General features: G+C 40.2%; 1 protein-coding gene across 3 annotated transcripts; it reads right to left on the bottom strand.

Moving 5' to 3' along the window:
- Nucleotides 1-17,727: 17,727 nt before the first annotated feature.
- Nucleotides 17,728-28,534, bottom strand: KLF6 (KLF transcription factor 6). Of its 3 annotated transcripts, none has more exons than XR_014028410.1 (4): nt 27,785-28,534; nt 24,527-25,103; nt 22,070-22,782; nt 17,728-20,953 (listed from the first exon to the last, which is right to left on the bottom strand). XR_014028410.1 is itself a non-coding variant. In XM_081343214.1 (4 exons), the coding sequence occupies exons 1-4, from the start codon at nt 27,884-27,886 to the stop codon at nt 20,902-20,904; spliced, it is 855 nt and encodes a 284-aa protein (XP_081199340.1). In that variant the 5' UTR covers nt 27,887-28,534; the 3' UTR covers nt 17,728-20,901. The 3 variants fall into 3 exon arrangements, 1 of the variants encoding a protein (XP_081199340.1); XM_081343214.1 differs by having other exon boundaries at nt 22,070-22,193; XR_014028411.1 differs by lacking the exon at nt 17,728-20,953 and having other exon boundaries at nt 22,168-22,193; nt 22,621-22,782.
- Nucleotides 28,535-71,586: the final 43,052 nt, after the last annotated feature.

The following is a 71,586-nucleotide window of genomic DNA, read 5'->3' as shown; positions in this document are numbered from 1 at the left end:
CCTGGACAGAGGGCTTGTCTGTTTTGATTTCTAAAGTTTCCAGAGCATATTATTACTACTATTACTATTACCATACTATTACCATTACCATCATCATCATCACCATTATCAACAACAACAATTTGATTTCTATGGTTGCCTATTTCATCTAAGTGACTTGGAAGCTCACAATTAATTTATCCACATGTCATCAATGATGGAGACTTTTTATGCACTTTCTGTAATTTATAGAACAATCAACCTATTCAAATGTAATTCCTCCAGATTCCATCCTTTGACAACATACATTTGTCAGATGTGGGGCATTGTTATGCATATGATCTCTCTCCTTTTTAGAAATTATGCCTAGTTCCAACATTTGATAGTGTAGCTTTTCTCAATTTTTTTTTTTGGGGGGGGGGGAGAAAATAAAGGCTGCAGATTTTTCATTGTGGAAAATGAATGCTGTATTTCAGGGGGGCCCAACCCCCACTACTATGGCCCACTACCAGGCTGTGGCCTATGAGAATTGGGCCACACGAGTGGTTGGCCGGAGCATGCACACACATGCAGCTCAACTTGTGCAAGTGGTGGGCTGGAGAGCACTTGAGCGCATGTGTGCCGGCCCGCCATTTAAAAAAGTGGAGCTGTGTGCATGCATCCCGGCTCACCACTCGTGTGGCAGAGATCCCTTCTCCCCTTCCCCGCTGGTCAGCCGCTGTATTTGGTTATTCTACCAAAAGCCATGCTCAATCTCACATGAAAGTGCAAAGCACACAGACCACAGGGCCACATCAGTTGCAGGACAAATAGGGGCATCTGCAGATGTGCAGAAGCCCCTTTCTTTGAAGCAAAATGCTTTGTTAAGGTAGATTGCTTTTCCTCAATACATTGTTTAATCCTGACCATTCTACACACTGTGATATTTATTTATCTTTTAATTTAGTAAATAGATTTATAGGATGTCTTCATTGGAAAGGCCAGTGTGAGACAAGGACTCCAAGTGAATGAAAACTAGGCACAGGTACAAAAAACTATCCATATGGTGTTGTAACAACAACTTGCACCTAAACATCGGCAAGATGAAAGAGATGGTGCTAGACTTCCGGCGGAAAAAGGAGGAACCTGCCCACTTTACATCGGGGAGGACTGTGTGGAGAGAGTTTCCTCCTTTAAATTTCTGGGACTCTACCTCTGTGAAGATCTGACCTGGAAAGTTAACACAACCCAGGTGGCTAGAAAGGCCCAACAGAGGCTTCACTTCCTCAGGGTCTTGCAGAAGAACAGGGTAGAACAATGGCTAATGACCCTCTTTTACCGGTCTACTATAGAGAGCGTCCTCTCATATGGTATTGTGGTTTGGTATGCTGGTCTGAGAGCTGCGGATAGGAAGGCATTACAGAGGGTGGTGAGCACAGCACAAGACATTGTGGGCTGTCCCCTGACACCACTGGATGACATCGCCAGGGATCGCTGCCTTGGCAGAGTGAGGAAAATTCTCAGGGATGACTCACACCCTGGACGGTATCTCTTTACTCTCCTACCGTCTGGTAGGAGATATAGAGTATAGCCAGCCATACCAACAGGCTGAAGAACAGCTTTTATCCATGGGCTGTTAGGCTTTTGAACGGGAAATATTTTTTATAAACTTTATGCATAATTGACTTGCGAGGCCGGTGTGTTGTGCAATTAGTTAACATGGTGTAATAAGATGGAGGGTTTGTGTCACTGTAAGCTGGGGGGTGGGGGCACGAAGGGAGGCTCAGCCAATCTCAATGTATACATGGTTGTACTTTGACAATAAAGGTTGATTATTATTATTATTATTATTATTATTATTATTATTATTATTATTATTATTATTATTATTATTATTATTATTCGCACAGTCAACCAGATGTTCAGATGGGATTTGGTATTTTTGTCTACCTATCAAGTCCTTACCAAGGACCTGGAACAGGCAGATGTGGATGTTTGATGGTATTATAGATATCATCACAAGATGGAAGCAGTTCCTAGTAAGCCCGCCTTTTGCAATTGATTAATGGCAAATTTGTCAATGCCAATGCTGTTCAAGTGGTGCTCCAGTTGTTTTGGGATTGCACCCATCTATTCTGCTGTCTCCAGGCACTGCCACATCCACTATCCGGACTTTTTTGTCTTTCTTATCGACAATTGTTAAGTCCAGGGTGTTATGTTGCAGGTGCTTGTCTGTTTCAATTCTGAAGTCCCAGAGCAGTTTAACTTTATCATTTTTTATGACTTTCTCTATTTTATGATCCCACCAGTTCTTGCTTACAGGCAAATGATATTTCTTGCAGATCTTCCAATGCACCATTGTTGCTATTTTGTCATGCCACTGCCTCTAGTCAGTCTGTGCGATCTTCTTGCAGCAGCTTACCAGGTGGTCCACTGTTTCTTCAGCTTCTTCTTTTTTTTATTTAAAAAGTTTTACAATACATTTTAACTTTAATCCCCCCTCCCCCACCCCCACCCAACCCTCCCTATCCCTTCCCCCCATTCCCTCCTCCCCCCCCGACTTCCCAGAGCTAAATACAGGGTATAAAATCAAAAAACAAACATAAGCACCCCTATGTTATCAGCAATAAACTATTAGTTCTATCTCCCTCTAGCTCATGTAAAATGAATACAAACAATATTAATATTACAAATAAAGTAAAAGAGAAAAAGAGAAAAACAAAAAAGAGCTTTACTCAGAATAGATTTTCTTAATCCCAGTCCTTATTCATATTAATTTCAAAGAAAAAAAAATAAACAAATTCTCAGTTACGCGCCAAAAGCGCCTATCTATTAACCTTAATAATCTCCAACCAAACTAAACCATAATCAAAAATAATTCTTGCATGTATCACACCAAATGTGTTCAACACACACTTTTAGTCCATAACCCTAATATACTTTTCTAACAAGCAAATAACATCCATCTTAAATTGTGTTAAATATTAAAAAAAACTTTCTTTCTCCTCTATGATAAATTTAATCCATTGACATTCTAATTTAAAAATTTAATCACCAATCTTAACGCCCCAAAACTTTTGGAGCACGTCTGTCATGACCCCCAAAACTTCTTTGGACCGCGCCCCTCCCACATCTTCACTGTAAATACACTTTGGAGATTCCATAACTATCTGCTGGTCTTGCTCTTGCTCTCGTCTCACTCTTCTTAAGGCGGCACGCGTCTTCCTCTGGCCTCCTGCAACATCCAATGAAACTGTATCTTGATCCCCTCCAACACCATTGTCCTCTATCTGTCTGTCTGCAACATCTTGAAGCTTTCCCTCGCCGTATCCCTTAACAGCTTCCAAAAATGATAGGGGGGTTGCTTTTAACACATTGCTATAAAAATCACGTGCCTGGGCCACAGTAACCAGACGATGTCTTTTACCTTCATGCGTCACCACCAGTCCAACTGGAATCTCCCATCTAAACTTAATATCACATTTCTTAAGTTCCTGTACTAAAAATGCAAAATCTTTCCTTCTCCTTAAAATCTTCGGAGGAATCTCTTTTAAAACCAAGACTTCTTGCTCAGCCACTACCAGTTTAGTATCATAGGCAGCTTGAATAACTTCATCTCTAATTACTCTCTTTGTAAAATAGACCACCACATCTCTGGGTAACTTCCTTTGTCTTGCAATCCATGAATTTACACGAAAAATTTTGTCCATATTTCCCTCAATTTCAGATGCTGGCTGGCCCAATACCCCTTCCAGAGCCTCAGAAATCAGCTGCTTTAAATCTTCTTTACAGTTCTCCTTTAAACCCCTGATTCTAATAGCATACTGCATCTGATGATACTGAGCAAGGCTCAATTCTCCGTCCATTTTATCCCTTATATTTTCATTTTATGATACCTTTGCTTCTAATATAGAGTTCTTTTGACTGAGATCCTTCACTTTTTCATCCAGCTGTTGCACACATTCAGCTACAGATTCAATCATAGACAACATGTCCACCCTCATTGCTCTAAACTTCTCTTCCATCTTCTTCTCCAGTTTCTCCTCCAACTTTTTCAGCTTTTCATCCATCATGTCAGACATCAATTGTGAATGCTTTCCAAGAGCATCTTGTAAATCCTTAAGCGTCAATGCCGGAGGAGGTGCAGGAGGAAGCAAAGCTTGCAATGAGGTCTGTTGCACCAGGGAAGACCCCGCACTCCGAAGAGCTTTAGAAGTTTTAGCCGCCATCTTCCCCCACTTTCACTTATTGCGCACTTTCACTTTAAAGCTATAAAATCCATTGAGCTAGAGAGTAAAGATAAGAGTCCACATCACCTTGACCTCCTGTACCGCTCTGCCTGCATCTTGATAATCAAAAGTATTTCCTTTTGGCAGGGGTGGTTGCTAACGCCTGGCTCTGCTCCATAAATCCCGGAGCAGGGGCGCTGCGCAGCTGGGAGCAACCCAGGCTTCGGGGGGGGGCTCAATCCTTCAGCCGCCCAAACTCTCAGCTCAGGCGGCCCCGGAGAGCTCAACCCCTACCTGGGGCCTCACCCCCTCCTCTTCTCCCGAGGAGGGGGCTTCAAATCCATCTAAACAGCTGATCGGCGCTGTTTACGATGGAAAAACACAGCTGCGGAGCGGGCAGCCTGAAGACGGCTGTCTTCGGCGTCGCGTCGCCACCGGAAGACCTTCAGCTTCTTTACATAGGGGGCACTTACTGTCTGTTGCTGTCTTCTCAATTTTGACTTTGTATGCATTTGTCCTTAAGGCTTGGTCTTGTGCAGCCAGTATTAGTCCCTCGGTCTCTTTCTTCAACTTTCCTGCTCTTAGCCTTTGCCAGGTCTTGTTATTATCTGCTTTCCCAGCTATTTTTTTATGTACTGGCCATGTAGTGCTTTATCTTCCCAAGCCTCTATTCTGTTCTTCATTTGGTCTTTCTTGTAGGCCAGTTTGGTCTCTCCAGTAGTCAGTAAGCCTTCCTGATATACTAATTTCAGTGCATCTTCATCATTGTCCTTCAGATATTCTTCCAAAGCCATTTTTAATTCTTCAACTATCTGATGTACTTGCAGAATTCCACATCCATCTATTTGCCTTGGTAGATAGAGTCTGTCAATGTCACTGCGTGGATGAAGGGCATGATTCATTGTCATTATTTTTCTGGTCTTCCTATCTATTGCTTTTAGTTCTGCTTGAGTCCAGTCCACTGTGTATCTAATAACTGGAATTGCCCAGCTGTTGATTGCCTTCACTGTATTTCCTCCATTGAGTTTGGATTTTAAGATCTTCTTCACTCTCTTGATGTATTCACCTCTAATCTTTTTCTTGACTTCAGTGTGCTTAATGTTATCAGCTTGAAGGATACCCAAGTATTTGTAGTAATCTTCCTTATATAGACTTTTAATGTTATTTTCATGGGGCATTTTGATTCCTTCAGTTTTCACTATTTGTTTGAGAGTAAGTGTGGCACATTTGTCCAAGCCAAACTCCATTGCAATATCTTGACTATATATATGGAAAGTGCTCAGCAGCGATTCTATTTCAGATGATTTTTTTCCAAACAGATTCAGATCATCCATATAAAGGAGGTGGGATAGTCTGGCAGATGTTTTTGGTGTTTGATAGCCATGTCCTGAGTTATTCAGTATTGTTGACAGAGGAAACAGTGCAATAACAAATAGTAGTGGTGATAATGAATCTCCTTGAAATATTCCTCTCTTGATATTAACCTCTCCCAGTCTTTCACCATTGACCTGCAACCGTGTCTTCCATTGTGCCATCAATCTTTGCACAAATTTTCTGATGTTTCTACTGACTCCTGTTATTTCTAGGCACTTGATTATCCAGTCATGTGGCAGAGAGTCAAATGCCTTTTTGTAGTCAATCCAGGCCACGTTCAGGCTGGTCGTCCTTTTCTTGCAATTTTCGAAGATAATTTTGTCTATTAGGACTTGATCTTTTGTTCCTCTGCTATTGGGGCGGTTTCCTTTCTGCTCGGGTGGAAAGAGATTGTTGTCAACTAGATGCTGTTGTACTGCATCAGCTACCACACCAGTTAGCAATTTGAAAGTTGTTGGTAAGCAGGTAATTGGCCTGTAATTGCCCCTTTTGCTGGATTTTTCATTGTTAGGTAGGTTTTCCCAGTTGTTAGCCACTTTTCAATTTCTCCTCCTTGTACTATATTGTTGAACTGCTTGAGTGGGTATATAACAGTTAAATGTTTCAACCAAAACCCATGCAGTTCATCTCCACCTGGTGCTGACCAATTTTTGATCTTCCTTGGTCTTTTTTCTACCATTTTTGTTGTTATTACTAGTTCTTTCATTTCAACTTCTGTTTTATTTGCATCCACTTCTTTTAACCTCCTTGTTGTGTTTCTTTGGGTTATCCCATATCTGCTTCCAGAACTGCACTGTTTCTTCCTTGTCAGGTACTGACTGATTCATTGCAGTTTCTCCATTGATGGATTGGTAGAAATGTTTGTGATTGGATTGAAATTGGAGGTTCTGCCTATAATTTGCAATTCAAACTTCGTATCTACTGATTTTCCTGGCTACAGCTGTGAATACTTTATTTCGTATTATAAATCGGCGTTGATCTGCTAGTCTCTGTTCTGTTATTTCTGATTCTGGATTTTGTTCTTTCCAGAACTGGTACATTTGTTTTAGATATCCTCTTCGTTTTGGACTTGATCTGTAATAACAGATCATTATTTGTTTTCAATCACTGTGTATTTGCGATGGGTAAACACCTTTTCTTCCAGTAGTTCTGCAGCTGCTGGCCCTGGTTGCTCAGCCAACAGTCCTGAGTCCTGAGTCCTGTAACCCATTTTTCACCAGATATCTAGGAATTCCAATATCTAGCATAGACCTTGTTAACCCTTGTTTTTATGGGAGAGACACTCTTTGTCTAACTCCTCTGATGAGACCTCTCCAGTATGGTTGAACCTCTGGCATAGCTCTCATTTTCCTCAGAGTACACAAGCCCCACAACCACGTCAAGGTAGTGCCTCACTAGGGGGTTGTTGTTGTTGTTATTACTATTTGATAAATATTCCTCCCTAATCTTCACCTATTGTGCTGTGGCTCCATCCTGCCCACAAAATTGTGGATCCTCTCTTGTTCCTGCTCAACTTTCTCCAGAGTGGTATAAGTAACAGTAATAAAACCCACAATGAGTTCTTTTTAACTCAAAAATCCTTTTTGCTTGTAAAATTGATAGGAACTGATGGTACTTTGCTTTCTTATTGTACAATTTCAGCATTAAACTGTCTTGGTTTTCCAAGACAAAGGAAGGAAGGAAGGAAGGAAGGAAGGAAGGAAGGAAGGAAGGAAGGAAGGAAGGAAGGAAGGAAGGAAGGAAGGAAGGAAGGAAGGAAAATTGCTTAGAATAGCAAAAATTACTATAAAAATGATAATTATTGAATAAGCACCTACATTACATGCCAATGAAATCATCCTACAAAATCAAGAACTAGAGGACGCAATAGAAGGATACTTTTCATGCTGGCTTTATAAGCAACATCCCAAGGGTGTTGTGTGGTTTAAAAAAACAAAACAAGATTTCTACCAGTCTGATCTGATCAGACACTTCAGGGCCAATTGGCTAAGTAATGCTAGTTGGTGGGAATTAGAAGATGTGCTTTTTCTGCCATAGCGATCATTCTCCTTTGTTCCTTTCTGCCCTATGGAACAATCTCCTTCCAGAAATCAGAATGTCTGGGTTTTTTAAAAAGTTATTTATTTATTTGTTTGATTGATTGATTTGTATCCTACAGGGGCTATTTACAGTATTTGTTTGTTTGTTTCCTGCCTTTACTATTTTATAAGTAATTCAAGGCAGTGAACATATATAATGCTCTTTTCTCCTTCTATTTTTCCCACAACAACCCTGTAAGGTGGGTTGGGCTTAGGGTGAGTTACTGGCCCATAGTTATCCAGCCAGCTTTCATACTTAAGGCTGGACTAAAATTCAGTCTTTGGTGATTAGTCCAAAGTCATGCAACTGGCTTTCATGCCTAAGGTGGGTCTAGTTTTATGGTTTCTAGCTTCATGCCTTAACCACTAAACCAAACTGACTTTCGTTCCTTTATGGTCAGATGACCAATCTATCATGTATGAAGAGGCATATATTGTGTGAACCCATAGGCTGTCATGCATACCCCATTCACATAGAGGCACACACTGAGTCTTACAATGAGCATTTCAAAATTAGTGTACCCTGCATTTCTTAATGATACACACTGACTATGATGCATAAAGGAACTCAAAGGCCTGGACTTAATCACTTGCAGGAGACTCCTAATATCTGTTTAGAAATTTTGTCAAAACACTTCAAGTTACAATTCCACGAAGTTCCCAAAGTGGCAAATATTAGCTGGCTGGTTGGGCTGGAGTAGAATTCAGTGTTTCTCAAACTTAACTGGCAGTTTTAATTTCTGTGGACCTATTCCCAGAATTCTTCATTTGTAACTCTTGCTGGTTGGGGAATTCTGGGAGTTGAAGTCCACAAGCCTTAAAATAGCCAAATTTGAGAAACACTGGCAGATGGCAAGTTCCTAAACAATCCCTAGCCTTGATGATCCTATAGATCTAATTTGATTTGAACCTTGTACCCACTCTTTCTCATCTTCTAGCTAATATAAACGGAATATAAGAAAGCAAGAGTGGAATTGCTGAAAATGTATGTTTCCTATGACTGCTATCTCTTCTTCAACTTTCTCCCCTTACAACCCCACAATTTCAAAACCAGACATGAAGCAAGTCTATAGAACAAGGGACATGTTGAAATGCCTGACAGACACACGCTGCCAACAATTATTGCTTTGTTGCAGTGCGGTAGCCCTCTTGCGCCACACTTTGCTTTGAGCATAGCATTATTTGCTTTGAGCCCTGCAACTCAAGGTGGGAGGGGGGGAGTGGGGGGGAGGAAGTACTGTATTTTGGGCCACAGAACCAAACATTCCTGCAAGCCTTTATTTAAGATATGTGGTTGAAGAAATCCCACTATTACTCATAGGAAGCTCAAAAATGCAGCACAGCCCAAAGAAATGGGCATAGCTCTACAATCTTGGTTTCACTGACTATATTTATGGACTTACTTCCTGCCAAGGCATCCATGGTGGTTTATGGTTTAACGGTAACCCAAAGAAAAGTTACAATGCAGAATACAAGATAATCCTGATAGATGGTGTTATTTGGAATTGGGCAGCCTTAAAAATCCAATAAGTTAAACTGAATTGACCTAATAAACCTAGTTCTGTTGTACTTCCATGGGGGTCTTTTCAGGAGTTGGCATCAGAGTGATTCACAGGAGCATATCTTCCTGTGCCTTAACCTCCTGGTATTTTAACCACCTATCGAGTCCTTCCCAAGAACTAGGACAGACAGGGGTTACTCCAAGCTCCCTTCCAACTCTGGTATTCTGTTATTCTGCTGTCTGATGGTTGTTCTATTTATTGGTTTTTAGTATTTTGTGATTTTCCCTCCCTCCATTCTCTTCTCTTCTATAATAATGACAGAATAATCAAGTTGGAAGGGACCTTGAAGGTTTTTATTTTATTTTATTTATTTTAATCCCATTTATATCCCGCCCTTCTCCGAAGACTCAGGGCGGCTTACAATTTAAAGCACAAATCAATGTGCTTAGCAATAGCCTTCATTCTATGTATATGCCTGCTTATTAGGGCTTTCGGGGGGGCCCTTAAGCGGCATTATTACAAAGTCAGCTTATTGCCCCCAACAGTCTGGGTCCTCATTTTACCTACCTTGGAAGGATGGAAGGCTGAGTCAACCTTGAGCCTTTTGGGCACCAGGGACTGGTTATGTGAAGAGAGGTTTTTCTGTGGATCAGAGGGCGCCTTGTGTGCTGCCTGCATCCCACAGATGGGACTTTGCTTGTTTGTGCAGCCCAGGTGCTGGCATGCCACGGCCTGGTATTGGTCCACGGACCGAGGGTTGAGGACCCTTGTTCTAGTCCAACCCTTTGCTCAAGCAGGAGATCCTACAACATTCCTGACAAGCAGCTGTCCAGTTTTCTTTTTAAAAGCCCCCAGTGATGGAGCATCCACAACTTCTGAAGGCAAGCTGTTTCACTAGTTTATTGTTCTCACTGTCAGGAAATTTCTTCCTACTTCTAGGTTGGTTCTCTCCTTGATTAGTTTACATCCATTGCTTCTTGTCCTTTACGTTAAGACAGCAAAACCAGCTCTCATCAACTGCAACACAATTAAAAGCATAACCTCTATCCAGACTTTGTCTTTCTTACTGGCAATTGTTAAATCTGGGGTGCTACGTGTACTCCTTATTTAGTAACTATAATTGGGAGCAGCAAGTCGGTTCTTAGGCAAAGTGGTCGCTAAGAGAAACCATGACTGTGCATATGATTGCATCAGCTTTTCTTTTCTTTACAGACTTTCAAAGGTCATAAATATGAGGATTGATTGTAAAGTTAATTTATCATCACCACTATAACTGTGAATGTTTGTTAAATGAAGACTACTTGTACTGTGTAAGGCAGGTGCTTGCCTGTTTGAATTCCAAGCTCCCAGCGTATTTTAGCTTTCCATTTTCTATTACTTCGTCCATTTTGTGTTCCACCACTTCTTGCTTGCAGGCAAATGTTATTCCTTGCAGATATTCCATTGCACCATCATTGGAATGTATTATTATTTTATGAATATAATATATAAGATGAAGAGGGAGGAAAAGTGGTCTCCTTGGAAACTCCTCAGAGTCTGATGTAATCAAAATGGATTTGAAAGAGCAGATGCCTAAATTCTAACATTCAAATCCTTTGTTTCATTTTTAGATTCAGTTCCTTAACTGGTTGAATGTACATGCAGATACTTTTCCCCATGTTATGGCTGGATGCCACACAAGCACATGGAAGCAAGATTTCTTTTTTTAGAATTTTGGAATCAACAGATATAATGATCTGCTGATGCATTATGCATTTGCAACATTATTTAAGCAGAGCTTTGACATAACTGTTGTTGATCTCTTCTACCTTCAGTCATCCAACAAAAGATCTAGAGCAGATTTCAGTGCATGTGTGTTTTAAATGAGGTCAGATGCACCATTTTTGAGAGACAGTTTTTTTTACAGCTTCTCTGAAGCAACACTTTTATTGCAGACTTTCCAAATAAATTTCCAAGTCTGTAAAAACAACAGTCTGTTTCAAAATGGATCCTTTTTTTATCTTCCAGGAGCAATGTTCCAACTGCAAGGTAATGAAAAGAAAAATAACAATTTAGATGCTCTGGTTATTTGCACCCACCATTTGGAAGGACTTGTTGATGCCTTCTCAGTGTTAATTGTCAAATTTCAGATTTTTCCCCCCTGCCTCTAGAAATTGAACATTTAAAAATATATAAAGCTCATAAGGACAGGAAGGCCTGGAGGAATGTTGTCCATAGGGTCGCGATGGGTCGGACACGACTTCGCAGCTAACAACAACAACAAAGCTCATAAAGTTAGTCCTTGACTTAAAACCATTCATTCAGCGATGTTCAAAGTTATAACAGCACTGAAAAATATGACTTATGATCAGTCTTTGCACTTACAACTGTTGCAGAATCCCTGTGGTTACATGATAAAAAAAATTCAGCCCTTTACAACTGGCATGTACTTATGATGGTCCCATAGTCATAGCTTAGGGTAGGGGCGGGGGAGTGGCAGTAGTTATAAGAAAGACTCTTTGTCCTCAGGAGACCACCATCGTCCAAATAGCCGGGTGTGAATCCCTCCTCCTAAGATGTGGCCCTAAGTCACAGCTAGGCTTACTGCTGATATACATTCCGCCTAGTCGCACAGCAACGGCCCTGCCTGAGCTTCTCGATATCCTCTCGGGGCTGGTGGTTGAATTCCCCAAGTTTATAGTTTTTGGGTGACTTCAACCTACCATCCCTAGGAGGATCATCTGAGTTAGCCCGAGAGTTCATGGCTTCCATGACGGCCATGGACCTGATACAAGTAATTCAGGGCCCGACTCACAATTCAGGGCCCGACTCACACGCTTGATTTGGTTTTTCTATCTAGACGATGGTTAGATGATCTTGGTGGGGGTTCCCCAATTATTACACCCCTGTCATGGACCGATCATCATCTCCTGAGACTGGTCTTCTACCATGCCACCCCTCGTTGTGGAGTTGTTGAACCATCAAGATGGTTCTGTCCCAGGCGCTTAATGAACCCTGAGAAGTTCCAGGCAGCACTGGGGTCTCCACCTGCCTCCTTTGCTCACAGCTCGGTTGATGCCTTAGTGGAAGCCTGGGAAAAGGCTGCCATGGATGCACTTAACCTAGTTGTTCCCTTGCGGCCCCTGACCCGATGCAGATCCCAGTTCGCTCCAAGGTTTTCCATGGAGCTACGGGAGATGAAGCGTCGGAGACGGGGCCTAGAGAGCCGTTGGAGATCTACCTGATCTGAATCCGACCGATCATGACTAAGATCCTTTACTAGATCTTATCTCGCAGCAATGAGGATGGCGAGGTCCAATTACTTCGCTAGACTCATTGCATCCGCAGATAATCGCCCGGCCACCTTGTTTAAGATAACTCGCTCCCTCCTTAATCAAGAGATGAGGGAGGATCCCTTACAGGGTCATGCCGAGGAGTTTTGCCAACATCTGTTGGACAAAATCACTCGGATTCGGACCGGCTTAGACTCCGACTGGGCAGAGTCTAACTGGGCAGAGTCTAACGATCAGAACATGGGTGAACTCGTCGATGTTAAATGGGACGAGTTCGATCCTGTGACCCCAAAGGAAGTGGACAGAATTATGAGGAAGCTGAGCTCCACCACTTGTTTATTAGATCCGTGCCCTTCTTGGCTGGTTTATTCTGCTCGAGAGGGAACACGAATCTGGCTCTAGGTGGTGATATCCACCTCCCTGAGTGAGGGTTGTTTCCCCTCCGTCTTGAAAGAAGCAGTGCAGTGAAACCTCAAGAAACCTACCTTGGACCCAACTATATTAAACAACTTTTGTCCGGTCTCCAACCTTCGCTTTCTTGCTTAGGTTGTTGAGAGTGTGGTGGCACAGAATGCAGCCGCGAGAGTTGTGTTGGGAGTCTCCCGATACTCCCATGTTACACCTCTACTCCATGAACTGCATTGGCTCCCAGTTGTCCTCCGGGTAAGATTCAAGGTGCTGGTAATGGTTTTCAAAGCCCTACATGGCATGGGTCCGGAGTACCTTGGGAATCACCTGCTGCCAGTGTCAACGTCCCTCCGTCCAGTGCGCTCCCACAGAAAGGGCCTCCTAAGGGTGCTGCCGTTCGGAGAATGCCATCTGGTAGCTCCCAGAGGGAGGGCGTTCTCTGTGAGCACACCTGACCTATGGAACCGTTTACCGGTTGAGCTCCGGATGGCTCCCGACCTTCGCTCCTTCCGACGCGACCTAAAAACATATCTGTTTAAGCAATCCGGTCTGGTCTGACGGGTTCTGTTTTAATTATTGTTTTAAGATAACTATTTGTACATTCTGTTATTTATGTCACTGTTCACCGCCCTGAGTCCTTAGGGAGAAGGGCGGTATACAAGTCAAACAAACAAACAAACAAACAAACAAACAAATAAATAAATAAATAAATAAATAAATAAATAAATAAATAAATAAATAAATAAATGTGATTACTATTTGTGACCTTCCCAGCCATTTCTAAAAGCAAAATCAATGGAGGAAGCTAGCTTCATTTAATGACTTAACAGCTGCAGTGATTTGCTTAACAATTGTGACAAAAGGTCATAAAATCAGGTGTGACTCATTTAATACTTGTTTTGCTTAGCAGTGGCAATTCTGGTCTCAGCTGTGATCATAAGTTGAGAATACAGGGTGAGAATATGTGCTGGATTCTGAGGTCGATATACAATCTTCCATTTTTGTCCAGAGCAACTACAGTTTTAAACTGTGAAGACTCCAACAGAAGGATGATGGACAGTCTACAATGGTTTCCAGAGGCTCATTAGAGCTTCAATTAATTTCCACCTTACCATAGCCTTCTTATATCCCTTACATTTCACCTTGCTGCCTTTTTTCTCCTCTATTTTTTCTATGGGGTCCAGGGGGACCAGTGTCCTCTGGAAACTCTAGAATTCAAACATCCACCTTGAATTTTTTTGACAAGGATTATGATTACAGCATATGGCTAAAGCATTTCTTTTAAAACAGATTTTTCTATTTTAGGCCTCACACTTTAACTTTCCCATGTTTCCAAAATGCTGCGTATGAACTAGCATTTGGAGTTGACATGGATGCTGCAACTGGCCCAAAATACAGCAGATAAATTATTGATGGGGTAATCTAATGCTAGTTGAGTAGCACCATTACTAAAATCACTGTACTGCTTACTCCAGGCTTTCAAACCTAACTAAAACTGCTGGTGATGACCTGTAACGCCCTATATGGCATAGCATCAGATTACAATAGGTAATTACATTACCTAGGTAATTACATTACCCAGGCTGAATCTCCGCAGTCAGAATGTGAAAAACTGCTTAAGAGTCCATCCTATTGTTGAAATGTGGTGAAAACATGCACCACCTTCTCTGTGCTGCCCCTTTACTTTGGAACTCCTTACCTCGTGGACATTTTAGAAACTCTTTTTTTCCTGGCCTTCTGTGAAATTGTTACAGTAATACTATGTACTGTTAATCAGGACTGAATATTTCTTGTATTCTACTCATCTGTTAGTAGTGTCTTCCTTGTTGTTCTTATTTTTCATTGTTATTATGTTGCATGTTGCCTAAGGTGTACTGATGGTGGCAGATTACAGGAACTATGAAATACACTTTCTTGCATATATACCTAAAAGCAAGCATTAATAAAATCAGCATGTTATAGTGTTAAAGCTGCTGGGCTAGGAGTAGGGAGACCCAGGTTCAAGTCCTCCCTTAAACAGAGAAGCCAACTGTTGACTTGGGTCTGTTTTCTCTTTAGCCCAAATCAGTGTTGGCCTTTGCAAGAAGCTGGCTGAAAATCAAAACTGCTCATTGCATCCTGCATTGATCAACTTCATTGTAGGAGTAAACAAGATCAGTGCAAAACACACAGACCCTGCAATTTAGCAAATGTTAATTATTGAGAAGAAAAATATCCGCATGTATGTAAGTAACCTTCGGATTTGTCTGTCTTTGCAAGAAAAGGTTGTTGATATATCCACCAGCTTGAACATAATGACACTGAATTTTTTTCAGGTTTTTCTCGTGTTCATATATACACTTGAGGTATCCATCACCTTTAATAGACTAAATTGGTCTATTCTGTAAACGCTTCTATTCTTCCATTGATTTCTAGGTTAGCATTTCTAAAACAGCAGCAAGATTAAAAATAGAGGGGGGAAAACCTAGTAGCCACCGACTGCAAGGTGACAAATGACAGAATGTGTATCATGTGATGCTTTAGCTTGCGTGTATGTGACAAAATGTATCTATTATTGCTCTCAACTATAGTGAAAGGGGTTAGGACGCTGAACTTGTCGATCAGAAGGTTGGCAGTTTGGCGGGTCGAATCCCGAGTGCCGCGTAACAGAGTGAGTGCCTGTTACTCGTCCCAGCTTCTGCCAACCTAGCAGTTCGAAAGCACGTAAAAATGCAAGTAGAAAAATAGGGACACTACGATGGGAAGGTAACAGCGTTCCGTGCGCCTTTGGCGTCTGGTCATGCCGGCCACATGACCACGGAGACATCCTTGGACAAGCACTGGCTCTTTGGCTTTGAAACGGAGATGAGCACCAGCCCCTAGCGTCGGAAACGACTAGCACGCATGTGCAGGGGAACCTTTACCTTTATAGTGAAAGGAATAATTCCACAAACTGATCTTTGATATTTATTTTAAAAAAGTTGTATTCACCAAAACTGAATGGTCTCTAGATCCCTAGATTGCACCCTACTACAAGGAACAGGAGCATTAACTCTTTATAACTGAAATCAGCTTTCAGAAATATTACATAAGAAACATAGATTATTTTGGCCAAATGTTCACTAAACTTTATTAGGACCTTAACAAACCATCCCAAGATGCAAACTGTGATTTATTGCTGACCAACAAATGATTTATTGCTGAACAAAACCAATAAACTAGGGAACATAGATTGTATGCACTAGTATTTTTTTCAGCATAGGTTATTTATGTCAAAAAATATACAACCTAGGCCTTTGAATCAATGGGGGGAAAATGAATGCTGTAGATGGATTTTCAAGGGAGGGCAACATGTTGCTTTGCAGATGTTAACTGGTTTATGATACCCAAGACATTTGACCTTTGATTATGCTAGTGTGGTGTTCATGAGATTTGGACTCCTGAAGCAACATCTCAAAAAGCTATTGCTTTTCTCTTCCGGCAAACTTTTTTAGCAGTCTCTATTGGTAGAACAGAAATGTTTCAAGCAATATCTTTTATTAATTTCCTTTATGGAATTTCAAAAACATTGGATTTCAGCCTACACCATGATAGTTTACCTTTTATAATCTGTCAGGCTGATTCTTCAGAATAGGGAACTGAGAATTAAAATACCTATAACTAAGACAAAATGGGTTAGGAATCATTTGAAAATTTAGGCTGGAACTAGAAACTGCCATGTTACAGGATGGAGAGGAACTTAATAATATCCTGACTACCAGCCTAATAGGGTTTGGTTTTATAATGAAAATTAACTGAAATGTGTTGAAACTCCCACACTTTTTAAGGTAACTTTTATCAGCTAAATCTTGATATGAAGATTTGGTCTATTACTGGGTCAAAATCTTAAGAGAAGAAAACAATTTTAATTGATATCCAGATTTCTATCAAAGGGCATTGTACTGATTCCCCCCATCACAACATCCAACAATAAAAACAGACCCATGTTTTCCTAACATTACTCCCCTTGCAATTCCATACTAGAAAAGTATTAGTGCCAAGTACCTTCCAGATGCAAGTTCTTAGGATTTCTGGGAAATAGCATCCTAATTCTTTTATTGATCTTCTGATCATTAAAGACTTGAACATTTAAAAGATGGGAGATTTTTAAAAAGCACTTTATGAATTTGTATTGCTTTATGGCATGCAGGAAATGTTCCTCAATGTTTTCTAATTTTTCCTATAACCTTGCAATATAAAAAGTCCATTGGTTTGGATTGAGTACATCTCCTGAAATATTTTCTCCTAACTAACCATGATCGTAATGGGATTTCAGGAACTGTTACATGTTTCTTGGATTGGCTATATATATGTGGTGTGAATGCAGAATGAAAAGCTGAATCAACTGTTTCTTGATTTAGAAGTTCTGGCTATAGTCCTTTGAAAACCACTGACTTTATCTTCAATGGTATTCAAAGCTTAAGTAACTTCAACCTTTGTAATGAATTACTATAATCATAGTTGTTATCCTAATAAGCCAAGCCCAGAGAACTGAAATTCTTGCACAATTCAATTCCACATAAAGAAAAACAAAGGAAGACCTGATACGCTGATAAGATTTTTTATGTTATTCCAATAAAAAATACATTCATACAGAAATATAACAATCTTGCAAAAAACAATTTCAAATAAAATCTTGTAAAACAAATTTTTTTACAAAAATCTTACAAAGAGATTCTTTAGATAATAGGGTGCTTCCAAAAAAACCCAAAAAACAAACAAACATAAAAAGAAATTTTACGAATAGAAATTTTTTTTTCTGAAATTTCAAGCAATTTTTTTTCTTTCAGCTTGATTGAGGCTCAGTTATCACCTGAACAAAATGTACTCATTTAACTGCAAAACTGATTTCTAACTACTGCAAGAGATTTTTTTTTCAAAAAAAAAAAAAAAAAATAGCAAATGATTATGGCTAAGCAGAAAACATTGCAATCTTACCGTCTCAAATACAATGCTGGAGCAGAAAAACCTGTAGAATGCCTTGATCAAAGGGTGAGTATTGTAATTCATACATGCAGACAGATATTTCCCGATCTACGGTATTTTTTGTCTATGAAATGGCATCTCTCAATGCGGTAAAAAGTGCCCTGCATGTATGAAGCGCCATACATCTCAGACTTCCATAATCCGTAGATAATAAAAATATTTTCTTGGGAGTATTTTTTTAAAAAAAACAAAAACCTAAAAAGTGCATTTTTGAGCATATAAAATTCAAAACGCAATGCAGATACATGTAGGCCTATATATCTCTTAGACTCGGATAAAATGGATTTGAACATGGTTAGAGGACTAATAATATTCACCATCATTTTCAGGGGGAAAAAGCTGCCCCAAATAGCTATAAACGAGCTACATTCTTGTGGAAGGCAGCTTGGGAAACACATTGGCTTAATGTTTGGGGAACGACTATTTCTAACATCTCGTAAAACTGCCTTGCGAATTCAGCTAAAAGGTAAAATACCCGTAGGAATAAATTCACCATCAAGAAGCACATTTCTACATCTTTTCCATAAGCTTAGAGGACAGAAACTGAGAGGCTGGGATTCATTTATTTAATCTAAGCGGAAAGTGTCCATTTTTAAGTAGCCCTCAATGGATTGCTCCCATATGATGCAGAAATGGCTAAGCAGGCACCCTTAGCCCTTGGTGTTCCAATTCAATGCCCTTTTGGGGGGGAGGAGATGAAGAGCTCAATGACCACCATCAAGAAAAGCGTGAACTAGCAAGAGAAGAAGCATAGGGCAGCAAAAACCAAACCTACAAACAAAAGGCCAAAGAAAGATGAACGTGCTTGTTGGGTGAATATAGGAGAAAGGAACTAACTTTCTTAGAGCTTCTAAAAGGATTTTTTTTTCTTTTAAACCAGCCAAGGGTCTTGCACGAATGAAAAGAATTGGAAGAAAACCAGCAGAAACCATTTAAGTCCTGCTGTTTCCCCAGAGGGGCTCCAGTGCACTTTATTTGGACACCAGGGCATTTTTTTATTTTTTATTTTTAGTGTACAAAAGTGCTTATCAATAGGGAAGTAACTGCCTTCTCTTGTTAAAAACTGTGCACACTGATTGAAGCTCCTCCCTCTTTTTCAGGTCTCTCCTAAGTTTGCAAACAGTAATGATAATAATAATAATAATAATAATAATAAAAGCTGACTTTTGTTTGCTTCTTCTCCATGAAATGCAGGAAAAGAGGAAGATTCCTCACAGGCTATGACACTTTACAGCAAAGAACTCAATACAATCCTTAAAAATAATATATTATCTATATATTTTATAGATGTACACACACACACACACACTCACACAAATATACATGCACGCACACTCACAGCTACAGATACTATACACACAAATAGATATATACATACGTTATAGATATCCTGCCCACTTGATAATTACTAATATATTTTTTTTGCTTTTTTGTATTTTTTTCTTTACTTTCCATTTTAATTAAGGGGAAGCTACATATACAGGTGTGGACATTGTGCCTTTTAAGATTTTTTTTTCCTTGTAGTTACTCCTGCGATTTTAAAGATGCATGAGCAAAACAGCATCCTGAGTACAGGATCTTTTTGGCGGAGGGAGGAACTAGTAGACTGGTTTTCGATAATTTCTTGAATGGGAAGAGAGAAAGATGCAGGATAGGGACAAGCTGTGCAGGATCAACCTTGTGAAAAGATGGACTGAGAGATGCATTCGCTGCTGGATTATGCCATGACATTTTTGCTACAGATGTTTATATGGGGGGCTTCTCTACATGGAAACGCTGAGGATCACCCAGGATACCAGCTGATGGTCTTCCCACCTCTTCATAATGTACATTAGATATAGTACAAGTGTCAGGTGAAAAGAGAGCCTTAATAAAGCATATATCATTCATACCCCTGTATAAGACCTCCCAAAAGAGAAGTTCGATTTGCATAAGGCACCATTATTAAGGTCAACAGTGCATTAACAGGTAGAAAACCAGAAATTAGACCTCAAGGCATAAATAAAAGATAAGAAGGTAGGTGTTGGAGGCAATGGGGGAAACAGCTGCATGAGTGTCTTTTTTTCTTCTTTTTTTAAATAGCCATCTCTAACCTACAGTGGTTCTGTCCACCCAATAGGATGAAGTAAAAAATTATTCAAGGGAAAAAAACACTATTTGGGTTTGGTATGTTATGTAACATTAAACCAATTGCAGTGTAGGAGCTTTGAACTGGAATTGGAGAGAGAGAGAGAAAGAAAGAGAGAAATGAGTCCTGATTACAGAATGGGAAAGCATCTAGTTCTTCAGAACCATGCAATAAACCTTTGTATTATAATGAAAAAAGTTATAGGTCGTGTTATATTGTAAATACACAGCTTATACAATGGATTACAAATGAGCTCTGTAGCAAGTCAGACAAGCTACCGGAGACATTGCACATTTAATAGCTGGACCAGACACCAAAAGCTCCTTTCACACAGGATAGGGGCCCATGCCAACATTTGTCTAGTCTGATTTTCCTTCCCTCCCTTCCATCTCCCCCTTCCGAAACCAAAAACAAAATTTAAAAAAAAAGGTGCAGAGACCATTTCCCCCTCCCCCATCAAAAGGATGCACATCCTTCCATTTCACATAACACTCTTCACAGGCACGCCCCCCCCCCAAGTTAAAAATAAAATTTAAAAAAATCCCACTTTCAGACAGCTTTTTCTCTCTTACAGTTAGAAAACAACAAGGAACAAATGTTTGTTTTTTTCCTTTAAAAAAATGTGCCTCAGCATCCAGTCATCCAGTAGATCCTCCATAACACACAGCTGTCCATTCATTAACACTCCCAGTTTGCTCACGGCAGAAGGTGTCAGAAGCCATTCAGAAGGTTTGGTCCCCTGGGCTGGAGACCTGCACCGTATGGTCACTGCAGCCGTTTCTTACATGACTTATCTAGCCCTCTAAAGACCTTCCAAGGAAGAGAAGACCTGGAGGCCGCTGAGTTAGGGTGCAAAATGGCATGCTTTGGCTGGAATATGCATCCTTTTTTCCAAGGCCAGCGTGACTTCAAAGCCTCTTAGCCCACAGGATTCAAGCTTCCAATCATTCAGAGATGCCTCTTCATGTGAAGAGCCAGATGGTCAGACCTGGAGAAGCACCTGTCCATCAACAAAGAGAAGACAGCTAAGGTCAGGTTTCAATGGAGTTTTCAAGAAATATGCTGGATTTAGGAAAACCCAAAGGCGTTTTTTTCCAAGAGGCAATTGGACTTTCTTCATTTTTCCTTGAAGACATTTCACTTCTCATCCAAGACGCTTCTTCAGTTCTGATCATCAGAACTGAAGAAGCTTCTTGCATGAGAAGCGAAATGTCTTCGCATGGTATGATGACCTGGATGACTGAGAATCTCCATAGACATTTGGATTTAAGATAGATTACTGAAATTCTGAACTTACTGACAACTCAGAAAGACAGCAATTCCAGATGGACAACTTGACTACAAGGTTCTTGAACTATTTCTTAATCTTGATGCATTTCTCGTAAAATGGGAATATTAGTCACTTTCCTCATTCATGACTGATGTGAATGTTATCAACTGCAACTCAGCTATGCATCATGCTTAATTACAGACACCCGCAAAGGGTTGAATAACTCCCATTACAATTAATCCAGCGCAGCAAGATACTGCCTGCTAAATGTGTAACAGTGGAAGGATCACTCCGCCACATGTCTGGAATGCACAATACTGCATTGTAGCTAAAGTTTTTGCAAGTGAGCTGACACTTCAGTACACTGATTGTGATCTTGTCAGTCGCCAGCCAAGTAAACATCTACCTTTATTATATCAGCATGTTAACAACATGAGTTGCAACAACTCATGGTAACAAGAATGCAGTGAAAATTGCTCTTTCATTAATCCAGAAACTATTCAGAAATTATGTCAAATACAAACATTCCAACTTCATTATGAAGCTGGAACATTTCCAGGAAAGTTGGAAAAGCACTGGAACATTTCTGATAAGGTTAAAACAGGATATTTCAACTTTGGCGTGTTTGTACATCAAACGTTTTGCAAATCTCTTTCAATATGCAAGAGACAATTATAAGAATAGAACTTCCCAAAACAGAGGTCCAAATTTTTCTCTTGAATAAAAGAGGTCCTGTTTATATTTAAGATAAAAGAATACTACTGGCATCAACAGAACTAGATGAAATTTGATGCTTTCTAAGCACGGAGGAAGAAAGTAATATAAAACAAGATTCCTTCTACATACCTGTCACAGTGATTACACTTAAAAGGTTTTGCACCCGTGTGCTTTCTGAAGTGTCTGGTTAGTTCATCACTCCTTGCAAAACGCCACTCACATCCTTCCCATGAGCATCTGTAAGGCTTTTCTCCTGCAAAACAAAAACAAATAAACAAAAGACCCACACCATACAGGAAACAAAGTTGGTTATTCTATAGTTCACTAGGTACTTTCAAGAATGCTGATGGAAATTTTGTTTTTGAGCTGACAGCTTTCCTCCAACAGTAAAATATCCTATCCTTACAAAAAATATTCCAGTAATCTAAACTTTCTGGCATCCTCTGATTCTGAAAATGATTTTATTTTTTTACAAAAAGGTCTGAAAACTCAACATGTATCTAATCATTTGGTTCAGTTAAGAACTGTTTTCAGATTATCAGTTTTACAAATGCCTTATAAAAATGCTTCTTCATTTCTAATTAAAGGAGAGGTGTCAAGAAGGGTATAAAACCACATTCTTAAGAGTCCACTGGACTGAGATGGCTAATAAATCTAAAAAATAAATACATTTTGCTTACCTTATTAGAACAATGGTTTTGGTTTCAACCTTTTCCATCTTCATTCGGAACACTTCCTTACCAATGAACTTAAAATAAGAGGTCTGTAAACTCTACTCTACAAGTTATGTTTCCTGCATTGTTTTGTTTCTCTCTGTAAATATCCAGTAAGCATTGCAGATGCTTTATATGGGCCAAATGGTGGGTGGAGAAGAAAAATAAGGAATAAAATCATCTTTAGTGGCACACTGAGTTTAACATTCCCCCCCCCCCTACCACATTTAAGTTATAGGTTCTGGGTTAATGTTCTTTCCTCTTTTCCTGATAACTATCATACGTATTCACTTTCTATTTTATAGCACAATGATATAGAACACAATCATCCTTTTTTTCTTTGTTTACGCAAGGGTTAATTGGTAAAGTAGAATAGTTCTCCCTTTAAGATGTGAAAACAGCATTTATGAGAAGGAGGAACCCTTTTAGCTTGCCTGAAAATGTACAGCTTTGCCATCATATTTATAAGTGATTTGGTGCATCTAACCACAAAGTCGTTAAAAGAAGAAGAATATTTACAGTCAAAAGCAGCCATGGCAGCTTCTTACATTGTATATATATATATATATATATATATATATATATATATATATATATATATATATATATATATATATGTTCTGATTCCACTCCACATCTTTTCAGGCTGCTCTAGGGAACAGGAATGTATTATGACATTTGAGTTTCACCAGGATAAAACTCTGTAGGTTTGTCATGAATGGAAATGCACCACAATCAAATGGTCATAAATCAACTATAATATTTCAAGGAGTAAATGATGTACTTTGTAAATGATGCATGTGCAAAGTTAATCTGCAGCATTAATACTATAAGTGAACCAGAACTAAGCATTTCATTAGGGTTTATTGACTAAACCATAATAGCTTTTGATCTACTAACCTACTAACCATATGAAAGTTTAACATGATATGGAATCCAACCCATTTTAAGATGTTTTAGATTCTTCTTTACCAAGAAATTCTGGGTTTTCCTTTTTGTTATCTAATTTTAGATTTATCCCCGTTTTTACTGGATTTTTTTTTCCTATGAGAAAAGATGAATTATTCACCTTCTCAGGCATGGGGTAATTTAACCAACAGAAACCAGCCATGCATAAACAAATAAATGAACCAGACATTTTAGATACCAATTTGCAATGGGCTTATGGAAAAAGAATGAGGAAGTGAGGACTTGCATTCTGGGAAACTTTAGCTGGTATTGCATTATCTAAGGGCCCTGAATTCTTGCTCTAGAAATTGTGTAAGATTATGACACTGAAGCATCAAGGTCCTCTTTAGCATTATCTGCTAGAGGCAGTTCGGAAGCTAGCCAATTCCAAATGGCCATCCGAAGATTAGTGTTTTGGAGAAACAGTGATCAAGATTCTTCCTTATGATATTTTGTGCATGCTGACCATGAAAAGCAAGAAGATATGAGAGAATGGTTACACCATAAAATATGAATCAGCAAACAGCTGGAGTACACTTTGTAAAGTCTAAGTGGATGGAAACAACCACTAGCAAACCACATTTTGAAGGTGCAACACATTGAAAAATATATTAAGAGGAAATGGACTGCAAAGGAAATAGGAACTGGGAACAAATGAAGTTCCCTTCTTGCACTCATCTCCTGCCTTTCTCCACAACGGATGTTGCAACATTTCTATGGAGGCGTTCTACAGGGAATACATGCAGCTGCACCATGCATTCAGTTCCTGATCTAAGCCTTTCCTGGCCAAGAGTCACGAAATCATGGAAATATACATGATGCAACTGCACACCATCGCATTTTTGAGAGATTATCCTAAGGTCAATAGACACAGTACAGAAGGCAAGACACGTTCATCAGTCCTAGAGGCCATATGAATACTCACCTGTATGGGTACGCTGATGTGCTTTCAGATGTGAACTTTTGGTATAAACCTTCCGGCACCCATTGAAGTGACAGCGATGAACTCGCCTTCTCCCATCAGGAGAGGCATCACCACTGACCAGGGTACCTTTTTCCACAGTCTTTCCACCAGTACCAGTACGGATTTTGCCAGGTGAATGCAATTCACTGGGGGCACAATTCCATGGTTGAGAAGATGGCTCCTTGCCCAGCTCAGGGGAAGAAGGAGGAGTAGAAGTGACAGATGAATTCAAGTTTCCAGCACTGGCCAAGCTTAAGACATCATTTATGATATCAGAGGTAAATTTTGTTGTAGGAGAAAGTTCCTCGGAACTATCTGAAGATTCACTACTATCAGAATTCAGACTGTTAGTCTCTAAAGTCTGATTATTAAGGTTGTCCTCCTTTGGAGCACTTGCTGTCTTTAGTTCAGATTCCTCCTTTTTCTCCCGTGCCAAAATAATTTTGGTCCACAAATCCTCCTGACTGTCAAATTTTATCTCAGAGGCAGACACGTAGCAAGGTTCACTCTGAAGGTATCGCTCCAGCTCTAAGCAAGTCTACAGAATTAAAAATACATAAACAGATATTTAAAAAATCATTCACGTCTAAGAACATTCTAAAAAATTTAGCAGGAAGCCATGCACACTCAAAGTTGGAGATTATATTTCTGGTTGCTAGTATGCTTTAAAGTTAAAGGCCATTCAAGTTCCAACTGATGAATGTTCCAAGAAACAGTGTAATTCTCATGAACTTGTAAAGAATGCAGTCAAAAATAGTAACCCAGCTACATTCTTCAAGCGTTTCCCTTATGAGTTAACTAAATAGGCATCTCGTAGAAACATTTCAGTGGAATTAGCTTTAAAGTAAATGCTAACTTCTCCAAATTTTATTTATGTTTTTTTTTTAACTTACTTTGTCTTGAAGAAAAAAACCTCAACTGAACTTCCACCAAGTGGACAAAAATTATGGTTTGCACTCTAAATTTAACCTGCATATGTTGTGATAGATTTTACATCTTTCAAGCCAAGACATTTCCTGCACAAGAGAACTCAGCCTAAGAGAGACACTGAAAGAATGTCCAAATATACAGGCATGAGTCTGTCGGAAAATGAGGCTTTTCTTGCAGAGAGAGTAGGAACATCATTAGCAAAACCTTCAGATTTCTAATAGGACATTGAATGAAAGAGACAAAAGGGAAAAGCATGGAAAACTCCAACTTTTAAGGTCTTAATGCTGATTCCAAAAAATGAAGGAGAACTTTATCTGCTGGTCAAGAGTGGCTTGGCTATGAGTCATTCCCTTGTTTCTTTTACTCAGTGCCAAAAGAGACTTCCTTTTAAAATTTATGACTCTCTGCCAAGAATACTCATGGTTGAAACCTACATGCAATAGGACAGATTTTTTTTTAAAAAAATCCTCCACTAAGACACCAATAGGATTGTGAACAGCATAGTGAAAGGCTGGCCATGCTAATCCTCTGGATTGTATTAATAATCAGATTCTAGGCAAAATGGCCAGTCTAGCATGAGCTATGTGATTTTCAGCAACAGCCCTTCCTCCACAACTGTGAGTGAAATAAAATGCTGCACACAAACACACACCATTTCAGCATCAATTTAAATTGGTCATAGCACCCTGTACACTGCTGTCTCCTGAGAATTAAACATACCTATCTGGACATAAGCTTTATTAAACTGAGAAACTTAGGCAAAGGTGTAGAAAAATAAATTGTATGTTGCTAACGTATTTCCTTATTGGAGGAGGCACAGGGGAAGAGAAAGCAAAATAAATTCTATCTGATCAATATTTTTAGGTTACCCTATAATGATTGTAGCAAACCTTCTAATATCTGGCAAAGGTACTGACCACGGAAGAAAATGTACAGAAAGGTTTGACCTTCAGAAATAGATTTAAAATTCTGCTGTTAGGCAAACTTATTTCTGGGGGGAAGGGGGGGCTAAAATGATTCTGAAGGCTACAAAGAGCCAAATTTGGGTTTAAGCAAAATCACCCAAGAAAACCTTGTTAGACCCCATTATTAGGGAAAAAGGAAGACAGCATGTGTTATAAATCTGCCAACCCTTAGACTTAAGAATATTGGTAGAGTTTCAGATTTCAACCTCCAAAATCAGGTTTTCAAGCCTTACAAATGGAAACCCAGATGAATTAAATTGGGTTAGAGAGAGCAATCATCACAGTAATGGAGGCAAGTAAACATGTCTTCTCAGTCCCATATTCGAGGGAAAATCCCAAGCAAGGCAAAAACATTTTCCAGTGTTTGGAATTCAATGACATGGACAAAAAAACACAAACTTGTCCATTAAAGGCAACATGCCTCAGATTTTCCTCTATTAGGACTTATAAGGTGAAGGGGGGGGGGGAATAATTGTCATATGACTGACAACTCGTTCTGCGGGGAGGGGGGGCTGTTTTAAAAAAAGCTGTACATGAGCCTGCATAAAAATAGTACAGTACTGAAAGAGAGGATTCCTCCCCCCCCCCCATTTTTGCGAGAGGATGTTCGGCGGGGGGAGGGGAAGCACGGAGAACAGTATTTCCAAACACAGAACTGTTCGGATGACAAGTTATCCTTATAGCAATTGGCTTTGCTTCAAAAGGGGGGAGAGAACAGAGAGGAGAGGAGGAAACTCCCCCCCGCCCCACAAAAAAAGAGTCGGGACAGGCAAATGGGAAAGGCAGAAACTTGGGGATCCGATTCGATTCCATTGTATGATTTATTTAGAGTAGCCAGCTTTCATTCTAGGGGCTTGAGGTCTGCCTCCATCGATGAAAGCTGGGCACAGCGAGAGCAAGCGAGCGTTCAAACACAAACACACACAGGCTGCTCACACGTTCTGACAGCTACACACACACACACACAAACACACACACATACAGCGGCTGCTCACACGTTCTGACAGCCACGTCCACTGAGAAGGGGGAATGAGAACCGGCATGCATTGGAAAAAAATTAATTAAATAAATAAATAACACGCGTCCTTTGCTTGCTAACGGCCCTGATTAAAATAGCTTCTCACCCCCCACCCCAGGGACAAGAACCCTTTCAATGACATTCATATCTTTCTTTGAATTTCGATCTTTGCCCTGAAGCGTTCCTGACCCGGGCAAATAAAAAAATAAAAAATAAAAATTAAAGAAGCGCTGAAGCTTACGCATGCTTGTGGTCCCCAACGTTAAAAACCCGAAATGGTTGCAAACATAGCCCATCCTCCTTTACCTGTTGCCAGTATTCCTCCAGAGATGGCAAGGCGGAGAAGTAACCAGTGTCGTGAACAATCTGGAGTTCCTGAAAGATGCTACACATTGGAAGTACATCCATGCCTTTTGTGGGGGGAAGGGGGGACGGGCTGGGAAGAAAAGTTGCAACCAGGAGCCCTCCGCAAAGACAGCGTCCGAAAACTGGGGTCCTTTTCGCAGGTCGGAAGAACGGAGCAGCGCGACGGAGGTCTCTGGCTCCGGCTCTCGGCTGTAATCGCCACAGCAGGTGATGGTGACAGAAATAAGACCAGCTATTTACAAAAGTCTCACTTCCTCCTCCTCCTCCTCCTCCAAAGAAAGACCACCGAAATCAAAGGAAAAAATCAAGGAAAAAAGGGGGGGAAAAATCATTCAGCGGAAAGTACGTTAAGGGGGAAAAATAGCAATCTACCTCTAGATATATATTAAATTCCTGTTCAGAATTTCAGACGAAGTTTTTATATAGGTATATATTTATATATATTTTTATTTTTATATATATATATATAGACGTATATATATTTTAAATAATATAAAAAGCAAAGTTTCATGCAAAGTTTAATTGCACAGCAATAGATCAAGGTTCTTTTGGCCTTTCTCTTTTGGCTGGTTGGCTTTTGTTGTTTTCTGTAGCTTTTTGCAGTCTCCCCGATGCTGCTGTTGAGATTGCCTTCCACTCCTGGGGCTCTCTCCAGAAGATAGTTGCTGAGAAGCCTACTCAATATTTGCAAACACCGAGGTGACTGCAAATGTAACCCGCTGCAAAAGTTCCCTTTCAAAAGCTCTCCTTGGCCGTCACCTCCCCCTCCTTCTACTCCCTCCTCTTTTCTCCCCCTCCCTTCTGCTGAAAGCCACATTCGCTCCTCCCCTTTACTCCTCTCCCTCTCCCCTCCCTCCGCCACCTCGTGATCCCATTACGCCGGCTCTGAATGCTGCCCAATCTATAACAACAAACTCGTTACACCGCGTTCCAATGATGTCAGACTAGCCCAATGGCCGCGCGCGGCGCATCTCGGCTCCTCCTGGCGTGACCGAACTTCTCCGTGACGCCTCACCCCATTGGTCCGATTCGAAATTCGACCCGTCCTGATTGGCCCTGGGAGCGAGAGGCTATTTTTAGAAGGGTATATAAGGCTGGAAAGCCGTTTTAGAGAAGCGACTGAGAGTTAGAGCGTTTGCTTGTTTGTCGTTGCTGGGGGTTGGTGGGAGGGAAGGTTGCTGTAATACCGAAAGCGAAATTGGGAGGCGCTGCTAAGCCGCGCTTGGAGATGAAGATGTTAAGCAATTTGCACAAGCTGCAATAAACAAGCGGAGGGAGCCCATGATATCAAAGCAGGCTATTCGGTCTGCAAAAAAAAACAACCCCGGACGATTGCTAGATCTAAAGAAAAACATGTGGGAAGTTCTTTCTCCTGCCATCTAGTGGCTGTCCGGATTTTGGAAACATTTAGAAAAATATCCGGGTGCGTTTTCTGCAGGAAAATAATTCTTCCTTTCGTGTGCGCGTGCACAAGCCTTCTTTTTCCATTCCCCCTTCCCCCCCCCCCAGTTTTAACGCTGCTCGCTCGACCCTGTATTCTTCACCCCTGCCTTATGCTCCTCTTGCACGGTTTCTCAGGTTGCAGCAAAATCCCTTGACCCTTTCCTCCCCCTTTCTGGAATGAGCAGAAAGAGCCCCCCCAAATACTTCAACTTGTCTTTCATACAGTAGTTTAACTAGAATCTGGATGACAATCACTAAGCGACTGAAGGCAGTTGCTACAGTTTCGCTTAATGTTCTCGTGCCAAGTGTGTTAATCTTCGTTGTCAATAACTGCTTTCGTGGAGGTGTGTATTATTTATTTGGAGTTTTACCTTTTCTCTTGTGGAGCTCTATAGAACATTACGGTACAATAACAGCAAAAAAATGCTTACAAAATACTTCCTCTTCCCCCCCCCCCCATGCCTTACGTTAACCATCAGCTGGCGGGCAGCCTGCTTCTATTAAAAGAAGCTTGCATGACGGTTTTGGAGAACCTGAACAAGGATGATACATATATAAAATAACCAGAATGCTTTTGTACTAAGAGTGTGATCTCAGAGTCCAAAGATCTTTTAAACAGTCCAGTGTAGTCAGAAATGAGACAACCGCACCTTGAAGCCCATTTTCTCACCTCTGAACATCCTAGTTGTTAACAAGTCGCTTTTTTTGCGGCAGAGGGAGAATCGTCTCTTTTAAATCATTCCTGGCTCCTGCTGATTGTATGGTTATGTCTGTTTAAATTTCTTGTGTGAACTAAGGTGGTTTGCCATTGTCTTGGGATATTTTGTTACAATTTGGGATTTCCTAGTGATTTTCCAACAAGGACTTGTTTTGTCAAGATCCTCAAGAAACTTGTGTTACCAACACTTGGCATTTCAGAAGTAAAAGAACAAAGATTAATATATCAAGAAGCACTCCATATTTAAAGCATACTTTTTAAAAATGTGTTTCTGGTGTGATTGCAGATAAATACTGGACAATCACCCAATTTATCACCAAATCAGACCCTTTTCAAGATCATAGAAGGTTGGCTACCTGCTAAGATATTAACATGGGCTTTGGTCTAATCCTGTTGCTTTTTATAAGTTCTGGCCAGTAACTTAAAAATAACTAACATGTCTCATAGTCAAGGATATAAGAATCACATACAAGTAGTCCTCGTATTTAGTGTTTGTTCAAAGTTACAATGGCACTGAAAAAATATGACCATTTTTCACACTTACAATCCACTGGTCACATGATCAAAAGTTGAACACTTGGCAACAGGCATGTATTTATGATTGTTGCAGTGATCCAGGGTTACGTGATCACTCTTTGCAACCTTCTGACAAGCAAAGCCAGTCGGGAAGCCAGATTCACTTAACAACCATGTTATTCACTTAACAACTGTAGTAATTAATTTAACAACTGGCAAAAAAGGTTGTAAAATTAGGCAAATCTCACCTAACTATATTGCTTAGTAACGTAAATTTTGGGCTCAATTGTGCTCATAACTCAAGGACTACTTGTATAGAGATTGCCATTTCACATGTAGGAATTGTTGGGGCACCACATTTTGCTAATGCTTAAACCATGAAGTAAAAACCACAGTGACTAAGTCCAGTTTTATTGCAAGTTGATAAATATGGTTTCTAGAATCCCACCAGTAAAATGCCTCTGTGATTTAGCAGAATCAATGAATTTAGCTAAATTCAGATACAGGTAGTTCTTGGCTTAGTACTCATCTCTTAGCGATTTTTCAGAATTGACAACAGAGAAACAAATTCAGAAGTCCCAACAGCCCCTCCCTATGGTCATATGACCACATTTTCAGTCATTTGTAGCACCCTGCAAGTCATGTGAGCCAAATTTACGTTATTTTGCCCAAATCAACACACACTTCCAGTTTTCAGCAAAAACACCCCGTAGCAAACAAAGGGTTTGCTTAACAACCACAGATTCACTTAATACCTGTAATGATTCACTTAATGACTGGTCCAAAAAAGTTTGTAAAATTGGGTTGGTCACATGACCTGATTTACAACCATCATGACTTATGACTAATGGACAGGCTCCATTATGATTGTAAGTTGAGGAATTACAACTATAATGTTTTATATGCAGCATTCGATAGCCAAAGGGAAAAAAAAATCTTGCAGTCAGTTTTCTAAGGGCTTACCACCTTTTGTGGGTCCATATCCTTTGTTGCTATTGGCAACTGCATCCTTACGAACCTAATAAAAAGCAAAGAGGTTGTATTAGGAAGAAACCTCAAATACCTTTTCCACATTTGCAATAAGCACCAACTTGCAATGGTGCTTGTGGGAGTATCCCATGACTACCACTAAGTGTTGCATCTTATGATTTATTTATTTTTATTTTATTTTAATTCCATTTATATCCCGCCCTTCTCCGAAGAGTCAGGACGGCTTACAAGCTTAGCAGTAGCCTTCATTCTATGTATATGCCTGCTTATTAGGGCTTTCATACACCCCCCAAGCGGCATTATTACAAAGTCAGCTTAATTGCCCCCAACAATCTGGGTCCTCATTTATGATGAACTGTTGCATTTTACAATTTATGATAAATGTATTTTCATGTTTTTTATGATCATGATTATCACTATTACTTGTATGTACACTGAGAGCTTATGCACCAGAGACAAGTTCCTTGTGTGTCCGACCACATTTGGACAATAAAGAATTCTATCTTTGTGGTCTTACAAAGCAAACAGTTGGTGTTCTCTGAGTGCATTTGGTTATGGAGAAGTTTCTTTCTGTATCACTGCTTGCTGCAAAGCAATTGGTATCGAAGAGATTATTATTACTTTCATGTCCTGTGGCGCTTGATCATGTCAGCCCTCCCAACAGGGAGTTATCACCAGTGGTGTGACAGCATGATTTATCACTAGTGTCCACAAAGAACAGAAGCAGTGGAAGAAAGAATGGCTGTGCATACAAGAGCATAGAATTGGAAGGACAGGGATGAAAATTTGGAAACCAAAGCTGCATCAGACCCTTAAAATCTGGGATAGGAGTGGAAATTTAACCTGAAACATGAGAGAGAAATCATTTTTATGCAACATTAGTCAGTATTGACTAAACTGTGTTCTCTGGAATTAACCGAGTTTTCTGGGCTTCTACACCAGTCTGAGCCATCATCCAGACATGGGATCCTGAGCGCTCGCATCACTATGAGCCAAACCAGATGACTGCATTAAAGTGCTATTTTCTTTTCTTGAGGCAGTGGAAAAGTATGCTGCTGTCATTGCTGATCTCTGTTCTGCTTTATTGTCAGGACTGTGTCTTGTATTGCTCTTAATGTGGGACAAGTTAAGGAAAGTAATTGCTGGGTTTTCCCTGTCTTTGTTTTCCTACGAAGAATTGCAGGAAGACAGTTGCTCTGCTTAAAACCTCTCCTGTGTGGGAAAGGTGTAAAGTGGGATGGGGAGGTGACAGACAAGTGTAAGTGGGTGCTTGGATCTATGTAAAAGCAGAATATTACTGAACAGGGGTCCAGCTTACTTCTAAACAAGAGCTAAAACCATGTCCCAAATCTAGCCTGGATGGCAAGTTACAGGGAAGCCTTAGGGCAGGGGTAGGCAACCTTGGCTCTTTTATGACTCATGGACTGGCTCAGGAATTCTGGGAGTTGAAGTCCATGAGTCATTAAAGAGACAAGGTTGCCTACCCCTGCCTTAGGGTGAAGTGAGAGGGAGCAACTGCTGATGAATGAGCACCATGCTTGACTATTTCTGCAAGGAGTGACATTTGGGACTTCACTCCATTCAGAAGTAGGAAACAGATGTTCATGGAGAATATACACTTGTGATTGGCCTACTTATAATAAGAACAACTATTTCCCTGGCACCTAGCGATACCAAAGTTGAAATGGGATAAGCAAATTGGTACTCCCTCCATTTTAATGTAGATGGCAAGAACCTGTGTGAAAGGCCAAAGAAAAGATGGCAAAATAACAAATGCAAACATGAAAAATGGCCAGTTGGATTGGGATGCTGCGTTTGATTGCACAAGATGGTGCTTGTTGACCTAAAAAACAGAACCTTGCACCTGCAGGAAAAACATGATGATGATGATGATGATGATGATGATGATGATGATGATGATGATGATGATGAAGAAGAAGAAGAAGAAGAAGAAGAAGAAGAAGAAGGAAAGAAAGAGAAAAGAAAGAAGATCCATTGCCTACAGAAGCAGCAATGTAGCACACTCACTGGTGACAAAACCAATATAGACCTGGTTTTCCAGTTGAAACTACCTTGTATACAGCAAGTATGCAGAGAGGATTAGTGTTCTCTCAAAAGAGCGCTAAGCCCATGCCTACCAAATAGGTCCAGTAGTCTTTTGAAAGAGTGTTAAACCCATAACTGCATAAGATCTGGTAAGTGTTTTAGAAAACTGCTGATCAGACATTGCCTGTAGCTGCACCATTGGAAGCTCCTTCTAGAGATGAGACAAAGACATCCTCATCAGTACACATGGCAGGAAAAAATAATCACAGGACACCTTTGTGACAGATGAGGGAGAAGGAGAACCCTTAAGCTACAACAAAGTGTTCAGGGTTCGGGGTGAGAATTAGTATAATCAAGCTGTGATAATCTGTTAGCGCCCCTACCCCCATCCAACTTCAGCTAAACCTGATGCCTCCCTAACCCTACATAAGTTAATGTCCCTTACAAGCACCCATTTCCTGGCCATTGTAGCCAATGGGAGTTGTATTCTATAGTTCTGAAAGGTAGCTAGGTTGGGAAGGCTGTCTTATTCCTTTGGGATATATGTAGCCCTCAACTTACAACAGTTCATTTAGTGACAATTCAAACTGGAAAAAAGTAGCTTATGGCTGTTTTTCACATTTACAACCATTTATTTATTTATTTATTTATTTTATTAAACTTATATACTGCCCTTCTCCCGTAGGACTCAGGTCGGTTCACAAGGTTTTTTAAAACAATGCAACAAGTTACAAAAATTAAAAACAATTAAAATAATTACACTAACCTTGAAATATAACCCAATTACAATTAAAAATACAATTAAAACCCCAGTTAATACTCTCAGTCTAGGCCAGAAAGCTCGAAGAGCCAGGTCTTCAGGTCCCGGCGGAATGAGCAAAGGTCAGGGGCAGTCCTAAGCTCTACAGGCAGCTGGTTCCAAAGGGCCGGCGCACCCACAGAGAAGGCCCTCCCCCTGGGTATTGTCCGTCGGCAATCTTTTACCGGCGGTACCCTGAGGAGACCCTCCCTGTGGGAGCGCACAGGACGAAGGGAGCTTGATGCCGGCAGCAGGTGTTCCCTCAAATATCCCGGACCCAAACCATTGCAGATCCACATGGTCACGTGATCAAAATTCAGACAACTGGGTCATAATTATGATGGTTGCATTGTCCCACAGACATCTGATCATCTTTTGTGAATTTCCAATAAGCAAAGTCGATGGGGAAGCCAGATTCACTTAACTGTTGCTAACTGAACAATTGCAGTGATTCACTTAACAACTGTGGCAAGAAAGGTCATCAAACTCACTCAACAAGTGTTCTCACTTATCAGTAGAAATTTTGGGCTCAATTGTTAAAGACAACCTGTACATTGACTTCCCCCTTCCTGACTGTAAAAACAAATACTAGATTGGTGTTCAGGGAGTTGTTTAGGACAGAAAGTATATTTAACCAACCTGATCTTATCTATTAGAGCTGTTATGCTTTCATTTTTTCATTCCTAATTTGGTTTTCTTCTGTAGGTGCCAGGTTTAAGATAAACAAGCCATAAAGAAAAATATTAAATCTTTCTTTCTTTCTTTCTTTCTTTCTTTCTTTCTTTCTTTCTTTCTTTCTTTCTTTCTTTCTTTCTTTCTTTCTTTCTTTCTTTCTTTCTTTCTTTCTTTCTTTCTTTCTTTCTTTCTTTCTTTCTTTCTTTCTTTCTTTCTTTCTTTCTTTCTTTCTTTCTTCTTTCCAGAATAATTTTGCCATGTGTTTGCATTCTTATCTCTAGAGGTTTGTTTGGTTGTTTATCAAACAAATTTAGGTTTTGCCCATCTCAGTTAAACAATGACTTTGGAAGTAGATGGAAATTGTTTCCTGGCATTGTTAAACTGTAGAATTCCCCGATATGAAAACATTGAGCACATACACATAGAGAAAAGTGTATTTGTATAAGTGAGTTTGCTAATGGTATAGAAACCCTTATTTCACATCCTATGAAAACATTTTAGGAGGCAATTCAATGTCTTGGTTCTGGTTTATTTATAATGTACAGAACTGCTGTGGCAAACCCTTCTTTGCTTCTGGATGGGGGCACATTGTCTCGCTTTCTGCATTTCTCTAAGACAGCCAAAAGCTTCAGAAATTGCACAATTGCTGCAATTCTCCTGTCTCTTAGTTTTTACTTTTATGGGCTCAGAAGCTAAGCAGGAATAGATCTGGTTAATATTCAGATGAGAGAACACTGATTTCAGTACTGAAAGCTAGACTGGAAGTTTTTTTAAAAAAAAACATTTTTTGTTAAAAAAAAAGCAATCAAAACCATTTATTTCATATAATGAAGAATAAAAAAGAACTATACATATGTTCATAAAGTCAAAAGGGAATTACAGTAGTGGTGAAATAAAATATCCACATTAAGTGTTCCTACTTATGTGAAATAGTCGTATTGTGATTGTACCCTTTTGTTGTGAGTTACACAGTGACAAAGATTATTCTATTCTATTCTATTCTATCCTATTCTATCCTATCCTATTCTATTCTATTCTATTCTATTCTATTCTATTCTATTCTATTCTATTCTATTCTATTCTATTCTATTCTATTCTATTCTATTCTATTTTATTCTATTTTATTCTATTCTATTTTATTCTATTCTATTCTATTCTATTCTATTCTATTCTTTCTATTCTATTCTATTCTATTCTATTCTATTCTATTCTATTCTATTCTATTCTATTCTATTCTATTCTATTCTATTCTATTCTATTCTATTCTATTCTGGGGAGCTACATGTACTACAAAATCCACTGATAAGTAGCAGATAAGTATGTGAAGAACAGTTCCTAATCTTGTACATGTGGATACTCAGTTTCTTCACCTTAGTTTTGGTTATTTAAATAATTTAGTCTTTCTCCATTTTAATGATCAATAGTGATAAAATACAGGAAGAATAATTCCTTTTGTTCTTTTTTTTGTAATGGTAGCTAAATATTCCTTATTCTTGCAGATTTTTTTTTCCCCACTGATTTCTAACAATGAATGAAAATCTAGACATTTGGGGTGTATTTTGGAACTAAGTGGAAAAACACTCCTTCCATGTTTAATCTCATTAAGCAGAAATTTTGTTTTGAATTTACAAGGAAGGAAATCCAAAAGCATTCTTGGACCAAAAAACCCCACAAGCCACTACATTGAAGGTGACACAATCTTTCCAAGCACATCCCTTTTCACAAAAAGAAGTGAGTTACGAGATTTTACAATGTTTAACTTTTTGTGGGAGAAACATGCATTCCTTGGAACTGGCTTCAATACAAGTTGAATGTAACCACATAAATAGTTGCAACTCATTCATGCTTCTGTTGCATACAATGGAAAAAAATAAATAAAACTACTTCCTTTTGTCCCTGAATAGTCCTTCCTGACCTTTGTCCTCCAGATGTGTGCAATTTCTGAACATCTGGAACACACCATGTTAAAGACTTCTAGAGTACTGTTTGTAAAAACACAAAATTTCTCATCCCATCTCCCCACCCACCCAAATTCAGTGAGTGTAATTTATTTTTCTTTTATTGCAAGACACATTTGTCTTGGTCAGATCTACGCATTATATAGTTACATTTGGTGGCTTGTGAAAGTGCCATTGCCTAACATTTCCAGGCAACAGTTGCATGATATTTTCCCTTAGAAGCCAAGATGACTCGAAACTGTAAACAATGCAGATATCTTCTGCTACAGTTGTGGTGAGGTTATATTTGCATCTCAAAAGTGCAGTAGGACAGCAGTAAAAAAAGGCATGCCACCTACTGGTATATTTTGAATGCAAAATAGGGGATCAGGACAAGAGTTGGCTTCCTCATTATTGTTGCATTACATGTGCAACTTATCTGTGTCATTGGCTAAACAAGAAGAAAAAGTCCATGCCTTTCACAGTCCCAAATGGTGTGGAGGGAACCCACCAAATCATAGTAGCCACTACTGTTTTAGCAAGCTTCCCCGACAATTGCAAAAGGGGTCTCAAGAAAGAAGAAGTGGACCATGGAATATCCAAACATTCTATCTGCACTGCATGATGAGGACTTGCCAGTTCCAGATCCACCAGAATCCTACTCTCTAGACTTAGATGATGATAAAGACCATGAGCAGGATGGAGCTGATCTGGGGCTGTCTATGTCAGTGGACCCAAACTTTAGCCCACCGTATGCTCCTCCTGAACCACATCTCATTTCACAGAATGAACTAAATGACCTGGTCAGGGATTTGGAGTTGCCTAAGAGTAAGGCAGAGCTACTGGGCTCCAGATTACAACAGTGGAACCTCTTGCAGAGTGAAAAAGCATGAAAATGTTACATGAAAAACCAATAAATGAATGGAAAGTTATGTGATTGGTATCAATTCTAGTAAAATTTAGTTACTTTCATTTCTGAGACTTTCTCCTTGTAGACCAATGAAATTATTTAACATAGTCTCCTTAGAACATAGAATAGTAGAATTGGAAGGGTCCTCAGAGGTCTTCTAGTCCAACTCCCTGCTGAAGCTGATCCTATATTATTTCAGACAAATGGTTGTTCAGTCTCTTTTTGAAAGCCTTCAGTGATGGAGCACCCACAACTTCTGAAGGCAAGCTATTCCATGGATTGATTGCTTTCACTGTTAGGAAATTTCTCCTTAGTTCTAAGTTGCTTCTCTCCTTGGTTAGTTTCCAGCCATTGTTTCTTATCTTGCCTTCTGGTGCTTTTGAAAATAGGTTGACCCCGTTGTCTTTGTAGGAGCCCCCCAAATATTGGAACATTGCTATTATCTGTAACTGTTCTTTGTATGCTTTAGCCTCCACCCCCCCCTTAATCATTTTGGTTGTGCTTCTCTGCACTCTTTCCAGAGTCTCAATATCTTTTTTGTGTATTGTAGTGACCAGAACTGGATGCAGTGTTCCAAGTATGATCTTACTAAGGCTTGAACATTTCTGTGTTAGGTTTGGTGATTCTTTGGGGAATTGTATGTATCTGTTCTGTAAGTGTCCCAAAGAATCTTCACTGACTCATACATAGGAATGTCCTCTTGTACAAATATACCAAAACAGAAACTGTACTTTCTGAATGTTTTAATATGTTTTCCCTAATTCAGTCTTGTTTAGTAACTTCAGTGGGCATAGTGATACATCAGTATAGATACATAATATACATAAGTACAAGCACAGTATTTTTTGTGTGTAACTTTATATTCAGGTTATCATACAGAAAATATCAGCACATTTTTTTTTCATGCAGACATCTTTCCCCCCCCCCAATGTCTTGCATCATATTCCAAATTTAATAATGGAGCAAAAACATAGGCACCCTGCAGGAGACTGACACAACATAACTCACAACACAAACTATACAACTTATGTCCTAGGATGCAGTGTAAGAACAAAAGGGCAAAACTCCAGTTGTGATGTCACAATGAATGTTTCAACTTAAGGCATCTGTTTGCTACTGTGTTGTCATTTTTAAGGCCCACATTCATCTGCAGTTATATACAGCAACAAATTATGCTTTTATGTATACTCAAACAAATCGGGTTGTTTTTGCATAAGTGTTGGCAGCACTAAGCTATCCTTAGCTAAACTCAAAAAAAAAAACCCAAATAGGATCAGTGCTGGTTTGTATTTGGATTATAAAAAAAACCCATCACAATATTTTAGAGATGTCAACAACAAAGAAAGAAAGAAAGAAAGAAAGAAAGAAAGAAAGAAAGAAAGAAAGAAAGAAAGAAAGAAAGAGAAAGAAAGAAAAAGAAAGAGAAAGAAAGAAAGAGAAAGAAAGAAAGAGAAAGAAAGAAAAAGAAAGAAAGAAAGAAAGAAAGAAAGAAAGAAAGAAAGAAAGAAAGGAAAGCATTGCAAGAGAAGATGCTCATGCCTACTTATTTTCCAGACATTATATTCAACGATTTTGAAAGTTTACTTTAAAAAAGGAAGCATTTCCTGCTACTGCTACTGAACATTTGACTTCTATTGAAGTAATTAAACCTCTGCAGATCCTAATTATGTTGGGCTTCTCTTGCTTTCTTTTAAAAATATTGTTATCATGGGCTAGTTCTCTTACCACCTCATCCTCTCTGATGCTCAGAGGAAGTGTTCTTCTATGTGATGAAACCCCCTCTTAACAGAAAGTGGAAATGTTACAACTTCGAAACACATCAAACCACACAGCAGTTGTGTGCCGCAGGGAGAGCAAAATAACAGGATTTAGATGGTAGATCATAACAGTCTGACAAGTTGGGATGTGCCTGGTGAACTGGAAGTGAGATAGAGTTAGGTCAAGTATGTCAATCTCACCCACTCTTCATCTCAGTAGCCTAACTGAAAGAGTGGCTGGCTGGATGGATAACCAAATATCACACCAGAATCCTTACACATCTACAAATCAAACAGAGGCAGTCAAAGGTCCTTTCTGACTTGTCATCTTTCTCTGTCTTGAGAAATCTGAGCAGAATGTTCTTCTGAACACCAAGCAAGGGTTTGCATGCTTGTATCCAGAGCTGTCCTGAAAAGGGTTCATCCTGGTGCTTGTGCAAATCTAGAAATTTCAAGAAATCAGTGAAGTGATAAATGCTGGATTGCTGCATTTTCTGGAAATTCAAAGGGGGAAGTCCATTGAAATGAGATGCTGACCCAGATGATCAGTCAAGGAAGAACATAGCTGATCCTCTTGTGAGTCGTCCTTCCAGTGATGCTGACAAGACAATAGAACAGTGATTTACTTGGACTAGTTGTGAAACACCACTACTGGAAAGTTGTTAAGGCAAGAGTCACTAGCAATGTCAAGGCAGGTCTCTGGAAATGTGTGACTATTAATAGCTCCTGTTGTAAAACTGTTATGGTGGTTGTCTTAGCAGCCTTTCCTGTCACAAATTAAGATTCACTCTGGGATTTCAACTTGCATAGTTCTTGCAGGAAGCTGGGCCATTGATAAATGCACAGTCCTTAAACTACATTAGATCTACGTGTGATTGGCTGACTTCTAAGCTAGTAGATGTTTTTACTGGGATGAGATGTTTTCACTGGGACAGTGTTGGCTTCATAAAAAATGTGGAAATGTTGGGTTTGCATCAAGGACAAAAAACTGCTGGTACTGATGCAGATAGTGTGCAAAATGGCATATTTTAATCCAGATGCTATTTGTTGATTGAAGTAGGTGAACAGTCTGTAAAAAAAACACCATACTTTTTTTAAAAAAGCTAATTTTCTTTTATCAAATTGAATAAGTAAAAAAGTGGATTTTCTGTGCCTGGAATCTAAATGTTGTAATTTCATCTATAAGATGATTTAGATATCCAATTTTCTGAGCAACTGAAATAAAATTCATTTTTAAATAAATGTGGCTTCACATTATTAATAATTATTACTATATAATGTCTTCATGTCTGATGACCGATCAGTTTAAAAGCATTAATATCAGAAAATTGAAATTAAAAATATTTATAGAACCAATCTATATGCAGCATTATTTAAGGTTAGCAACAACTCACTCATCCCCAGATGCCTTTCTGAAGAGCAATGTTTTTATGGTTAGGTTAACATACAGAAAGAGAAAGGTTTGGGTGTCTTGGAATTAGATGTTACAAAGGAAAGGAGACATCATACAGAGAGCTTGAGCATACAGTCCTTGAAGATGACATCTACCTTTGTCCTTCTACTTCATCTTACTGGGTGGATTTAACTTGAGAAGTTTGATATGTGATATTCATGACCTGAACCAGGTAAGACTTTGAAATGATAACCAATAGCTTGTATCCCACCTGGAAATAAAAATGCAACTCCTGTAGTAATTGTGTGACATGGACAAACTTTGGTGAATCCATAACTACTTGGTCCACCTCACAATGCATCAGCTAAAGTTTCTGGATGAATAGTCTTCGAGAACAGTCCCATGTAGAGCACGTTGCAATAATCCAACCATAACATGACAAGGCCATGAGTGTCAGTCACACTAAGTAGATCAAGCAAATTGATTTTTTTTATTGACTATAAAAACAGTCTGATTGTGCTGTATTTCTTCCATAGGGTTCAATGAATTAGTGAGATATCTGCCTAAGTTACTTCTGAATGTTATCTCATATTTTTGGACTTAAAAATGTTTCAACCTGGAGAAACATTCCTGCTTATCTCTGCAAAGTCTTCCTTACTGTCTACAGTGAATAACTGAATAAAATCTCCTGGTTCAGGAAAGATCAACCATAGAAGTTGTAACTGATCGTGGTCATGACCTCCAGTTAAAAGAAGAGGTGTGAATACAGAAAGTCCACCAATGTGCAAATTAGCTCTGCCTGGAGAAGGTACACGCTGTCTAGACTCAGTCAGTTTCAAATCCACAGTCACTCTATCTTGGTAAGATTCAAGTTTAAGCCTGCTTATTCCTATCCAATGTGACAGCTTTCAGGCATCTATCAGAACTTCTACCATATCTCTTGCTTAGGCTGAAGTAACTGGTTATCATCAGCAAATCTATACTTCTCCTAAGCCAACAGCTATTCCCAGCAACTACCTATAGATTTTAAACAGAAGGGAAAGGAACAGCCATATCAAATTTCCTAAGGAAGGTGGCTGAAGGTTTGACCCTTTTCCACCATCACTACTGAAGAACAATGCCTCAGTAATTAAACCAGGAGGTTACCATGGGCTATGACATTGAAGACCATCAAAAATGTCAAAGCATGGCCAGGATAGATTTCCATTATGGTGCCACCAAAAGTCATCAACAAGACCCCTATGGGGTCTTGGTCCACACTTAGGCTTTCTGTCTTATGGAATGAGCATGCATGAGATTTTATCTGCTGTTAAAAACATCCTATTAGCAAAGAAAAATGTGCAATATCAGTTTTCCTTGCTCCAAACATTCCCTTCTTCCTCCACACATTCTTTCTTTCTTGAAGAAAACATATGATGACTTCATCGTGCAAATTCATAGTCAGCATTTGTTGAGCACAAACAAAAACTCACAAATATAACAGTCAATTTCTCTCTGTGTGTGTGTTTGTACCCCTAATTTTCATATGGCAAAGAATTATCTCATTATTAGGACTACAGTACAAAACAAATCTTCCTTTGGGAGATATCTATATTAATATAACATTTAAAAACATAATCTGACCTTAAGTTTGAGATGTGTGGTAAAAAAAGTAAAATTCATAGCAGTTTTGGAAGAACAAACTCTGCCAGGCCACCAAAGGAGGGAAGCATGCTTTAACCAGCTATTTCTTCTTCTTCTTTTGTTCTTAAAAGACCACTGAAAGCATTTTGGAAAGATTACAATGATAAAGCAAAGAAATTCTGTTCTGAGACCACCTCAATGTAGATTTGCTAGTCTGCATTTTTCAGTACATTTTTTTAAATAACTAGAAATATTTGCAGGCAAACAAGATGGTTGTTTGTATGAATGTTCCTATCCCGCTTGCACATTTAGTGCCTGAAAATGCAATCCATCAGCATTCATAATGAAATTATGAGTTTCATGGAGGAAAGGATGGTTGCCAAGTCAGCAGATGAGTTTCCCACATAGGAGTAACTTTACACCTGTGATGATTGTCTCTTAATCTGTGCAAAGGTGTAAATAATTCCATTGTCCTATCCAAAAAAAGATTTTTATTTATAGTGATCATTAATTAATTATATCTGGGAAAGTGGAAAAAATAGTGCTGGTTAAAGTTGTGTTTACTGAAAGAAGTGAGTCTGGGATTGTAACTTGAGTAAACATTTCAGCAAGATCTTTGTAATTCTCATGAAGATTTGCAGGATCTTTGTCACTGTAGCTTTAGAATCAAAGTAATGCTGACCTATAATGCTGGAGGATTTTAAGAAGAGATTGGACAATTATTTGTCTGTTTGGTATAAGAAATGGTATAAGGTTTCCTGCCTAAGCAGGACGTTGGACTAGAAGATCTCCAAGGTCCCTTCCAAATCTGTTATGCTCATATGTGTGTGTGTGTGTGTGTGTGAGAGAGAGAGAGAGAGAGAGAGAGAGCAACTGGAGGCACTCGTTCTTATAGCCCTTTAGGTGTTAATGATTGGGTCATCGAGCGCGTTGTAGGTCTATCCGGTCTATCTATGCATAGATACTCATGACCCACAACACCAAAGTAGCACATAAACCCAGCCAGACCCTACGGATAAAAATAGTGCCCCAAAGAACCCTTGTCTGAAGGCAAAAAGTCATCCGTGATCTACCACATTAATTGTAATGATTGTCTATGCAATTATGTCAGAGAGACCGTGAAACGCCTTTGGATAAGGGTCCATGAGCACGAGCTAGTGGCCAAACGAAAAGAACAATGGTCTCACGTGTGGACACACATGAGCGAGCATGTCCACACATTCAACTTCACGGGGGCTGAGGTTATTGCCCAAGATCCAATGAAGGGCAGCCATTTACTGAAGGAGGCCTGGCTATCTAACCAGCACTCTTATCAACCAGCATGTCGAGTTATTATTGGCATACAAAGTGCTGAGACAACATGAATGGTCACAGAAGGGGTTAAAATGGACAAACCATCAACCACCCCTCTCTGGGGCAAACAGGAAAGTGAAGGATTCTAGCCACATAACTACGGAGACATCAGCGCAGCAGAGGGCTATGGGGAATGGAAATGCGTAAGCTCAGACTGGACCCGTTATAAGATCAAAGAGGAAACAACAGACCAGCGCGGCCCACATGATCAACACGGCAGATAGACTACCAACTGACACAATCACCCCACATACTGATGGTGCATCTAGACATGACAGTGGGGGGAGCGATCTGGCAGCAATGCTTGACAGCTGCATTTTGTGGGACAAGCAGGATCAGCAGGCGAAGCAGGTGGGGGGAACAGTAAAATTAAAGCGGATGTCGGCCAATGTAGCTGAATCAGGATTAATACAATTAATTACAGGAGGGGGGGGCAAATAGACCTATGATGCGCTCAATGACCCGATCATTAACATCTAAAGGGCTATAAGAACGAGTACCGGCAGCAGTATTGCTGAACAGATTATATCCAGAAAGGTCTAAGTGGATTTCAGGGTTTATTTTGACTGTGATTCATAAAACAATGGGTATTAAACAGAATTATTACTGTGCTGAATTATCTTAGATCAAAAGAAATGAAGCCACTTAATGCAATAGAGATAGATAGATAGATAGATAGATAGATAGATAGATAGATAGATAGATATCAACCACAACTGAACCCAGAGTTATTGTGATCATTAAATCTGAGCTGACTGACTGCATGGATAGTAGTGATACAGCAGTTATAATTTCAAGGACAGGTCATAAGTAACTTTTGGGGAGTTTATTGTAACTTCGAATGGTCCTGAAGCAAAATAGGTCATTAAATGAGGACTACCTATAGATTCAGCTGTCTATCTTTCTGTCTGTCTTTTTGTCTGTCTAGCTATCTAAATATTTATCTGCAGTTAAAGTTAAAGATTTCCCCTGTCCAGTCGTGTCTGACTCTGTAAGTGGTACTCATCTCTGTTTCTTAGCAAAGGGAGCCAGCATTGTCTGAAGACGCTTCTGTAGTCATGTGGCCAACATGATTATATGACAAGACACATGGAATGCTGTTACCTTCTCATCAAAGTGGTACCTATTTATCTACTTGCATTTGCATTCTTTCAAACTGCTATGTTGGCTCACCCCGTCATGAAGCACTTAGGTTTCAAACCCAGCTTGTCAACTTTCCAGCTGACAAACTCAGCATCTTTAACCGCTGAGCCATTGTGCTTCTTTGTCTGCTGTCAGTCTGTCTGTCTAGCTACAGTATCTAGCTTTCTATATCTTTTCTTTAATTTTTGTGAATATTTTAACTTTTTTTTATTCAAAAATTTTAAGAAAAGTTTTTCTCTGAGAATATCTCTTAACTTTCTCATTCCACTTAAAAATATATCCAGGATTTATCAGTGCTGTTTTGATTTTCTTGACATCAAGGTGTTGCGAGTCAGGCAAAATAAATAATCAGCTAATGTGTAAAGATGTATGGTTCTTGTAAAACTGACAGCCAATTATCTACTGATTTCATGTCCCATATTGAACATGGAGAACAGGTCTGCTACTGTTGTTTTAAAAGGGAAACAAATAATCGCCTACATTTGGTTATTTTAGCCATAACCTGTCTAAGACATCATGCGAACAGCAAAACCTCATGTCATGACTGTAGCCCCTTATATCTGGACAAGTCCTGTCTATCCACTTAAATCCCTAAACCCAGAAATGTCAAGAAGTAGTGAGGTCAAAAAAGTCAAAATGGCTACCATAACCATATTGTGGTACACATATACAAATGATGATTATCTGGTTATACCTCCAGATTGACTTCCTTGAACTTCCTAGACTTATGGACACACCAAAAACTTTACAGATAGATTAAAATGAAGCTGCAAAGCAGTATCTTATTCCCAAGAGAACGCCTTAAGTGCAAATGTTTCCTGCTGCAATAGTTTTAGAGGTTTTTTTTTCCAAGTCATCTTTTCAACTTAATAAGACAATTATTGCTGTGCTAGATTTTTTTCCTCTATAGCCCCTAAGGAGCTATGAGGAGAGGACTTCTCCCTCAGCAGTTGCTTTGTCAGCAGTTGCTTCAGTTCTAAGATAAGTTAAAAAAAAACAGTCAACAGAATTTCATTAGAATCATATGATAATTAGATGGTTCCTTTTAGTTTGAATCTATCTTTGAAAACAAGCTGTAAATATCTACCAGGTCTTAATGGGGTTGTCCGGGCAAATCAGCACTCTGAAAAATGCATCTTTGCAGTTATAGACAGATGGCTCTGCTCATCCAGCTCTCCAAAAAATAAAATAAGATCATTTAGATGAACTAAAACAGTCCATTTACACACTTATATTTTAAGTCCCTGGTCAAGAGGCTGGAGTTTAAGGGTGGGGAGGGGTTTACTTTGAAAAGAAAGGGCCTCAAAAGTTCTTTGGAACCATGGGGTTCTACCATGAGAGTTTGCTGTGAAAAAAGGCCCCACCCTCCTTTTCAGTTGTGGAAGTTAGAGAGAGGGCATTGTTCATTATCCTAAAGGCCAGTGCTTCTCAACCTTTCATCCACTTTTAAGTTGTATGGATTTGAACGGCCAAAATTCCTCAGCCAGCCAAGCTACAGGTAGTTGAGAACACTTCTATTTTCCATCCAGGCAGTTATAGGATATAATAGCTTACCCAGTATTATTACCTTGACTGGAAACAACAGGCTTTCCAGTTCTGCTTGCAGATGTCAATAGCACGAATCCTTTTGGAAGTAAAGCATGTTTTTACAGATCTTCTCCAATTTCAACTCTGTAAAGGCAAGATGCTGGTTCTTGTGTTTCTCCCTTTCTCCCTCATCTTCTTACTTCAAGCAGGATCTCAGGACCTGATTTTTTTTCCTGCCTGACTGCCCCTTGTCAGGGTAAACAGGCACACCAGAATCCAACAATACAGACTTTATTATAAAAGACATGGAAGTTAACACAATAATTTCAGACTCAGCCATATTTATAAAAAATGAGATTCAGGTTCCTTATGTCTCTTCTATGCATTGCATTTTTCAATGACTGGAATCTACTTTCTTTTGGGAAGAAAAGATAATTTTCTACTTGTCTCTTCTTCTGGCAATGGCTAGAATTGACGTGAATTTTTTCCCCCACACCCTTTCAATTTTTTTACATTAACCTTCAACCAAGCAGATTAATCTGTGCTTCATTTCCTATCTGAGAAAGGACTATTTCTCTGCATTAATTATGTCAAAGATGGCACCAGTTTAGCATTTTATCACAGCTAGGAAATGATCCATATTCTATATTGCTTTTTCTAAGAACTCAGTGGGAATGCCCAGATTTCTACATATGTCACACATCAAGGATTTTTTTTTTTAGTATTTAATGCTCCAAAGCAATCAGTCAAAGAAACAATTTGACTACAATTTCAAGCTGGTATTAGTAAGTCTGTATTTAGTTTCTTATGAATCTGCAGTCATCCATTGAAGCTTAGGATAAAGCTGTAGTCATTCAGTGACACTGATACATTCTAAATGACATAGCAAGTCCAGACTTAGCAACCAGATTGTTAGTATAGGATGACAAGACAGAAAATCAGATGTTAAATATTTTCTGCCATGCCTTGGATATATAAATATACACAAACACACACACCCAGACTTTGTCAGCTGTTTGTGAATATCACATCCATTTCAATCATACACTTTTCAGATGATTATGAGTAATTCATAATACAAATACAAGGCTCTTATAATAAAACTTCAAAGTCTTATTCCATTTTGTTTCAGCCTGAAATAAAACTGCCAAATATGCAGACATTTCCAAATCAGTGAAGAGTTAAACAAACACAAAAATCCACCTCACTCAGAATCACACAACATGCCTGCAGTGGTTTCAAAGTCTACACAACTATCCAAAATTCTGTTTTGAGGTGCTTATACAGAGGAGGGCAAAAAGGTGAAGATGACACACACACACAATTGAAGCCTCACTTTTGCCTTGTGGATAAAAAATATGTTGGCAGTTATAGTGAACACCTTTTATTGTCTTTTCTAAGCTAACACTGCCCTTTCCTTTTATTTTTGCCAAATAAATTGATTTTATTTGGACCTATGATGAATTTGCTTTGCTTTTAACAGAGTCAAGGGCTACCATATTTTAGTGCTAATGCACTGATAAATATAGAATTGGAGAAGCTTGAAAGATTATATCTGTTCTTGTCATTTAGGTTCATAGTGAGAGTACGTGGCATAAGCCACAAGTTGTGGGTGATATGAACAATCACAAGGGAAGATTTGTTTTTTTTTAAAGTTATGTACAATTTACAGATTTTGAAATATCAGTTATGTAAATTTGTGTCAATGCAAAAAGGAAAAGGAGTACGGCTGGCCTTGACTTTAATAATAATAAAAAAGGAAAGTGGTAAAATACCACAATATTTTCATGCTGCAGTTACTCAAGGTCAAAGCCAAAAATATATAGAGATGAAAATATGAAAAAAACGCAATCCCTAGCTCTGACATTTTAGAGACTTTTCCAGTTCATCTTAGTTGTAACACTGCTAGATTGAAATTCATCCAATTTCCTTTTACAGATTATATATGGCTATATAATTCTATTAGCATAAGTTTTTGACCTTTATTCATTTTTTTGAGTTACATTTTTAAATCAAGCCTCCTAATTTGGCAGATTTTCTGTCTGCAGGGGACTTATTCCCAAAGAGTTCAGTTAGAGTGGGCTCCAGTTTTAAATAGATTAAACCAAAGAAGAGGAAGATTAATTGCCAGTCATTGACGTTCAAAGGCAGCGTGGTGTTAGTTTCTGGCACGTAATTCAGACCAAGGAAATTTACATTAAGGTACAGCTCATCTTGAGACAGTCAACAGAGTTGAGCTGTTTCTGCCCTTCAGGATTGTTGTACTAATAAAAGGAAAGAGACTTTGGGAAGGAAGAATGGACTAAAAATCAACAAATGAGCAGGTTATTCCTGCACAATAAGGCAAAATATGGGGGGGGTCCTCTACTTATGACACAACTGAGCCCAAAATTTCTGTTGTTACATGTGGCATTTATTGAGTGAGTTTTGCCCCATTTTATTTTATGGTCTTTTGTGCCTCAGTTGTTAAGTGAATCACTGCAGTTGATAAGTTAGTAAAATGATTGTTAACTGAATCTTGGAACACAGCAATGGTCATAAATATGAACTAGTTGCCAAGCATCAGAATTTTGATCATGTGATCATGGGTATGCTGCAAAGGTTGTAACTGAAAAATGGTCATAAATCTGGACCACATGGACTAGCTGTAAAAGTGTCTGATCTTGCTACTTGCAAAGGAAATCATATTTGTGCATAACCAAGATAAGAAGACTTATGTGTACCGCCATATCTATAAATTTTGCTGTATGTGTAATTGGATGTATTTTAAAGCAGGAGTTTAGGCATATGATACAATGTAGAAACAAGCCACATTCTTATGTGTAAACCAAGCCCATGTGCAGCTCTCCTTGGGCCTTTCAATTATTAGGTCTGACTATTAGCCTACTATTTGACTTGGATTGAGACCTAGGTATTTACTTCTTAAATCTATTCTTAAAGAAATGTAGTCTCTCTCTCTCTCTCTCTCTTCAAATAAAATACATTAGATTTCTTTATGCATTGACTATCTCATCAAATAAATCTAGAATTGATTTTACCTAGAGTTATGATTACTGTTATGAATGTTTGGTAAATTATTTTAACTTATTTTAGAATCCTGAAATGAATCTCAGCAAGTTTTTATTTGACTTTCATCCAATTTATGTTATTTTTACAAAGCATCCAGTTGCTCCTAAAGAACTACCCAATTAACTATCCTAAGTTGCAATCTTTCTTTCTGTTTGTCTCATATCATACCTGGACATTCAGCTGTATCTCCCCCCCCCCTTCCTCACCATTACCTTGTCTGACAAGAATCAAGTTGCTTTCTTTTCCATCCCTCCACCTAAATAAATTAAGTGAGATTAAGAGAGGACTATTGGTGGTAGGATTCTGACCCCAAGTCTTGAATTTAATTTACTCCTATCTATTCTGTTATATCCACACAGTCCTACTTTTATTTATTTATTTATTTATTTATTTATTTATTTATTTATTTATTTATTTATTTATTTATTTATTTTTATTACATTTATATCCCGCCCTTCTCCGAAGACTCAGGGCGGCTTACAAGCTTAGCAGTAGCCTTCATTCTATGTATATGCCTGCTTGTTAGGGCTTTCACACACACCCCAAGCGGCATTATTACAAAGTCAGCTTAATTGCCCCCAACAATCTGGGTCCTCATTTTACCTACCTCGGAAGGATGGAAGGCTGAGTCAACCTTGAGCCTAATTCTTGAGCCTAATTCTTGAGCCTAATTCTCTAACCAGGTTCATTTGCTAAGACAGTGTTACGAGTGGCTAAGGAATTCTGGGAGTTCCTTTTTTTTTATTTATTTAAAAGTTTTAACATACAGTTTATCTTTAACAGTCCCCCCTCCCCCTCCCCCCTCCCTCCCTCCCTACCCCTCCCCCCCTCCCCCCCCCGACTTCCCAGAGCTAAATACAAGGTATAGAAAAAAAAACAATCATAAACAACCATATGCTAACAACCATAAACTCTAAAATCCATCACTCTCTAGCTTATACAGGATAATACAAACCTTAATGATATTATATATATATAGAAAAGAAAAAAAAAGGAAATAAAGAAAGAAAAAGCGAAGGAAGACTTATTCAAATGCTACATGAAACTTCTTAACCCTATATTTGTTCTGGATGTACTCAACCCATTTTCTCCATTCCATAATATAACGTTCTTGCGAGTGATCTTTCAAGTAAGCCGAAATCTTTGCCATCTTTGCCAGGTCGGAAACCTTTAAAGTCCATTCTTCTATAGTCGGCAATTCCTCTTTCTTCCAATACTGACCTATTAAATGTCTTGCTGCCGTGATTAAATTCAACATCAACTTAGTGTCCACAACCGTAGCATCTGTAATTATTCCCAACAAGAAGAGTTGCGGACAAAACTTTATCCTTTGCTTGAAAATCTTCTGCATATTCCACCAAATTTTTATCCAAAAGACCTTAACCTTTTTACAAGTCCACCATACATGAAAATATGTTGCATCTTCATCACCACACCTCCAACATTTTGGTTGATAATTCGGATACATGCTTGCTGGGAGTTCCTGCTTAAAAGTTGTCAAGGTGGAGAAACACTGTCATTAAGCTATTATTTGAGTAGTATTCTGGCTTGTAAAACCATTTTGTTGTTCAGTGTATTGTGGCAAACTTGCTAGTTTAGTCAAGCAGAATGGCCTTTCAAAAATCATTTCTAAGTTGCTGATCTTGGACAGTGGGATCAAAGAGCAGGTTATGAAAGGTGCAGCATGGAGGCTTTTCTTATTATTGGTGAGAGTGGAGACAAAACAAGGAAATCATTGGGTGCTGAAATGGGATGTATGAAAGACCTTGGGAGCTTGGAAGAAGACATGCTGTGAAGAGAGAAGTCAGGTAAGAGACTTGCAAGACTGAAACTGGCCTCACTGGGTAAACCAGCAGGAATCACAAATGAGCAGATTCTACTTTAATATAAGATTACATAGACAGAATCTTGCAAGTCTGAAAATACTTGTCTGCCTTATGCCATCTCTTTTGTGTCCAAGAAACTACAGAGAATTCTCTGAGTCTCTTGTCCTGCAACTATCCAGCTGTGGGCTATGCTGCCTCTAATCTGATGATTCCTTTGGCAACATCTCTTCACTTGGAGGGTGGAAATCAAGAGTATGCTGAGGTCACCTAATTGTAAATCTTAATCTTTGGTGGAGGAAGTGATATTGTCAAAGTGCTGTCCAGACGCTGCCCAAGTCTAAGTGGGAAGCTTTTCAGAAGAACACTAGACCACTCATTTTCAGATAGAGCTATACCTATTTGATAAGTCACAAGCACAAAACATTCCCACACCTGAAGCTGGATATTCAGAAAATGGCTAACATGTTATTTCAGGTGCCCAGTACTGGGGCAGAATTAATTTAATTTAATTTAATTACGGGACTTGTATGCCGCCCTATCTCCCGAAGGACTCAGGGCGGCTAACAACAATAAAAACAATGAATACAAATATTAAAAGAGATTAAATTTTACAAAGCCCCACTAAAAACCAATAAAAATTAAAACAAAATTAAAAACCCCGTCGTCAGTCCAGGTCGGCCAGTGGGAAAAGGTATGTCTTTAGGTCGCAATGGAAGGACCGGAGATCTGGGGCTGTCTGAAGTTCTTGGGGGAGTTGATTCCAAAGGGCAGGTGCCCCGACAGAGAAAGCCCTCCCCCTGGGGGTCACCAGCCGACATTGTCTGGCTGACGACACCCTGAGGAGACCCTCCCTGTGTGAGCGCACAGGGCGATGGGAAGTCGTTTCTGGCAGCAGACAGTCCTGTAAATATCCATGGCCTAAGCCATGTAGGGCTTTATAGGTAAGAACTAGCACCTTGAACCTCACCCGGAGGGCAACCGGCAACCAATGCAGCCCACGCAGGAGGAGTGTAATATGGGAGTATCGGGATGCTCCCACCACAACCCGCGCAGGTGCATTCTGCACCAGCTGAAGCCTCCGGATGGTCTTCAAGGGCAGCCCCACGTAGAGAGCGTTGCAGTAATCTATACGGGAGGTAACGAGTGCATGAGTGACAGTACGTAAGGCATCTTGGTCCAAATAGGGGCGCAACTGCCGCACCAGGCGAACCTGGGCAAATGCCCCCCTGGCCACGACTCCTATATGGTCTTCTAAATTGAGTCGTGCATCCAGGAGGACGCCTAAGTTGTGCGCCCTATCAACGGGAGGCAACACCTCTCCCCCCATAACCAAAGATGGTAAATCTTGGACAACATGAGATGCTGACACGTAGAGCCACTCGGTCTTGGCCGGGTTGAGTTGGAGCCTGTTGTTCCCCATCCAAATTCGTACTGCTTCCAGGCAACGGGACATCACATCAAGGGCATCACTGGGTTGGTTTGGAGTGGAGATGAAAAGCTCGGTATCATCAGCATATTGATGATACCTCACTCCGAAACCGTGTATGATCTCACCCAGTGGCTTCATGTAGATGTTGAACAGGAGGGGAGAGAGGACTGATCCCTGAGGCACCCCACAATCAAGGGGCTTCGGGGTTGACCTCTGACCTCCTGCCAACACCATCTGCGAACGGCCCAAGAGGTAGGAGGAGAACCACCGTAAAACAGTGCCTCCCACTCCCAACCCCCGGAGACGTCGCAGCAAGATACCATGGTCGATGGTATCAAAAGCCGCTGAGAGATCTAATAGGACCAGGATAGAGGAATAACCCCTATCCCGAGCCTGCCAGAGATCATCCACCAGCACGACCAATGCCGTATCCGTGCTGTACCCGGGCCTGAAACCCGATTGGTATGGATCCAGATACTCAGTTTCCTCCAGGACCAACAGGAATACATATTGGCAACACCAGAAGCAATATTTATGCTTCAAAGACCAAAGAATTGCACTTAACCTGGGCAATCTGCTTCTGTTTGAATTGTTTGAAAATAACAGCCACTGCAGAGAAGCAGTCACAAGTGTTTGCAATGGGCAGTGCAAAGTTAGCAGCCATAATTTCTCAAATATTGACATCATCATTATATTATTGCGGAGGAAGTTTACCCAGTGAATTCACACACCCTGTTGATTCATCTTGGCCAGAAGGACAATAAAGATCTTTAGGTAGAGGCAGAGGAAAATGTGATAACACTTTTCTTATTTGGCAGTAGATAGGGGACGGAAGGAGAAAGAAAGAAATGGACAGATTTGTCAGCTTGGAGTCCTGGGTGGAAGTTGGGCAGACTTTGGAAAAGGGAGGGGAAGGGAGAAAACTGGAATCAGGAAAGAGAAATGATGATCCAATAAGGGAACCTTAGTTGGTAATCCCTTCCTGAAATGAGATAGGAATGAAAATCTTTTCTTTTCCTTTCCTTTCCTTTCCTTTCCTTTCCTTTCCTTTCCTTTCCTTTCCTTTCCTTTCCTTTCCTTTCCTTTCCTTTCCTTTCCTTTCCTTTCCTTTCCTTTCCTTTCCTTCCCCTTCCCCTTCCCCTTCCCCTTCCCCTTCCCCTTCCCTTTCTGTCCCATTCCCACTTTCCCCGTTCCTTTCTTTTCCTTTTCCTCCCCCCCCTTTTTACCTTTCCTTTCTTAGCAACCATTTGATGTTACAGTGGCATTGGGGGGAAAAAAAGACTTACGTGACAATCAAACCTTGCATTTATGACCATTGCAGCATCCCTATGGTCATGTGATCAAAGTTTTGGTATTTGGCAATTTACGATGGTTGTGGCTTCTCCATGTTATGTGATCATTATTAACCACCTTCCCAGCTGGTGTCCAACAAGCAAAGTCAGTCAGGGAATTCATTTGATTGCAGTTCAGATAAACAATCAAACAGTAAACAACAGTTCTATTAAGAAACCACCAAAAACATTCCTGTCAATACCGAAAGGCTGAGCCACTTGTATATAAACAGAGAGCAAGTCCTACTCTCTTCCAGCACTAAAGATGCTACCTAGTCTGGTAATAAAATATCTGCAAGAAAACAAGCTTAAAGAGCACTGAGGATCCCACAGCTCAACCCCGAACAACAAATACTCTCTTTTATTGGCACTACTTGTATGTATGTATACGTACGTGCAGTAAATATGAGTATATATTATATATTATGTGTTTGTGTGTGTGTAGTTTTATTTAAAAAAATAAAGAATTTTTTTTAAAAAATACAAGCTAATATATATTAAGAAAGATCAACATAAGGATCAACGGAAAAGTAAAAAGCGTGAGAAATAAAAGATAAAGAGAAGTAGCTTTCCATTGTATTTATAATCACAAGTGCAATTACAAGTTTACCTCGCTGCTATGCTTACAACATGCCTCTCTAATCAACAAAACCATCAGTCACAAGTTCATAGTGTTTTCTTTCTTTTCTTGAAGAAAAGTCGTTGCTGTTCATTTCTGCATTACAGTACTGATGGGGGAGGGGAAATGGAGGAAGGAATGACCACCAATGTTGCTGTATCTGCTTTCTTGTTGCCAAGGCTGAGTCATTTCCTATCACAAAAACAAGACTGTCATCTAGAAGGAAAAAAAAAAAAACCATGCAAAACAACAGCCTTCCCTGCGTCAGCCTGGGGTGGTTGAATGTGATCCAAGAGCCATCCAGCGACCACAGAACCATATGCCTAAAGGGATTTAGCACAGGTAGTCCTCAGGTTAAAACAGTTCATTTAATGAAGATTTGAAGTTACAACGACACTGAAAAAAGTGACATGACCATGACTGAGCCGTGGTGGTACAGTGGTTAGAATCCAGTATTGCAGGCTAATTCTGTCGACTGCAGTTCAATGCTGACTGGCTCAAGGTTGACTCAGCCTTCCATCCTTCCAAGGTTGGTAAAACGAGGACCCAAGTTGTTGGGGAGGCAATAGGCTGACTCTGTAAACCTCTTAGAGAGGGGTATAAAGCGTTGTGATTTGGTATATACGTCTCAGTGCTATTGCTATTTTTTCTCACAGCTGTTACAGCATCCCCTGGTCATGTGATCAAAATTCAGATATTTGGCAACTGACTCATACTTATGACAGTTGCCGTATCTCATTACTGCATGTGAACACCTATTGTCATCTTCTGATGAGCTAAGTCATGTGGAAGTCGGATTCACTTAACAACTACCATGATTCACTTAACAACTTTGGTAAGAAAGACCACAGATTAGGGTAGAATTCATTGAACAACTGTCTCACTCAGCAAGAGGAATTTGGGGCTCAATTGCGGTTGTAAGTAAAGGACTATCTGCAGTTAGAAACAATTAGCTGTTGTTGGGTACGATAACTATTTTAAGTCTCCAGATCCCAAGGCAGTCTATATTTGAATAACAGGCAGGAACAAAAAGTGAAAGAGGAGTACTAACTTTATGCTTTCCTTGGGAATTTTCTAGGAAATTGGATTTAGTCTGATTCATAAAACCCCTTATTTCTCTTAGGGTTTTACTTGAACAGGTGGGGATGACCTTTTTTTTTTACCTCCTTAGCTTTGGACATCTTTTTTTTATGCTGTTTTAAAAAATTCTTGTTCCATTCTGCTTCTTCTCCTCTAATTCCCTTTAGATTGTATGAAGGAAAACTCAGAATAATCTTTTTCATCTCCCTTCAGATTTTGACAGGTGGTGTTAAATAAAATGTCTAAAACAACTCTTATGATCTTGAGAAGTGAGAATGGTAGGTTTTTCTCTCCCTTCATTCTAATCCTGAGTTTCCTCATGGAAGGCCTAATGCAATTTCATCAGAAAGCCCACAGTTATTTGGTTAAAAGTGAAAAGATTGCCACTGGATGGAGATTAACATATAACTTTTGTGAAAGAAGACAGAAACTGGGATAAGGAAACTGGCACTTATGGGGGTAGCACATTATGGCCAGGGATGTGAAGATGCTCAAGTAACAGTCACCACAGAAGACACTGAATGAACATTGATTTGTAAAAGACCATCTGCTACATCACTGTTTCTCAATCTCAGCAACTTTTAAGATGTATGGACTTCAACTCCCAGACTTCCTCTATCCATTATGTAATTCATGTTAAAATGTTAAAAAGAAGAAGAAACAACAGTATAGCTAGTCTTTCTTTAAAGCTGGGTTAACACAAACACGCAGGCAATCAAATTATTGGACCTATTTTGATTTCTTTATCACCAGTTATACAGGTGGTCCTTGAATTACAAACATTTAGTGACCATTCAAAGTTTCAACAGCATTGGAAAAAAGTGACTTACAACCAGTACTCTCACCTATAACTTTCAAAGCACCACCATAGTCATATGATCAAACTTTGGGCATTCGGCAGTTGGCATGTATTTATGATGGTTGCAATGTCCTGGGTTCATGTAATTTCCATTTGTAATCTTCCTAGGTGGCTTCTGATAAGCAAAGTCAATGGGGGAAGACAGATTTGGTTAAAAACTATATTAATAACTGCAAGTGATTTGCTTAACAACCAAGTTTATAAATTTGGGTGCTGCTCACTTAACAACAGAAATTCTGGTCTCATTTGTGGTTGTACGTTGAAGACTACTTGTGCACATACCTGCCCAACATCACTGGAGTATTATAACAGCCACTGCTGGTGGATCAACACAAAATACACCAGCCAACATTAAGTTTAGAAAGGAATTTATTATTTAATAGGTACATCTATCTATCTGTCTAAAATGATGGCAGTTGGGGGTCTCTATGGAGTGATGGGCAAAAAAGTCAAGATGACAGCTGCCATAGCCAGATGATCAAAGCTCAGCTCTTGGTTGATGTATGTCAGATGTATGATGCACATAAAATAAAGCCTTGGAGCTTTGATCATCCAGCTAGTGCCACAATTTTGACTTTGATATGCCTCTGAAGCCATTCTAGTCTTAGTGTCATACCTTACATTTATTCACTTTTGGAAATCATCATTTAGATTTAGTTTTATGTGTTTGCCTTCCCTCCCTCCCTCCCTCCCTCCCTTCCTGTGATCTTCTCCTCCATCCCTCCTTTGTGATTGTTTACTGAGTTTTTTTCTATCACTTGCTCCTTAATATTTCTAAATTTAAAAAAAAAAGGGAATTGATTGGGATCCTTTGCTATCCAAGCATACAGGGCTCTTGAGATGAAATTCCTCTCTGCTCCATCCTTTCTTTGATTGGCCTCATTCCATGATGCTCATTCTCAAAGTTGAGCATTGTCTTAATTCTTCTGCCCTTGAAATTGTTTCTCTTCCACAAACAGTGGAGGGCCTCTCTGAATATCATATTTGTTCGAGCACACCATGTAGGATGAGCTGGGCTTTCTACCCAGCAATGCTGCTTTGGTTGGAATTTATGATAGTTTGGGAATTCTGGATTAAAGCCACCAATTAGCCCAGAAGAGTCAAACATATGGTCACATGGGGGAAGGGCTTTCAATCATTAAAAGGGGTCAATGCTTGCTTGCTTTTTAAGCAGCTGTGGAGATCCAGCTTTAAAAATCCACTGCTATGTAGAAACCTTTGTGTATTCTTCCATTATTCCTGGCAGTGGATGGAAAAATACTGCTGGTTATTTAGCTCTCCTCATGCTAAAGAAAAACAAATGTTGGCCATAAATGTGCATAGGTAGTTTTCCAGGCTGTTTAAATGCAAAGAACTTGTATTTGCTATATAAGCATTATTTCACATCAGAAGGAAAGTGAAAAAAAGGGGGGGGGACAACTCTTACCATCAAGAAGTAGATTTATTTGCCAGTGGGGTTATACTGTCTGCCACATACCTGGAGCATTCTGCAGCAGCACAGCAATTCATTATCTTTAACAGTGTTCGTTTTCCTTCTCCCGTGCCTCCATTGCCACTGATCCACCTGGAAATATAATTATATCTTAAGTTTCAATTGAGTATTAGAAGAGGGAGGCGTTCATTTTTCAAAGGTCACATATCACTTGAATGGGGATCTTAGTCTGCTATCCTTTGGGGAATACATTCAAGTGAATCTGTCAGTTCTAGGGCAGGAAACAGCTCCAATAAAGAAAGCCATGACCTTTTATAAAATTCACTTGCAATAAGCAAGGTAATCTAAAGAGGTACAAAAGTGGATCAACCTAAGAGGAGCGGCCTGGGCGAAGAGAAATCAAGAAGTATTCAGTTTATGTTTTATGTTTTATGTTTTATTTGATTTCTATACCGCCCTTCTCCTGAGGGACTCAGGGTGGTTCACAGGGCATATATAAATAGTGGTACAAAAGTTAAAAGGAAATTAAACCAGTGCCCAATAAAATACAACAATAATAGAATACTAAAAAACCAATTAAAAACCCATATTCCCCCATCAGGCCAGACCAGCTAATTCAAATAAGTGGGTCTTCAGCCCGCGGCGGAAGGATCGGAGGTCTGATGCCATCCGGAGCTCAACCGGCAGTTGGTTCCATAATGCCGGAGCACCCACAGAGAAGGCCCTCCCCCTGGGGGCCGCCAGTCGACATTCCCTGACCGGAGGCACCCTGAGGAGGCCCTCTCTGTGGGCACGCACAGGGCGGAGGGGAGTTGACGCCGGCAGCAGGTGGTCCTCGAGGTAACCCGGACCCATGCCATGTAAGGACTTAAAGATCATGACCAAAACCTTGAACCTCACCCGGAAGACAACTGGTAGCCAATGCAGCTCGCGGAGCAAAGGTGTAACATGGGAGTACTGGGAAACTCCCAAGACAACTCTCGCGGCCGCATTCTGTACCAGTTGGAGCCTCCGAGTGGTCTTCAAGGGAAACCCCATGTAGAGAGCATTACAGTAGTCTAGGCGAGAGGTCACGAGCGCATGAGTGACCGTACACAGGGCATCCCGGTCCAGATAGGGCTGCAACTGGCGCACTAGGCGAACCTGGGCGAAAGCCCCCCTAGTCACGGCCACTATATGATCTTCCAAGGTAAGTCGTGAATCTAGGAGGACTCCCAAGTTGCGAGCCCTATCCACGGGGGGTAAGAGCTCACCCCCCATAGAAAGCGATGGAACATTTTGAATGTCCCGGGATGCCAGAATGTACAGCCACTCAGTCTTGTCAGGGTTGAGTTGAAGTCTGTTCCTCCCCATCCAGACCCGAACCGCCTCCAGGCAATGGGACATCACAGCGAGGGCATCACTGGGGTGGTTTGGGGTCAAAATGAAAAGTTGGGTATTATCGGCGTATTGATGATACCCAACTCCAAAACCACGAATGATCTCACCCAGCGGTTTCATGTAGATGTTGAACAGGAGAGGCGAGAGAACCGACCCCTGAGGAACTCCACAAACGAGAGACCTAGGGGCCGATCTCTGCCCCCCTACCAACACCGACTGCGAGCGTCCCAGGAGATAGGAGGAGAACCACTGAAGAACTGTGCCTCCCACTCCCAATCCCCTGAGACGCCGCAGCAAGATACCATGGTCGATGGTATCGAAAGCCGCCGAGAGGTCTAATAGGACTAGGACAGAGGAATATCCCCTATCCCGAGCCCTCCAGAGATCATTCACCAGAGCGACCAATGCCGTCTCCGTGCTGTACCCGGGCCTGAAACCCGATTGGTATGGGTCCAAATAATCCGCTTCATCCAGGACCAGAGGGAGCTGATGCGCCACCACACTCTCAACTACCTTCGCAAGAAAGCGAAGGTTGGAGACTGGACGAAAGTTGTTCAATACAGCTGGGTCCAAGGCAGGCTTCTTGAGGAGAGGTCTCACCACCGCCTCCTTCAAGACGGTGGGGAAATTACCCTCACTCAAGGAAGCTGATATAACCGCCTGGAGCCAGCCTCGTGTCCTCTCCCTAGCTGCATAAACCAGCCAAGAAGGGCACGGATCCAATAAACATGTGGTGGAGCTCAGCCTCCCCATAATCCTGTCCACTTCATCAGGGGTCACAGAATCAAACTCCTCCCAGATAACATTGACAAGACCGCCCGTGTCCTGATCGTCAGACTCTGCCCAGCTGGAGTCCAAACCGGTCCAAATCCGAGCGATTTTATCTGACAGATGTTGACTAAATTCCTCGGCACGACCCTGCAAGGGATCCTCCCTCACCTCCTGATTAAGAAGGGAGCGAGTCACGCTAAACAGGGCGGCCGGGCGATTATCTGCGGATGCGATGAGGGTAGAGAAGTAATTACACCTCGCCGCCCTCATCGCTGCGAGATAAGACCTAATATAGGTTCTTAACCGCAATCGGTCAGATTCGGATCGGCTGGACCTCCAGCAGCTCTGTAGGCCCCGTTTCCGATGCTTCATCTCCCGGAGCTCCGCGGAGAACCATGGAGCTCGCTGGGATCTGCACCGGGTCAGGGGCCGCAAGGGTACAACCCGGTCAAGTGTCTCAGTGGCTGCCCTTTCCCAGGCTTCCACTAAGGCATCCGCCGAGTTGTGAGCAATGGAGGCAGGTGGGGACCCCAGCGCCGCTTGGAATCTATCAGGATCCATTAAGCATCTGGGGCGGTACCATCTAATTGGCTCCGTACCCCCACGGCGGGGGGTGGCAAAACGGAAGACCAGCCGCAGGAGGTGATGACAGGGGCATAATAAATGGAGAGCCCCCACCAAGATTATCCAAGCACCGTCCAGATAAAAAAATCAGGTCAAGGGTGTGGCCTCCCTCATGAGTTGGTTCAGAAATTACTTGCGTCAGGTCCATGGCCGTCATGGAAGCCATGAACTCCCGAGCTAGCTCAGATGAGCCTCCCAGGGATGGTAGATTGAAGTCCCCCAAAACTATAAGTTTGGGGAACTCAATCACCAACCCCGAGAGGATATCGAGCAGCTCGGGCAGGGCTGCCGCTGCGCGACTAGGTGAAATGTACACCAGCAGCAAGCCCAACTGCGCCCCAGAACCAAATCTCACAAAGAGAGACTCACACCCGACTATCTGAAGAACGGTGGTCTCCCGCGGACGTAAGGTCTCCCTGATAATCACCGCCACACCCCCACCCCTACCTTGAGCTCGTAGCCGGTGTAGCACCTGGAAACCTGGTGGGCAAAGGTCAACCAAAGGGACCCCACCCTCTGGGCCCAACCAAGTCTCCGTGATGCAAGCCAGGTCTGCGTGCTCACCCTCAACTAAATCCCTAACGAGGGGAGCTTTGTTAACCACAGACCTGGCATTCAGGTACACCAGCCGGAGCTCAGGAGGCTGCACATCCTTGCTCCCGGAACCTCGGGGAAGAAGCAGAGGGTCGGAGCGCCTCACCGCTTGCAAATAGCGGAGACGGCCCTCCCGGTAATGATACGGCCCTCTGTCTATCCACCTGCTGCCATTCCCCGTCGTGGGAATCGGTAATCCCACGACCCGCTCATGAGCCCCGGAGACAACCACACCCTGTTCTCCCCCCGCGCGGTCAGACCCAAGTCTGGCCTGAGCCATGGTTGATTGGCCACCCCCCATAGCCAAACAACCCCCATCTCCCACCCCTCTCCCTAGCCCCATAAAAGATTTCGATAAAAAAATAATCAGGGGCCTCCTATTAAATTTGTGTTGACGGCCCCTGCCCAGCCATCTCTCAGGGTCCCAGAACTCGGGCCCTTCATCGAGATTAAGAGTATTTAAGGAGGCGGGTCGCACCCAGGAGAGGGGGGCACCCCTGAGGGCGTGCAAGTCTGTGCTGGTGTATTGTCGCATATGGGTCCAGCAAGTCCAGGATAGGCATCCCATTGGTTATATCCATGGGAGGGTCGAAGCATGGAGACAAATATCTGGATATAAATGAACTTACATTTTGTCAAAAGTGTCCATCAGAACATGCAATATTATCTCATGCACTGTGATGTCATCAGCACATGCATTGTGGTGTGATCACATGCATTGCAATGCCAACATACAAATGAATTGAATAGCATCATTGGTCTCCTGACTTCTTCTGCCGACGTCCATGAGCAGAGTAGGTGCACATGGGATTTTCCCACCATTAATTTTCTTTACTCCAATCCTCTAAATGAGAATTTCTTTCCACAATCTGATACCGTCTGGATGCACCATATCCAGATTTCCCCCAAATGCAGGGCCCATAATCTATGCTGGCTTAGAATTTTCAGCTGGCAGAACTTCCAGGTCTTTTGTCACAAGATGTCTTTCATGGGGATGGATGGGTGTTAACAGTTTTTAAGTCAAGAAAAGCATTCACCACAATTTATGGATAAGAAATTATTGCTATTGGCATGAATTAAGAATTGGATGTGACATGTTTTTGCTAAGCTACAGTTTACTTAATCAAAATTTGTTGCATAAATAATTGGCTGAGTTGACATAGCACAGAAAGGCCTAACCCCTGTTTGAATTCAGTCAATGTGTAAAAGTAAAAATAATTTGTGGTGAAGTACGAAGGGTTAAAGTTGGTCAACTCTTTTCTCCATTTCTATATGGAGGCCATTTCTGGTGGAAAACGATGAAACTGATTCTGAGTTTCACTGATTAGATTGATTTGTTGTTACAGAAATGGCTAGTTTTTACTACTGTGAAAAAGTAAAAGGTTGAGGCTCAGCATTAACACTTTATTCTACTGCAGTAGGGGAAGTCAATCTCCTTTTTTTTTCTTTCCCCTCCCTTTCCCTCCCTTTCTTCTCCCTTTTTCCTCCCCATTGTGTCCTACTATTTGCTTTGCAGTTTGTATTTTGCTGTACAACTTAATAAAATGTTATTACAAAAAGTTGGTCAACTCTTTTCATTCCTGTCCCTCTTTTATTCTTAATTTATTCATTCAAAGTACATGTAGTCCTCAACCATTACAACCATTCATTTAGCAATTGTTTGAAGTTATGACACTGCTGAAATAAGTGACGTACAACTGGTCCTCACACTTACAATGATCACAACATTCCCACGGTTACATGATCATGATCTGGGCACTTGGCAACCATCACATATTTATGACATGGTCACGTGATCATCATTTGCAACCTTCTCAGGCTATTTCCAACAAGCAAAGTCAATCGGGAAGCCAGAAGGGAAGGTCACAAGTCATAGTCACATGATGTCTTGCTTAATGTTCACAGCAGTTAAAAAAAGTCATAAATTAGGTTGGTCATGGGATGCCTCAGTTAATGACTACAGCACTTAATGATGAAAGTTCTGGTCCTTACTGTGGTTGTAAATCAAGGGTTACCTGTCACCTATTATTTGCTTAGTGTAATCTTAGCATGTCAGAGTTCCCCTGGAACTCCGAATGAGGACCACACTTAAATTATTTTTCTCTTCCTGCTTATAGGCAAATCATGGATTGTAAAAAATCTGCTTTTTCACAGTTCAAACAGCATGACAAACTCTTGTAAACCAGCAAAATGTGGAAGTAATCAAGGATAGATGCAGGCAGAATAAATGCTAGGAACCACTTATAGTATATGACTATACTACAAGTTGGGATATAATCCTCAGAGCCCCCCAAAAGTTGATATACAACTGCAAAGTACAATAGGACAGAGAGGAAAATGATATCTATCCCTATACTTTTAATATTAACTAATCTGATTTAAATTCAACTTTGTCTTGGCTGCAGCCTTAACTCTGTCCTTGTTAAGTTTGGGCATATAGTCCTTTGAATATCACTCAAAGACTGAGTGTGAATATTTGTCTTCTGTTAAACCAAAGCTTGAAGATATACCAAGCCAGATTCCTTATACCTTGAATGGTCTGGTTCCATTTCTCCCTTTTTCTTTCTATGTCCTTTGAGTCAGAAATGAAACTGCTGTGCAAGACCTTTGACATTCAAGATTTCAGTTCGGAACTGGTGAGTACTTAGTTTTAGCAAATGGGAAGCTGATGTCATGGCAAAGCTATTACTTTTCATTTTAAAAGAAATGGATGTGTTTTTCTCCAGGGTATTCAAAGTCTTGGAAAACAGAAAGTAAATGGCAAGAGTGGGAAATTCTTTGTTGCACCTTGTGGAACAGGAAGAGCTCTTAATTTGTTTCTTTTCTTCTTTTGCCTCTTTGGCTTTCACTTTACTCTTTCTGTTTCTCTCTTAATTTTGCCAACTTTCAGCTAGTTTCAGGAATTAAAATGCCAACAGAAGTCATGTGGTGGGGCAGGGTGGTGATGATGATGGAGCAATGAATCAGCTGTTCTTCAAAGACAAGAAGAGCATTAAGTAAACATACGGAAATGCCTAAATGAAGATTAACCCAAACAAAGTATGTGGGAGAGGGAGCTTGCAGATTGTGTCTAGAAGAGAGAAATTAAGGACATGTGATTCCCTTTAGAAAATATAGGTTTCTACCCAGAAATTAGATGTATTTCAGATATTACTCTCTCTCCCTCTTTCTGTGAATTCCCAGCAGGTGATTCATACATTACATCTTGAACTCATCTACAGGAATGAAGTGAAGCAACCAGGACAATATGCCTGGAGGCAGTCTGGATGGATTACAAAACGGAGACATCTGAAACAGGGCTATATATGGGCCGCTCCCAAAATAATGTCCAGTGATGTCATGTTTCCTCCTTTACATGGTACAATTTGACATATTTTCAAAGACAGCAGGGAAAAAACATCATCCACTTGCTTTGGAAGCTTACAAAGGGCAACTGGCTGGGAGACACAGAAAAATGGCTGGAATTGATATGTATCTTGAGTCAGTTACCTGATTCAGGAAAGCACATTCAGGGAAGGAGAAAATGGCAAGGGAACTATCTTAGTCAGGGGTCTTCAATCTTGGCCCTTTTATGACTTGTGGACTTCAACTAGTCCACAAGTCATAAAAGGGCCAAGTTTGAAGACCCGTGATCTTAGTGTATGCTGGGACATGGGACAGGAGTCAAATCTTCCAACAGTAAAATTGCACCAACAGCTGCTGAGTAACTGCCATCAATGTCTGGGGATTCTCCTCATACAATTTACTACACAGATTTACGTCATATTTGGAATGCGTTCTTGGAGAAGGTTGCCAAATTATGGTAACAGACACTCTGTAATAAAAGCCTGCACAACAACTCTTTGGACTCTTATTGTAAAGAGTTTCAGGTGTCTCATTCATCTGGAAAATACTCTTCTATCTCCTCCAGTCCAGAGCTTGGCTTTATGGGTGGGACTTCTTGCAAGCAATAGCCGTCCAGGAATTGCCTTACTTTTCTGTTGGCATTATGAAGCTTTGATATGTTTGCAGTTTCTCTATCTATAAAGGCATCTACTAGATAGTACATAAGTTGCCAACCTCTGCTCAGATAGAAACTACCCTCAGGCAGAGGTTGGCAACCAGTATATGCCAGGTGTGTTTTGAACTGCAGTTCCCACCCCTCCTTATCTTTGGGAATTGTTAGGAGTTGAAGTCTAAATTATCTAGCAAGGAGTGGGTTTGGTACCCCAGTTGTATCCACAGTTTATGGTCAAATAAGTCAAGGCCATGATAATATGAATGAAGCTCCAATCACTTTAATTCTTGTGTACCCTGGACTAGCAGATCCATGGCATAAACCTCCAGTGTGCATTAAATTAATTAATGCAACTATAAATTGTTATCTTTTCTCCACCTGGTATCTTTCCAAGATTCTTACAAGTTCTTTAGATGTGAAAGATGAGCATTATAACCTAACACATCTGGAGGAGGGCTGACATTCCTCCCAGCAAACTCCAGATGTGTGTATGTCAATTACTGGAATTTCATCACTGGTCTTGCTGGTTGGGGAATTCTGAGAGTTGAAAACTACACAATTGGAATTTCCTAAATATGGGAAACTTTTTACATGACAGATCAGTAATTATGATTTATTCATGACCACTTCAGAAGCAGTAGTATATGTTCATTCTAAACAGGGGATTCTGGGAATTGCAATGCTTATACATCTGGAGGGGAGCAAGTTGAGAAACCTTGGTCTGATTTGATCATATTTCCAAATTTGAAACGGTCAGCAAAATAGGTAGCTAATGGATTTGTGATTGTCTTGTATAATGGATTTGTTGATTGTCACCCATAAACCCATATAGACAAATAAGCTACTCCAGATGCAAAAAAGAATAAAAAATCTTGTGATTCTTCCCAGTGCATCTCATGATTTTGATGGTTTTATCTTAGAACTCAAAAATAAATCACAAGATGCGTAATAACATCATGAGAAATCTGCAGCTGTTTTCCTCTCCCCAAACCACTTCATGTCTTTGGCAAAGGCCTTGAAAAGCTCAGCTGAAAATAAGGATTGCACCTCAAGAACTGAAGCAGTAAAAACAACGAAATGAAGGCAACATTCTGCCCTTTGTTAAATATCTGATGCTATCTACTTGAAACAAGGCAAAAAATGCATTCAAAGAAGTGAAATATATAATTCAGAAGCATCTGTAGTTTAGTTATTGAACTAGACAATTCTATCAGCCTTTTTTATGGTTTCATAGATTCTGTATCTATAACACTGGCAATCTTAAGATGTGTGGACTTCAACTCTCACAATTCCCAACTCTGCATTCTGGTTGGGGAATTCTGGGAACTGAAGTTCAGGCATCTTAAAGTTGCCAAGATTTAAAAAAAGCAGTGATCTGTGTATATATGCATATTTTCTCTCTTTTCTCTCTCTCTCTGTGACTATAATAACATTTGGCCTGTTTTGTGCTATTCTTTTCTGTGACTAAGTAAACAACAACAACTCAATTTTTCTGTGGACACCTCCATGTTGTTTTGTTACTAGCAATGATGAAAGAAGTTCCCTTTGGCTTCTTTGTTTCTTTTTGACTTCTCAATGTTATCCAGAACCTTGAGATTTCCTGCAGGGTTTTCTGTCTAAGTCCTAACCAGGCATGATCCTGAGCAGATTTTTGTGGGCATCAGTTGCTCCAGCTAGGAGTTCACATTTGTGACTAAACAATCAGATGTAATCTAAACACCTGTTGCTCCATCTATAATCTCATCATCATTAGATTATTCAGAGGTGAGCAAGTTAAGATTTGTCTATCTCATTTGCAAAATACTGTGAAGTTCTTTTTCCTGTGGTAAGAAATGTAGAGGTATTTCTATAGATGCTGCTTCTTTCTCCTATTCCTCAAAACATTTTGAGTGGGCTGTAGATTCTTTTTCATTCCTGTCATGTCCTCAAGATATTCCTGTCTCAAGGAATGAAAAAGTACTTGAGAACAGGAAAGAGATATCAATAACCAATCGATGTTTCTTCTGGCCAACCAATAGGAAAATGCAAAAGTTTTGGTTAAAGAAATATTCTGCCTCCGAGCTATAGTAGCTCTTGATGTAACAAAAATCTCCTTGCTCTTAACTCAATGTTAGTTCTGCCTCCATAATTTTTTTTTTACACATTGTAAAAATGAGCAACTGCGTTAAGGAAATATTTAATGATAAGCCTGGATATGAAAATCAATTTCGTCACTAAGCCAGGCCCAAGACTTTTCAACCTAAGCCCTTGAGTTGCTAGACAAATATTGAATTTCCTTGATCTCAACTTCATTGCACCCAAGACCAACTTAAGCAGGCAATATCCATGGGTAGTTTCTGAGAATACTTTGATAGATACCAGTGTGTCTGCTCTTCTTTACCCCTAATTTTTGGAATTTTTTTTAATGAGTATTGTGAAGCCTGCAGGGCAGAATGGGTCTCTGCAGCAGAAAGCAAAAAAATGTAAATGATGGAATGGGTTTTATGACATCATAATACAAAGTCCACCCTTTTATACGGGTAGTCCTCAACTTATGACTACAATTAAACCCCATTTTTTGTTGCTAAGAGAGACAGTTGTTAAGTGAATTTTCCCCTACTTTACAACCTTTCTTGCCACTGTTGTTAAGTGAATCACTGCAGTTAAGTTAGTAGCACGGTTTCCCGACTGACTTTGCTTGTCAGAATGTTGCAAAAGGTGGTCCCAGGTCACTGAAACCATCATAAATAAGAATCAGTTGTCAAGCATCTGAATTATGATCATAAGACCATGGGGATGTTGTAATGGTTGTAGGTATGAAAAATGTCACAAGTCACTTTTTTCAGCACTGTTGTAACTTTAAACAGTCACTAAACAAACTGTTGCAAGTTGAGGACAACATGTACTGCATGCTGATGTCTCATCATTATGAACAGCACAGCTATGCTGATTTTGCAATGCAATTTTGTCATTTTGATGAAGTTTTAGTTTGCTATGGACAATGCCCACCAATTGCAAGTCTGAGCATCTTTCTCTTGCTTGGTGCAAGCAAAATACATTATAGGACAAAGGGAGGATCTAGATTAGCATGATATTTTTCACAGGGGCTTATTTCTATGACAAGAGCTATAGATAGCCAAGTGGAGGAGTAAATACTTAAGGCATTGACTGAACTGGCAAAGAGCACTGGAGATTTCCAATAAATTAGGAGATAAAAGTCTGGCTTCTTCTATAAAATCAAAATGTGACTTATAATTAATTTTAGTATAAGGTTTGTGCACTTCTTACCTCTATTACTCCACGAAGCATTTCCTGTAAGATAAGATTCAAGGAGACACTTTGGGCTGGGTTACCCTTCCTCAACAAAACTGCCTCTTTGTCAACTGAAATTCTCTTTGTCCAAGTCATATAGTAAATTAACATGAAGTGAGTAATAAGGGCAATGAATGGGAACAGACAGACTATCGTGGGTGATGTCATTCCCGGATGTGTGTTATGTGGGGCTCAACTGTTAGACAGGTTTACTCAAGTCTGGAGTTAAACTGTAAGTTCAACACCTGGTAAAGAGCTTTCAAGACTTCAGGTCAAAGTTAAAATACGCCTGTGGTCTAGAGTGATAGATAGCTGTGCAGCCTTAAATGTCCATTCTGAATCTATTTGTTATATTTATTTATTCTATTTATCTTGTGGGTAGATGACACTTTGGTGGCAGCCAATAAGCCACCAATGAAATTTACAGGGAAGAAAAGCAAGTGAGCAGGTTCATGCTCCCTATGAAGGGGCAGAGATAGTTTGTAAGAGAGGTGACTTACTGCTGTTTATTTTGCTCTCTCTGATGCCTTCCATGAAAGTCCATTGGGCTGCCAATTATTCAGTTATTTCATTTAGTCAGTTTCTATCACTGGAGATAGGAGCACCTAGCTGAAACCCAGCAGGGTTAAACTGGGTTTGTCTTTTGATAGAGAGCACTACAAAATTCTAGACTTAAAATAGAGGTGTCCAACCTTGGTAACTTTAAGACTTGTGATTTTAATTCCTAATATTCCACAGCCAGCCATGCTGGCTGAGGAATTCTGGAAGTTAAAGTCTACAAGTCTTAAAGTTGCCAAGGATGAATACATCTGGCCTAAAATGAGAAGTCGGGGAGTCATGACTGAAGAAGATAGTGGCTAACAATGTCCACATTATAGCCAGAAAAATGCACAGGCATGTCTCTGTGAACGTAGACATTGAACTTAGCTTGAGGGAGACTTTGCCTTAATCCAGAGTTTCTCATCCTTGATATCTTTAAAATGTGAGACTTCACCTTTCAGGATCTCCCAGTTACAGGATTTTGAGAATTAATGTCCATCCCTCTTAAAGTTGCTAAATTTGAAAAACATTGCCCTAAAGGAATAGCATTACATAAAATCTTGAAAAAATAAAGCTGTATACGCAGGACCATCTCCAAAATATTACCCTGCCCATTCCCTTTTTCTCAGAGCCTTGTGTCACTTCTGAGGGTTTCTTCAGTAGGTGGAAAAAGTGTCCATCCACAGCAGGACTAAGGTAAATCATAGTCAATGAATGAGCTGCCGCAAAGAATAAATGTTACATTTCATTCTTGATGTGGGAATAAAAATAGAAGTGTTTTTTTTAACAGAACTTCTGGAGCACTTCAAATCATCTTTAGTTGTAACTCTCAAAAACATCCTATCATGGGTCATTGGGTCAATCTAATTTGTTTTTCCCCCATTTGGCAGATGGAGAGACTGTCAGAGAAAGGGAGATACAGTGGCTTAATGCAGAGGCTCTCAAACTGTAGTCTGTGGATCCCTGGGGGGAGGCAATGTCATCACAGAAGGTCCATGAAGGCTTGAAGAAATGTTATTTAAATCTTGAGTTAAATCTTGGTGGTTTGTGGCCACAAAAGATATTTAAAGGGCATCCATGGTGAAGAAAAGAATGAGAACTACTGGGTTAGAGAATTCATAGGGAGGTAAGGCTTGAAGTTGGCATTCTGGATTTTCAGCCTGGTCACAATCACTATACTATGTTCAAAAGGAGACTCGTAGTTTACTGATGCTTTTTATGCTGAAATGTTGTTTGTTTGTATATGCATTCATTCTTTCAAATACACACACACCATTCTTTCTGGCACTGGAAAAAGTGGTTTTCTTTATTACCTTATTACATCCACACTGTGATGTGATGCTGTTTAAGTGATTGTGCCTTCCTCTTTGTCCTTGTAGCATTACCGCCTCAAGGCCGCCAAAGCCCAGGCCCTCCCAAACTCACTCCCCTACATCAGGTGTTGCAGCTACCTTGTCTTGTTAATAAAGTGTCTTTTCCAGTGGGAGCTCACACGAAGTGAGGAGGTGACAGATTCTCATCGTCGGGAGGGGGGGCGCTTTCAGGAACAAAGATGACCAGCCCCTAGCCCCAATAGCCAATGCGTGGCAGTGTTTAACAGCCCCAGGCAGTGGTAGCAGCAATAGTCAATGATTTTACAGCGATTGTTTGGAAACAAGGGGGTGGGGAAAACCCTGGCTCCAGGTAACAGTGGAAACACAAATGAAGGTAGTCAGCACTCTGCAGCAACAGCTCGTCCTGCGAGGGCAACTCCCCACAATGTCTATAACTTGCACAGGTAACAGTAGTCAAAGTTCAGATGGCTGCTGGTCTCCAAAGCAATAGTGACCAGCCTCTCCTTCTCTTCTGTCATTGCTCACAGTTTCAGGTCTCATCAATGTCAAAACCCCTCCTTCCTTTCCTTTATTGTTAAAATCTGAATTTAGCAACCCCAGCAACTTTCTCTGTCCTGACTCTCTCTTGCCTCTACTCAGGATATCCCCCCTGTGAAAGAAGCAATAAAATTCTACCTTCTCACTCTCTCACACTCCCTCTCCTTCTGAGAAAGGGATCAGCTAAAACCTCAAATCC

This window comes from Vipera berus (assembly GCF_964194415.1).
Source record: "Vipera berus genome assembly, chromosome: Z".
In the NCBI taxonomy this organism is placed as follows: Eukaryota; Metazoa; Chordata; class Lepidosauria; order Squamata; family Viperidae; genus Vipera; species Vipera berus.
The sequence above is the reverse complement of the archived record's forward strand: the minus strand, read 5'-3'. Positions and strand labels throughout refer to the sequence as shown.

Bases quoted from the DNA above. Each gene is read 5' to 3' on its own strand.
- KLF6 (XM_081343214.1), bottom strand. From the start codon at position 27,886: ATGGATGTACTTCCAATGTGTAGCATCTTTCAGGAACTCCAGATTGTT. The intron at 22,194-24,526 runs GTGAGTATTCAT...TTTGTTTTGCAG, and splicing joins ACATCAGCGTACCCATACAG to GAGAAAAGCCTTACAGATGC. The intron at 20,954-22,069 runs GTATGTAGAAGG...GTTGATGGACAG, and splicing joins AAGTGTAATCACTGTGACAG to GTGCTTCTCCAGGTCTGACC.